Source organism: Malus sylvestris, chromosome 3 (genome assembly GCF_916048215.2).
Source record: "Malus sylvestris chromosome 3, drMalSylv7.2, whole genome shotgun sequence".
NCBI classification, from domain to species: domain Eukaryota; kingdom Viridiplantae; phylum Streptophyta; class Magnoliopsida; order Rosales; family Rosaceae; genus Malus; species Malus sylvestris.
In genome coordinates, this window is record NC_062262.1 from 24,675,340 (window position 1) to 24,747,428 (window position 72,089).

At 37.6% G+C, this 72,089-nt stretch overlaps 2 protein-coding genes and 2 pseudogenes across 2 annotated transcripts; 2 read left to right on the forward strand and 2 right to left on the reverse strand.

Moving 5' to 3' along the window:
- Window positions 1-3,977: 3,977 nt before the first annotated feature.
- Window positions 3,978-9,740, forward strand: LOC126617089 (uncharacterized; annotated as a pseudogene).
- A 3,385-nt stretch (window positions 9,741-13,125) lies between these two features.
- Window positions 13,126-14,154, forward strand: LOC126614232 (tabersonine 16-hydroxylase 2-like; annotated as a pseudogene).
- A 1,005-nt stretch (window positions 14,155-15,159) lies between these two features.
- LOC126614229 (receptor-like serine/threonine-protein kinase SD1-8) lies at window positions 15,160-23,744 on the reverse strand. The gene is made up of 7 exons (XM_050281819.1): window positions 22,327-23,744; window positions 17,001-17,141; window positions 16,562-16,755; window positions 16,242-16,449; window positions 15,900-16,137; window positions 15,660-15,810; window positions 15,160-15,576 (listed from the first exon to the last, which is right to left on the reverse strand). The coding sequence occupies exons 1-7, from the start codon at window positions 23,708-23,710 to the stop codon at window positions 15,259-15,261; spliced, it is 2,634 nt and encodes an 877-aa protein (XP_050137776.1). The 5' UTR covers window positions 23,711-23,744; the 3' UTR covers window positions 15,160-15,258.
- A 27,471-nt stretch (window positions 23,745-51,215) lies between these two features.
- LOC126614231 (pentatricopeptide repeat-containing protein At4g39620, chloroplastic-like) lies at window positions 51,216-60,386 on the reverse strand. Its single transcript, XM_050281820.1, has 3 exons — window positions 59,938-60,386; window positions 58,196-59,448; window positions 51,216-51,504 (listed from the first exon to the last, which is right to left on the reverse strand). The coding sequence occupies exons 1-2, from the start codon at window positions 60,283-60,285 to the stop codon at window positions 58,336-58,338; spliced, it is 1,461 nt and encodes a 486-aa protein (XP_050137777.1). The 5' UTR covers window positions 60,286-60,386; the 3' UTR covers window positions 51,216-51,504; window positions 58,196-58,335.
- Between the last annotated feature and the right edge of the window lie 11,703 nt (window positions 60,387-72,089).

A 72,089-nucleotide genomic window follows, 5' to 3' on the forward strand; every position in this document is an offset into this window, starting at 1 on the left:
TTTCCACACTTCGATTGGTATATCGTCTGGGCCTATTGCTTTTTTATGCTTCATCTTCTTCAAAGCTACAACCACTTCTTCCTTCCGGATTCGACGATAAAAAGAGTAGTTTCTACACTCTTCTGAGTTACTCAACTCCCCTAAAGAAGCACTCATTTCATGTCCTTCATTGAAAAGATTATGAAAATAACCTCTCCATCTGTCTTTAACCGCGTTCTCTGTAGCAAGAACCTTTCCATCCTCATCCTTGATGCACCTCACTTGGTTTAGGTCCCTTGTCTTCTTTTCCCTTGCTCTAGATAGTTTATAGATATCCAACTCTCCTTCTTTGGTATCTAGTCGTTTATACATATCGTCGTAAGCCGCTAACTTAGCTTCTCTAACAGCTTTCTTCGCCTCTTGCTTCGCTTTTCTATACCTTTCACCATTTTCATCGGTCCTCTCCTTGTATAAGGCTTTACAACATTCCTTCTTAGCCTTCACCTTTGTTTGTACCTCCTCATTCCACCACCAAGATTCCTTTTGGTGTGGGGCAAAGCCCTTGGACTCTCCTAATACCTCTTTTGCTACTTTTCGGATACAACTAGCCATGGAATCCCACATTTGGCTAGCTTCCCCCTCTCTATCCCACACACATTGGGTGATTACCTTCTCTTTGAAAATGGCTTGTTTTTCTTCTTTTAGATTCCACCATCTAGTCCTTGGGCACTTCCAAGTCTTGTTCTTTTGTCTTACTCTTTTGATATGTACATCCATCACCAACAAGCGATGTTGATTAGCCACGCTCTCTCCTGGTATAACTTTGCAATCCTTACAAGTTATACGATCCCCTTTCCTCATTAGAAGAAAATCTATTTGTGTTTTTGACGACCCACTCTTATAGGTGATCACATGTTCTTCTCTCTTCTTAAAGAAGGTGTTGGCTAAGAAGAGATCATATGCCATTGCAAAATCCAAGATAGCTTCCCCATCCTCGTTTCTCTCCCCAAAACCATGGCCACCATGAAAACCTCCATAGTTGCCTGTCTCCCTGCCCACGTGTCCATTTAAATCTCCTCCTATAAATAACTTCTCCGTCTGAGCAATTCCTTGCACCAAGTCTCCAAGATCTTCCCAAAATTTCTCCTTCGAACTCGTATCCAACCCTACTTGAGGTGCGTACGCACTAATCACATTGATAAGTTCTTGTCCTATTACAATCTTGATTGCCATGATTCTATCTCCTACCCTCTTGACATCTACAACATCTTGTACCAAGGTCTTGTCCACGATGATGCCAACACCGTTTCTCGTTCTATTTGTGCCCGAATACCAAAGTTTAAACCCTGAGTTTTCTAGATCCTTTGCCTTACTACCAACCCACTTAGTTTCTTGTAGGCACATAATATTTATCCTTCTCCTCACCATAACTTCCACTACTTCCATAGATTTTCCCGTTAAGGTTCCTATATTCCACGTTCCTAAACGCATTTTGCTCTCTTGAACTCTACCCTTCTGTCCTAGCTTCTTCACCCTCCCCCGTCTAATAGGATCAAAGTACTTCTTTTGTGTGTCCCGGGTAAAGTTGATAGGAGCATATGCTCCCAAACAACTTTGAGTGGAGTCGTTCGAAAAGAAGTTTCTATGGCCCCCTTGCTCATTTAACACTGCATCCGGGTGCCGATGGAGATACAGCGACCCTTGCTCACTTATCACTGTGCTCGGGCCACACAGCGCGCCACTTACGGGTGACGCCCTAGCTTTAGCGCGATTTTGTTCTGGATTCATTTTCATAAGGATTCGACGTGATCATGGAGTGCCGGCTGTCGACTACCTGACGCCCTCCCCCTCCTCCTTTATCCGGGCTTGGGACCGGCCATGTAAGACATAGGCGGAGTTCGATTCTGTTGCTCAATACTTACAAAAAATCAAAGAGGCCAGAGATTATCTTTCTGCTGCTGGGGTGTATTTTGTTGATGAAGATATTGTCATTCTTGCATTAAATGGCTTGCCACCAGAGTATAATACATTCAGAACAGTAATAAGGGGGCGTGAGAATGTTATCTCTCTGAAAGAGTTTCGAACACAATTACTTGCTGAAGAAGCTATTCTGGAATCAACTATTAATGCACCATTTATGACTGCAATGGTTGCTAATAATTCACCTCAGAGAGCACCTACTCAATCTAATTTTGTATCTGAAGGATTCAAGCAGTTCAATGCTCACAAAAATAAGGGGAAGGGCCGGTTTCATCAAAATAACAGGAGTTATTCATCCAGGCCATATTTTCCCACTCAAACTCATATTCTCCAAACTCTAAGTCCTGGTGTTCTTGGTTCCTTTCCTCATCAGCAGCAATCCACTCATTCTGCTTCACCACTACTATCCTGTCAGCTTTGCAACTGTGATGGTCATTCTGCGCCTTTTTGTCCATCAAATTCTCCTGTGAAATCAAGATGTCAGATTTGTGGCCGGTTTAATCACAGTACATGGTTCTGTTTTTACAATGAAAAGGGTCCCAACTATATTGGTGCTGGCCATAGTTCATCTCACTCTCAGATGGTTTCTTATCCACAACAAGGGCATCCATATTCTCAGCTGTCCTCTTATCCACAGCAAGGGTCTTCATCACAATTTCATGCCCAACAACAACTTCAGTCTCAAGCACCAATGCAGGCTTTTCATACTATGGTGACACACCCATATCCTCCCGCAGCATCTTCATCTAATTCACAAGTCTGGATAACTGATTCCGGCGCAACGAATCATATGACTGCTGATCTCTCCAATCTGTCTCTAGCTTCACCCTATCCCACTAATGAAGTCATAGAAACTGCCAATGGTGAAGGTTTGCCTGTATCTCACATTGGTAGTACTGTTATAAAACCATCTCTACATCCTATAAAATTGAATTATGTGTTATATGTTCCCAAATTAACACAGAATCTTCTATCCTTCCATCGAATCTGTTTGGATAATAATTGTTGGCTTATCTTTGATGCCTTCTGTTTTTGGATCCAGGACAAGGCCACAGGGAGGGTACTCTATAAAGGGTTGTGCAGTAATGGACTGTACCCACTCTCATCTCTAGCCAATGTGTATCCTGCCGCTTCTCAAAGCATTGCTCCAAATAAAGCCCTCCTTGGTCAGTTGGTTACCTCTACTACCTGGCACAATAGATTAGGACATCCATCTAATTCGGTTGTGTCTCTCATGTTGCATAAGTCCAAAGTTGCATTTACAAAAGAATCAAATCCTGTTCTGTGTCAAAGTTGTCTCGAGGGTAAATTCTGTAAACTTCCCTTTGCATTAAGTGTCAATAAATCTGTAACTCCTTTTGAAGTAGTGCATAGTGATCTTTGGGGTCCTGCACCTTGTAAATCTGTGGATGGATATCGGTACTATGTTACCTTCATTGATGAATGTACCCGGTATTCCTGGATTTTCCCGTTGATTAATAAATCAGATCTTTGTGCCATTTTTATTGCTTTTCATGCTTATGTTCTCACTCAATTCTCTGCAACCATTAAAATATTGCAAAGTGATGGTGGTGGTGAGTACATTAGCAAGTCTCTTCAATCTTTTCTTCTCCAAAAGGGCATTTCTCATCAAAAATCATGTCCTTATACCCCTGAACAAAATGGCATGGCTGAGAGAAAACACAGACACGTTATTGAAACCACAATTACTCTGTTGCAAACAACTAAACTACCTTCACAGTTTTGGTCATTGGCATGTCAAACCGCCATTTATCTCATTAATAGAATGCCTACTCCCATTCTACATAACAAGTCTCCTTTTGAAGCTTTATATGGTGCTGTTCCAGTGATTCATCACTTGAGAACATTTGGTTGTGCTTGTTATCCTTTCTTAAGACCTTATACTGCTACCAAACTTCAAGCTAAGACTACAAAATGTGTGTTTTTGGGGTATGCATCCAAATTCAAGGGATTCATATGTTATGCAGTTTCCCAACATAAATTCTTTGTGTCTAGACATGTGGTGTTTAGTGAACATGAGTTTCCTTATACAGATTTGTTAACACGAACCACATCTCAATCTACTAATTCTGTTCACATTACTGATATGCCATATCTTCCTGTGGTCACCTCACAGCATGTAGTCACTGTACCCTCCTCTAATACTTCCATTCCTCCTGAGTCTCCATTCCATTTCCCTTCTGCTCCAAGGTCTTCATCCTTCTCACTAACCCCATCTCCTTTCCTTGATACACCAACCTCTCCTCAGTCCATTATTGGTGCAGTTTCAAACACTAATCACATCCCTGTGGTACTTGCTCATAGTCTTGTTACACTGCAAGTGGTTCATTCCATTCCACCATTGAATATACATCCTATGTAGACTAGGAGTAAGAGTGGTATTAGCAAAAAAAAGAAGGTTCTTTTGTCTACACTTGCAACTTCCATGGATGCTGACTTGTCTATGTGTGAACCCAAAACATATAAATCTGCTCTCAAGAGTTCTGTGTGGTTTCAAGCAATGAAGGAGGAGATCAGTTCTTTGCATACTCAAGGAACATGGAGTTTAGTTCCTTTACCAGCCAACAAGAATTTAGTAGGGTGTAAATGGATTTTCAAACTCAAGAGACATTCAGATGGTTCAATTGCACGGCATAAAGCTCGATTGGTTGCCAAGGGATTTAGTCAAGAACCTGGTCTGGATTACAGTGAGACCTTTAGTCCAGTTGTTAAACCCACCACAATGAGGATTGTTTTAGCACTTGCTGCTCAATTTAATTGGTCACTTAGGCAACTAGATGTCAAGAATGCGTTTCTCCATGGAATCTTACAGGAGGAAGTGTATATGGCTCAGCCACCTGGCTTTGAGGATCCCCAGAATCCAACTTTGGTATTTCAATTGCATAAATCCCTTTATGGATTAAAACAGGCCCCGAGGGCATGGAATGACCGGTTTACTTCTTTTCTGCCTAAGTTGGGCTTCCATAACACTTATTCAGATTCCTCATTATTTGTGAAAATTGTTGGTGTCCATATTGTGATCTTATTGTTATATGTCGATGATATCATCATCACAGGCAGTGCAACCACTGAGATTCAGCAAGTCATCGGTGCTTTAACTTCTGAATTTGACATCAAGGACTTAGGTCCTCTTCACTACTTTCTGGGCATTCAGATTTCCAAGACTGCCAAGGGGTTATTTCTGTCACAACAGAAATATGTGCAGGATTTACTTGTCAAAACAGAAATGCTTGACTCCAAACCTTGTGAAACACCATGTTTACCTTATAACAGATTACTCAAGGATGATGGTGAACCTTATTCTAATCCTACTTTATATAGGAGTGTGGTGGGTGCTCTTCAATATCTAACTTTCACGCGACCTGATATAGCTTTTTCTGTGCATCAAGTCTGTCAGTTTATGCAGCATCCCATGGTCTCTCATTTCACTGCAGTTAAAAGGATTTTGAGGTATTTGAAGGGCACTGTGACTCTTGGCATTACCTATTCTAAAGGGAACTTGGCACTATCTGCGTTTAGTGATGCCGATTGGGCTGGAGATCCCAATGATCGGCGATCTACAACAGGGTCTGTTGTGTTCTTAGGGAATAACCCTATATCATGGTCCTCTAAGAAACAGCAGACAGTGTCGCGATCTTCCACTGAAGCAGAGTATCGTGCTTTATCTTCCACTGCCGCAGAACTTGTTTGGATTCAATAAATCCTTGCTTTTCTGCATTTTCCGATATCTGCACCTCCTGTGTTATTCTGTGACAACCTTTCTGCTATAGCATTGTCTTTCAACCTAGTACAACATCAACGGACCAAACACATTGAAATTGATGTGCATTTTGTTCGAGAGCGGGTTTCCAAGAACAAGCTTTTGGTGCAATTTGTGTCCTCAAATGAGCAGTTTGCTGACATATTAACCAAAGGCCTCAGCTCCTCATTGTTTCTTTTTCATTGTAACAATCTCATGTTAGGATCATCCAAACATGAGATTGAGGGAGGATGATAGACATATATTGTGTGGCTGAGATACTGCCACTTGTATTCAGATTAGAGAGTTAATTAGGCAGTTTGTTTAGAATGTTGAGAAGGGTATAAATACTGTTGTATGTGAGATTACTTAGTAACGAAGAAAAGCAATATACTGAAAGTTTATGTTTTCTACTTCTCTCTCTAGAATTTCTTGAATCTCTTCTTCCTCTCACTACATTTCTGTAGATTAACAGAAAGAACGTTAAATACACAAAACAGGGGAAAAGCCAAAACTAAACATTTAGGAATCATTATAATTGTTGAATTGTGGCCAAGTGGCCAACTCAGCATCACCTTTTAACTATTAAACAAAGCAAAAGAAAAAAAAGGGCCAAATTATTAGATATCTTTTGGCTAATAAAAAAATAAAAAAGTGGGGAGACATTATAATTATGTTTCTTATTGTTTTGTGGAATTCTAAAAAGGCTAGCTTCGGATGGAGCATTATTCTTTGGTGAAAAGAATAGTTGTTGGTTCTTGTGTGGATAAAGTTCGGTTTTGAAGAGAGAGTGAAAAACCCATTCTGAGTGCAGAAAGAAGAGAGCGGAGAGCAGCAGAGCAACAGAGAAAGGGTGTCGTAGCTCCTCAGAGAAAAGAAACTGCTGCTTCATTGGTTAGTAATCATCCACCAAAATAGTGTTGTTGTAATAGCTTTGAGCTATATGTATAGAAAAGAAATTATTCATTATATTTTTTACTCTATTTGTTTCTTTGGTGTGTGAGAGCTATTGGGTGTATTGGGTTATTTGGGTTATGAGATTGCCAACACTTTGTAAACTCTCATTTGGTTGATAGTGGATTATTGGGTGAGCTCCTACTGCTCCGATGACGTACTCCAGTTACACTAACTGTTGAGGAATCTCGTTAAAATCTTGGTGTCTTTAATATTTTGTTCTTGCATTTTCATTTGATAAATTTCATGTGGGTTAGCTTGAGTTGGTTCCATAAAGGTTTGGTGCTGTCATGGTGCGTTTGGTACGCGGACGGGACGGGACGGGACGGAACGGGACGGGACGGGACGGAACGAAGGTGTAATTTTTGAAAAAGACATGGGGTATATTTGTCTTAAAATGGTAAAACATTGTGTTCCACAGACGTGGAACAAACCCGTTCCAGGGGGGAGAGGTGGAACGCAAAAACACCCAAAATCTGTCCTGTGGAACAACCCGTTCCACCCATTTTTAGCGCACCAAACGCGGGACGGAACGCCTCGTTCCGTTCCGTCCCGTCCCGTCCCACGTACCAAACGCACCCTCATAGCACAACAATAATAAATTAGGCAAAATGTAATACCAAAAAGACAAGCAAACGAGTCGAGCAAGGTCAACAAAAAACTGATCATGACAAGCAGGAAATTTTTAAAAACAAAGTCGGATATGGATCCAATCAGGTACTGCTACTGTCATTCTTATATAACCAAGTCGCCCCCGACTATTTTATCAACATAGGCAAATTTACTTAATAATAATGGGAAAAAAAGAAAGAAAAAAAGCTTTAAAATAGGAGTAGGAAAGAGAATCGGAACAACCAGTCCCCTTAATCGATCCAATTCCTTATTTTTTTCGTATTTGATTACGAATTTTAAGAAAAACTTTTACACATTCTCTGAAAAAGGAAAAGACTTTTTTCCACTTCCGATTCCTTATGCGTAAGTAAAAGCAAGAAAAATTAAGAAGTGAAATTATTTTCTACATGTATTTTAGTAAACGCAAGGCACTCAAAACTCAAAATGATTCAAATTCCTATTTCTTCTAAGTAAACATAGTCAACCACCACGGAATATTTGTTTAGCATCTATTTGACCTTAATTTGTATCTATTTTTTTTATTTGAACAAACGATATTATCTACACTAAGGGAAAGGAGGTGAACTTAACCTCATAATGAGCTAGCAATAATGTTGTTTAGATAATATTTTTGTTGTCTTTTTCTTCTTCTCATTTTTGTATAATTATTTTCTTTTTGAATGATGGGGCGTCGGGTGTCCCCTTTCTTAGTGGACTTGTATAATTATTTCCACTTTAGTTATATAACCAACGTTATTGGAATTATTACATATTTTATTAAGTCCGCAAGATTAAATACCCCTCGTTGAAAATTTTGAAGAATGTTAATGCTGGTGTTCCTAGAACTATTGAGCACTTGGCTTGTTCTAATCCTGGATGGTTTAAATTGAATGTCGATGGAGCAAGAAGTGGTTAAAATGGTGGACCAGTGCTGGGGGAGTTCTTAGAAGTGATACTGGTGACTGGATTTATGGTTAGCTATCTTAGTGGTCTTTTGCATGAAACCTTACCCGACCCTCGCCCTCTTAGGCCATCTCCAATTGAAAGGTCCAAAGGGTCAGATGACCAAAAATAGCTCGAAAACCGTCTCCAACCGAGGGTCAGACCAAATGACTCATGGGCGCTCTACTAGACCAAAAAGGGGGCGAATGGCCAACTGGCTGGCCCAAAGCAGCCAGCCAGCTGGCCCCAGGCCAGGCTCCCATTCAAACCTCAACAGCTAGCTGACGTCAGTTACCATTGGTTTTTGAATTTTTTTTTTTGGGCCAAAATATTTTTAAAAAATTCTCATTTTTTCCTATAAATACCTAAGTCATTCCTACACTATGCCTCACAAATTTTTCACCATTCCTACACCATTTCAATTCTCATATTTTCTTACCTCTTCCAATAATATTTCCTTCAATTTTTTCAATAATTTTCAAATGACCTCATCTGCAATGAAAGGTAGGGTTTGGACCCGAAAAGAAGATGAAGCTCTTTGTAGGGCTTATAGATGGGTGTCGGAAGATAATGTGAGGGGGAGTTCTCAAACAAGTGAAGGTGTTTGGACTCTTGTGTCCAAAAAAATATTTAGAGTTCTACAAAGGCACCACTCCACTAAACACCTGAAACCACGAGAGGTTCTTCAAGATGGAAGAAACATCTTGAGCCAAGTTTGAACAAATTGCATCAAGCACTGTTAGCAGCCGCAAGTAGACTTTAAAGCGGCGCTAATTACTAGGACGAAGTAAGTATTGTCACAATTTATTTTAAATATTTAATTATATTCATTTAATTTCATAAATTAATTTCCTTTGATTTTTGTAATTATATTCAATTATATTACATTTAATTTCATAAATTAATTTCCTTTAATTTTTGTAATTATATTTTCTAGGTACGCCAAGCGGAGTAATTGTATATGGAGGGCAGCTCAAAACCTTTTCAATTTCATGATTATTGGGAAATTTGTAAAGAGTGAGTGTTATTTGAAGATCCACCTCAACATAGAGTAGGTCCTACGCCGGTGTTCAGAACTGTATCCTCAGTTGTAGATATGGATGAAGATGGATTTCCTACCATTCAACAAACAAGGGTAGAAAATCCGTTTTCAGGTGAAAGTTCCATACCTAGGACTATGGGACGAAACAAGGCCTGAAGGTTGAAGGAAAAGGGTAAGGCAATGGATGATTACGCCGCTCAACAGGAAGTGGCGGCCTCATTACAATTAATGGCGGAGCAAAATGCCTTTGCCGCGGAAGAAATGAACCGTAAGCATGAAGAACGGGCCAAACAAATACAAGAAGAGATGAATGATAAGAATATGGAAATGAACACTTCGAATTACACTCAAATTAGTAAGGCCTATTTTGATAGGGGAAAAAAAGAAATTATGACCCGGCGGCAGTTGTTTACCTCCGACTATACTCATACAATGGTGGATGATGAAGATAATTATGATTTTAGATATTAAATTTAAATTGTTGTAGTTTTTAAATTTAAGTTGTGGTTTTTAAATTTAAGTTGTTATAGTTTTTAAATTTTACTTGTAGTTTTTAAATATAAGTTGTAGTTTTTAAATTTAAATAATAAATTATGTTTGGCCCTTGGTTGGAGACAGTTTTTTGTGACAGAGCTAAAACGAGCCATATGACCCTTTGGCCCTCGTTTGGAGATTGTAAGAAATATGGCATTGAACTGTTCATTAAAATATTAATTTTTTAGAGGGCCAGAGAGCTAAAACGAGACAGTTTGAGCCCTCTGACCCGTCTTTGGTTGGAGATGACCTTAGCACTCTCAGTCTGGATGTAAGCATTTTATTACTCTTCAATCATGCTGACCTGCAACATGGTTACAGAGAAAAGAATAACTGGGGGATGGACTTGCTAAGTTGGGCCTTCATTCGAGTCTTGGAACTTTTTTAATACCTCTCCTCCCAGTGTTTTCCGTTGTTTTAGATGATTGAAGTGGTTTCTCTAGGCCTCGAGCTGTTGTTGTTGGCTTTTGAGCTTGTTTTCTTTCTTCTGGGCTTTAGCCCCGTTGTACACCAAAACAAATTAATTTAGAAGAACGTAGAGGGAAAATGTATTTGTGAAGGAAAGGATGAAGTGAGAGGAGGATGGTGCGATGAGAAGACGGAAGTGAAAAAGAATTAACTTAAAAACTACCAAATCCACCTACAACTCAAGCCGTGAACATCAAAAAGAAGGTCATGGAGGTTGCTTAAATATGAACTGTTATGATGCGGCCACCACCATCTTCACAGGTCACAAAGAAGAAGTTGAAGATTTACGAGCTGAGAATCAACAAACATGAGCAGAAACAAACTCTTTGAAACTCTTTGATACCCTTCTGATGTAATTTCAATATGGGTCCATTTTCAATTCAATTCAATACTCGTTTGATCATTTGGTTCCATATTTTATAATATATGTTGAAATTTAGATTTTGGGACAACTAATATTAATGTTGACCATATTATACTCAGTTAATGGTTTCTGAATATAATATATGTTTGAAAATTCATTGGAGCTTAACGCATGTTATAATTTCAATAAGTTGAGTATTTACTTGGAATGTTTAAAAATATTGAGATTAATTTGAAATGACACTAAAGTATTGAGAGTTTTTAAGTACTTAATCGTTAAAAATAATTAAAATTAAAAAAAAAAGAGCAGATGGGCCAAGTAGCGCTCACCAGTTTGTCTCTATGTAGCAACTAACTATTTAACTAATTATCTCTTCCATTCGCAAAAAGCTTAGAAAATTGTGCCTAAGCACTGACATTTCTTTTAGGAATAAAAAACCGAGAAGGATTGTCTGCTCTCTCACTTCCGGTGCCCTCCTGTTTTGTGTGATCACGGTTAAACCACGTTAACATTTTATATTATTTTTTTTATAGAGATAATAAGAAAAAAATGAATAGTAATATAAAATGTTGACGTGGTTTAACCGTAACCATATAAACAGAAGGACACGAAAGGACATCGAAAATGGAAGGGCAGACAATCCTTGTCCATAAAAAATAAGGCAAGAAGGTGAGATGAAAGACAAGTATTACGTTTTTTAATAAACAAAAATCATTTGAATTTTTTTTATTTGATAAAATATAATAAAAAAATAACAACGCATATCTTTTCAAGATTGAATTGCGTTTTGCAAAGTAGTTTTGTCCACAATTATTGATTAGCGCAGCAAAGAGAAACCAACAAGTTCTCGTTTCCTTGCATCAAAGAAAATAATAACATCTCTTTACTCTGCGTTATGTTTGCTGGATATTTGTCAATAATCTATGATAAATTTATATATGTTAATAAATAAACAGTATATGAACAATGAACTAATGTTAAACAGAAATATTGAAAATCAAGGCTTGCGTACCGCAATGTCCTTAAAACAGAAATTTCGTCTCTACTCAGTGCTTATAGTTCTCCAGACGTATGCTTCATCAGGATTCAACGATCAAGTTAGAATTCCAACACTGGAAAACTTAACTTCTGGTGAATTTTTTTGTGGTACTTTCAGTAAGAATGATATGGATTATAGAAGGAGATTTATGTTTTTTGTATTCTAAATGTCATGCAGACGGATGTATATATAGTGGGATTATGCCTGTTTGTAACGGGTATAAGAATGGGATGTGACTGTTGGAAGACATCTCTTCATATGGGTGTTTTCTTTCTGCGTTCTTTCACACTTCAGACTTCATCTGAAATGATGAGTCTGTTGATAAAATAATAAAAAATTAATTAATTAATTAAATTGAAATTAATTAAAAATAATTAATTAAATCTGAAAATAATTAATTAAAGTCGAAATTAATATATATTAATTATCAATTAATTAGCACATCCCAAAACCTAATCCCAAGGTTTATTCTCCAAGGTCCATCACTCCAATAACTTTTTATAAGGGACAAAACCTTATAAAGTGAGAAACCTTGTGTGGTGAGCAACGTGGGACAATGAAATTCTACTCAAAATTTCCAACAATGTTCACTTTACAATCTAACTAGCAAGCAGCTTTAATCCAAATTCTCCTGTTTTTTTCCTCATGGAGCATCAGTGGCCTTCATTCCCAATCATGTTTGCCTTCTTGCTCTTTATAATCATGGTACTGAAAATAGGGAAGAGAGGCAACACCAACAACTACGCTTCAAATCTACCACCCGGGCCATGGAAGCTACCATTCATAGGAAACCTACACCAGCTCATCGGCTGTCTACCCCATCACGGACTACGGGACTTGGCCGAGAAATATGGACCCCTTATGCACCTGCTTGGAGAAGTTTCCACCATTGTTGTTTCATCGGCAGAGTTTGCAAAAGAGGTGATGAAAACCCACGATGTTATCTTTGCATCTAGGCCACAGATCCTCGCCGCGAGGATCTTGTCTTACGGTTCTACAAACATTGCCTTTGCACCGTACGGTGATTACTGGAGACAACTACGAAAAATTTGCACACTAGAGCTTTTAAGCACAAAGCGCGTTCAATCTTACCGACCCGTTAGGGAAGAAGAGGTACTGAAGCTGATTAAATCGATTGCTTTACGATCAGGATCAGCTATCAATCTTACTCGGGAAATCTACTCATTGACGTACATCACTTCACGAGCAGCCTTTGGTAAAAAAACCAGAGATCATGAGAAATTCATATATGTTGCTGAGGAAGCTGGGAAAGTAGCGGGGGGCTTCGCTCTTGCAGATCTATATCCCTCTGTTAGCTTGCTTCATTTGGTTAGTGGAATCAGGCCTAAGCTTGAGAGGCTGCGTAAACAAGCCGACAGAATAATAGAAAACATCATCAACGAACATCAGAAAGATCTTGAAACTACAAAAAATGTTGAGGGCGAGACAGTGGAAGATCTTGTACACGTTCTCCTAAAATTTCACGAACATGGCGGTGCGCTTGAATTTTCACTTACTACTAACAACATCAAAGATATCATGCTGTGAGTACACTTTCTGTTCATATCAATGATATCATGCTTTAATAAGTCAAATCAGTTTTCGATTTCAGTTTTATTACCCCATTTCTTGTTTCTTAATATACGACCTCAGAATAATATGAATTCTTGTTTCTGGTTAATTATTAGTCTTTCTGCATTCTAATTCTGCATGAACCTTTTTCAGGATATTTTCTCGGCTGGGAGTCAGACATCAGCTACAACTGTAGATTGGGCAATTTCAGAAATGATGAAAAATCCAAGAGTAATGAAAAAGGCACAGCGTGAGGTGAGGGAAGTGTTTAATCGAAAAGGGAAAGCAGATGAAACAAGCATCAGAGAGATGAAGTATTTAAACGCAGTGATTAAAGAGACGCTGAGATTACACCCTTCTGTTCCCCTATTACTTCCAAGAGAACGCGGAGAGAAGTGCGAGATTGGGTGGATATGATATACCTGTGAAATCCAAGGTAATCGTCAATGCGTGGGCTATCGGTAGAGATCCCAAGTACTGGACTGAGCCTGAGAGGTTTAAACCAGGGAGGTTCCATTACAGCTCCATTGATTACAAGGGAACAAACTTCGAATACATCCCGTTTGGTGCAGGAAGGAGAATATGTCCGGGCATATTATATGGTCTGGCAAACGTGGAGCTCCCGCTCGCATTGTTGCTATACCATTTCGATTGGAAACTTCCCGATGGAACGAAGCACGAAGACTTGGACATGACTGAGACCCTTGGCATCGCGGTCCGAAGAAAACAAGACCTGCATTTAATTCCGATTCCGTATCGTCCTCCGCCTAACTGAAAAATCTCAAGTATAACAAAGTCAAATGCTTTGTATGTTTCTTGTTATTGAAATAATCGTCGTTGTTTTGTTCGTAGTATATATCCCCATTGTTACACAGCTTGTCACATTATAAAGAGCCAAATTCATTTCAGTGGAGAAAAAACACAAACAACTAAGCTGAAACGTTGGAATAATTGTTGCTACGTTCGAATCTGCCAAATGATGAGTTAGATACTAAAAACAGAGGGATATTGAAACCCATCGCAATTTAGTCAAAGTACGTGAAGGGATGATATGGTGGTGTGTGGGGGTATTTTACAAAAAATAAAGTTATTTTCTGATGAATTAATCCTAGATTGTTAATGTTATAAGCATTTGAGGAAGTGAGTGGGATGCGTTATAAAGCTTACAAATTTCGGTGGAAATAGCATCTTAGAGGCGGTGAAGGCGGGGAAGGCGTCGAGGGACATTTGTTGGCAACACAATAAAGCGTTCCTAAGACGCGAAGAGGCAAGGCGAGGCCTCGACAAATCGCCTCAAGGCGGTGCCAGGCGTAACCTATTTGCAAGTCCGGGCAGTACGAGGCGTACGCAATTTGGTAGTGAGGGCGGTGCCAAGCGTTGTACGCGATTTGCAAGTTGAGGCGGTGTGAGGCGCTACCCCATTTGCAAGTCGCGAGGCAGTGGATTAGATGGTTATCTGTGTTGTATTTAGTTTTCTTTTGAAATTTTAACGCAGCATTTTGTTACATTTTTTCTCTCTTCTAAATTTTTTTTCTATCATTTTTTTTTATTTTGTCAAATTTCCCTCTTTCAGCCAAATAGGATGCTATATTAAAAAAAAAAAAAACGTGTGAAAATCAATTTTATAGTCATTTGTCATATATTTATTAACTGTAATGTTTTATCTTAAGATGGATCACCCACTTATATATAGCCCATGTCATGGGCTAGATAAATTGTGTAACCCATTGATCCTATCAACAACCTATAACTGTTAAGTGTGTACTTAGGTTCTTAGGTTTCTGTTGGTGCTATGGCTACTAAGTAGGTCTAGATTCTTTTTCCATTGCTATGGCTGCTAAGTTTTATGGCTAACATGTACCAACATGCTGCTGGATTAAGATGAACACAATGCTTGATGATATAGCGAAAGATTAAAGATAAAAGAGAGAGATTCACAGAAGAAAAATTGTGTTTGTTGTAAAATATACAAATTCGACATGCTTGATGAGTTGATATGGTAAAAAATTTCACTATCTACCATCTACCATTGTGACTGTTACTTGGTTTACAGTGCAGGATTGGTCCTGCTTGCCGGAGGATGAATCTGTTTCAACAGGATTTTTATTCCTTTCGAGGCAAAACCCAGGGTTCTTAGGCTGAGGCATTGTTGCAGTTTCACTACTCAACATCAAAACCACAGAGGCCATTGTAGGCCTATCTTCCGCACGCTCTTGGACGCACAAGAGTCCGACTTGAATGCACCTCAACACCACAGAGGGGGAGTATGAATCCCCAACTGATGGATCAATTATTTCCGACCCCTTTCCTTCTGTCCATAGCTTCGAAGCCTGCAACAATTCCAAGCCATTTCTCTGTCAGTAGTGAATCTAGTTATTTTGTGGAAATTAATTTTATGCGCCCTTTTACTTACATGTCCTAGGAGGTTGAGTTCGTTGTTCGCGTAATAAAATCCCCTGTTCTTTTTACCACTAATAATTTCCAATACCAGAACACCAAAACTAAAGACATCAGACTTGACAGAGAAGAGCCCGTCCATTGCGTACTCTGGAGACATATAGCCACTGCAGAACATCAATGAAGAGAAATTAGCATATGTGGTAAGCAGGAAAATATAGAAACTTTGTCACATGTGCAGGGCGTTGGTACTCACTATGTTCCCACTACCCTTCTGGTATTGGCTTCCGTCTGATCGTTACCAAATATTCTAGCCATTCCAAAGTCCGATATCTTTGGGGTCAATTCACCATCAAGTAGAATGTTGCTTGCCTTGAGATCCCTATGGATGATCCTAAATCTTGAATCCTGGTGAAGATAAAGAAGTCCACGAGCAATCCCACAAATAATATCGAAGCGCTTTGGCCAATCCAGCATAGACCTTTTCGCATTACCTACAACGAACATCATCAACTTCATAAATAATGTCAAAAATCAAAACTGGTTATAGATTTAATTATAGTTATTAAATGAAGATGAAGTTGATGAAGGAACTAACTGAATAGAACAGAATCCAGGCTTTTGTTTTCCATGTATTCGTAAATCAGCATTTTTTCATCCATGTCGACACAGCAACCAAGCAACCGAACAAGGTTTCGGTGCTGAAGCCTTGCGATTAACTTTACTTCGTTCTTGAATTCTTCAGTTCCTTGTCCAGAGTTCTTTGACAGCCTCTTGACAGCAACTAATTGACCTTCTACTGTACCCTGGAATCGGAATAGCCACAAATAACTAAATCTGTCTTATGTTATTTCTCAAATTACTTTAATTTATGCATGATCTAGTAACACTGATTTCTAACAAAATGTGCTTAATTACCTTGTACACACAACCGAAACCGCCTTGCCCCAGTTGATTTTCGTCTGAAAAGTTATCCGTAGCCACTGCTACTGTGTTAAAATCAAGCAATGGCAATTCTAGCTCATCATTGCTCCTTTCACCCGAGTAGTGTTCCCTTTTACTTGAGATAACTACCTCATTTAGCAGAAAATCTTGGCTTCTTTCAAAAGAACCTGTTCAGGCAGAAAACAAAAACTTTGTAACTCAATCTCTATTTTCGCACTCCTTGGTTGTATGGGGAGTGAATTGCTGCCACACCGGAAACAAATCTACAATACATGGTACATTGTCGATGTTTGACAAGAATTCTGTCGACCAATTGTCAATAGGATATCAAAATGGGATTGATTAAACATTGATAATGTACTAGGTACTGAAGATTGGTATCATCGCCGAATCGAAGTTACTTAGTACCTACCTTTTTGTTCTATCCTTCCTTTACGCGTAATACCAGATTTCCTCTTCCATACAAAACAGATAACGAGTGCTGCTAGCAGAATGCCAGTACCAACTGTAATGCCTACAATAATGAGTACTCGTTTCATCTTCCCGTTGCCATCTGAAATGAACGTACAATAGTCAGTAATGTGTTACTGTTATAAAATACATAGCTGTTTACTTTCCTAAGCATAACATTATCTGAACCTTTATATGGAAATGTCATTCTTTCTTAATTGCCACTCGTATTTAGATTTAACTCGTAAAAACATGCGAGAAAACAATTTCTAAGCCAATATGTGTTAAATTATTATTTATAACGAGCGTTACAAGTAAGAAGCAAGCGTTTTGGCATTCTATATAGAATTGTAAGTGCATTGAGAAAATAAAAAAGGTAGTACCGCAATAATCTCTATGTTAAACAATAATCTATACTATTATTAAGAAAACCCTCATTGTCAACTTTTTTTTCTCCTTTTTTCTTATTTTGCACTCATTTTTTATACATACTATTGACAAAAGAAGGGCAAAATAGTAATTTTGTACCTTTTGACAAAATGACAATCATATCCTTATTTTACCTTTTTTTTTTTTTTTGAGATAATGACAATCATATTTTTTTAATTTTACCTTCACATTTGATACATAATATTTACATAAGGAAGACAAAACAGTAATATGTAATATTAAAAAAAAATATACATTTATTAAGATAAATTATTCACGCACACTGCTCTTTGCTAGTATACAATAAAATAAAATAAAACTAATGAAAATGGCTTGAAAACTTTGAGTTTTAATGATAAGGACAAAATAAAGGGTAAAGTGAATAGTACCAGGATTGACTTTTTAGTGTAAAAATGTGATTTTTTGTTAAAGTGAACAGTACCGGATGCTTTTCGTTAAAATTCCCATAAAAAAAACCCTGGTAGTCTGGTAGACTGGAACCATAGATACGATATCAGCATAAACAGTTGTGATTAGAAATTTAATAAAAGTACAATTGAGGAGGGGACCAAGTAGACGCGGATGCGTACCTAACCCACCGGTAAACAGGCCCACGTATTTACTTTCTTTATTTATTTGTTTAATTAGCCCACATTTATTTTATTTTTTTAGGTTCTGCACTTAACTTTTCATTAGTTTTGCAGAGAACCACTCAATTATTTGCTGTGTGAACAATTAAAGGCACATGTCTATTTGCTGCTTTAGTCATAGGTGAACAGCCAAGAGCTTACATGAAATGGAAAGACTGCTACACTTTTGACATGAATTAAGGTAGTGTTATCCACATACTTATTTTTATTTTATGTACTTTTTTTAATTTTTCCTTATCGAATCAAATAAATTGAATAATCTCAATAACAAAAGATTAATATGAATATATGAAAAGTAAAAATAAGTGTAAATGGTACTTAACAATTACTCAGACATAATTTGGTCCTCTAATGGGAATATAGCGCTCACAAATTTACACTTTGCATCATACATGTTAATATTTGTTACTAAGACCTTGTTTGATCTCTAACTGTAATGAATAATTAACTTTCTAAATTCAAGATATACTGAAAGTTGAGGATAATGATTTTTTTGTGCTAAGGAGATTATGATCAAATTTCAAGGGTCAGAATTGATTGATTTGGTGGATTTGATGGAAGGGCTCCAGAGAGGATCCCTTCCCACTTTTACATACAGGGGCGGAGCCACCAAGGGACTAGGGTAGTCCTCGGCCCTTCCTGACTTCATCTGAGATGTGAACCTCATGGAAGAAGATGAAGCAAACGACGTCGTTAAACTGTTTTGATTTTAAATCTTTTCGACAGTTTAATGAAACGATAAGTTTGGTAGGGGAGTTTTAAAAGAGATGTGCAATTTTAAATGGAAAAAGCAACCGCACTTCTGGTTCGATTCTCTCACCTAATAGTAATATACACCCTATAATTTTCTAAAGCAACCCACCTTCTTTATTTGCAGACCTCTCCCCTTTTCCTTCTTTTTATACTTCTTTGTATTTTCTTTAGCCTTCCACAACCTACCTCTTACTTGGTTGTCTGGGTTTTTTTACATTTTTTTCTTCTTAGTATTGAATTTAAGAGAATTTTTTCAGTTTTGTGAGGATTACACAAATTGCATATGTCAACATGTTATGAATTCAACTTTTTATACACACATATATATATAAGTGTGTAAAAGGCCCCTCCTCATTCAGAATTCTGGCTCCGCCACTGTTTACATACCTCATTTAATCTCTCACGCACCTTAAAAATTTATTGAACAATTGAAAGGTTTAGAATTAAGGGTTTAAGGTTTGTGGGAGATGAAATGGAATGTGCAAAAATCACCACTATATATATATATATATATATATATATATATATATACACACCAATTAAAGAGAGTGTGAGTGAAGTAAAATGAAGAGTGTAAAAGGTATGTGTTGTGTTTTGTGTTTTTTGTATAGACATCATCATTAAGTTACTCAATGAAAGCAATTACCGGTCCTTTACCTCAAGTACATAAGAGTCATTACAAAATATTAAGACCAATCGTAAACCTCGCATGAATTAGTCTTGACAATTCATGCTAAAAGACTCACAAAATAAGAACACTCAAAACTAAACCCATGCACGCATGCACAATTAATCCTACTATTTCGTCTACAAGTTAACCTACGAAGAAGACAATACGGTCTTAATCCTGTCTTGATTGACGGATCAAATATGAACATGACTAATAATGTGTTTCCTTTCTAATAATTTAAACTCATGTGCACTTTACTACTTTTAAAATATGAACAAGGTTTCCTGCCATCCACAACGACTACTAAAGGTACTTTCGAGTCCTTTTGTTTTTGGAGATATTTCCACAAGGTCCAATTTCTCTTACTAAAATCTACAGTGGTGCCTACAATATTATATTATCCCGCCTAAATTATTCGGACCGTTTGCCCTGGTATTGGAATTTTAAAGCAAATATTGAAAAGGACCGCTAATTGTAGCTCAAGAAAACCTTACCAAGTCAACAATGACGGCCACTACCCTCTCAATTTGAACAAGCTGCCGAAAGCACCCGTTTCATTAACCTTTTTCTTGTCAAGGTGGGCTAATTCCACCAAATTAAAATGAAATATAATCCCTAGTAGAGTGTCAAATCTAAATTCTAAAAATCAAACGCGAACAAACAGTCTCTATTTAAATTATTACTTAATATTACAGTTTAATAATATTTTTAAATTGTAAGCGAGGAGTTTAGAATTCGATTCTTGTGAATGACAAGTCGATATTAAATAATTATATCAAATTTATTGTGTAACCTAAACCTAATCTACTACTTTTCAGTGTCAATAGCACATTTTATTAACAAACTAATTATTTACACTAAATAGGTGAAAAAGTGGATTAAATCTCATAATAGACTAGCAATAATGTTGTTCAAATTTTAACGAATAAGATCATTTTATTAAAAAAAAAAAGAAAAAAAAACCCATCATATATAGTTGTAAATTTCGACCATCTGTCACGGGAAACATCTGGAAAAACGTTTTATGAGAAAGCATAATTTCAAAGCAAGTTCGCTTTAAATCAACGAGAGTCCAACAAAACGTGATGCACATATTCATGAATCGACATGTGGATAGACACCTCATACCAATGACGCACATTTCCCTTTCATTCCCTCTTTTTTCTTTCGCATGCTATATTTGAAAAGAGGGTATGGTAGAATATAGGTTTAAGGGTGCGTTTGTTGTACCGGATTATCTTGGACTGAACTAGTTTTAGGGACTAAGCTAGACTGGCTTAAACTAGACTAAGCTAGATTAACTTAAGGACGCGTTTGGTGCAGTGTCAGACTAAAAATTAGAATAATTAATAAACTTTAATATTATATTATTTAATAAATATCTATTAATATTTTAATATTAATATATTTATTTATTCTTTTATAATTTCTTCCTTCCTCTTAACCTCTCTTTTTCTCCGTCCATGGTTTTCCTGCCCGTTCCCATTTTTACTCTCTTTTTTCTTTGTCCACTGTCACCCTCCCCACTCTATCTTTTTCGCCATTTTCACTCAAATTACTTTGCTCTATTCTTCTCTTCTTCAAAATATGAAACTCTGAATTTGTTTTGATATTTAAATTTTAGTTCTTTGAGATTACAATTTCAGTTCTTGGCGTTGGATTAAATCCAAAGCAAATCCAGCTAGGTATTCTTTTTTGAAGCAAAGAGGGGAAATTTGGGTTGTGGGTTCGTTGGGTTTTATAAGAGGGAGAGAAATCAATTTGAAGCGAATAGAAGGTTGGGTTCGCGAGACGAAGGAGATTGGCAAGACGGCAAGATTTGGTGATGGGTTTGCAGGGATGATGGAGATCAACAAGACCGCAGGATTTGATGACTGGATTTGGCAACGCATGGTTGCAGATCGCAAACGATGCAGATATTAGAAAGCCGGGATTAGCAATCCCAACCTTTTCGGGGGTCCTAGCTAAGACGAGGTAGAGAAGCCTTTAGTCGGAACGTGTCCGACTTAATCCCATTAAAGACAGTCCCAGATCAAACCAAACACAGACTAATAAGTCAGTCTACTCTAGTGAAACCTAAGGAGCTCAAACAAACACACCCTAAGATTATAACATGTTAATGGTTGAATTCCTTCCAATAATGTAATTTTTATTACGTCACAATCCATTGTCATTGTAACTAACGAATATGAAAACTCTAAATTCTAATCCTAGGCTAACTCAAATATGGTCATATCAAGCTGAAACACGTCTCCTCAATCTTAAAGACGCCAAATTTTGCGTTCTTATACAATTCAAAACCACGTTTCAATATTTCAAAACAGATTTATGGACAATAAACTATACTTTTAAAATTAGATTAATGATATTAATACTAATAATAAAAATAATCAGGGTAATGTTAGGATAAGTAAATTTCGTATACTATATAACATGAAATTTAATGATTAGACTATTATTATTATTTTTAATAATAAACGATATTATCTACATCAAATGGGTGGGAGAGTGCGCTAGGCCTCACGGTGAGACATCCATAATAATATTGTTCAAATTCGACTTTGCCTAGAATCGTACCTAACACCTCTTATTTACAAGTGAAAATGAATACCATTATACCATAATACTAAGTGACGATTAAATTATTATTTTAATATTAATTAACGTGCTTATTTTTTATTAGTAACATATTATGTAGCTTGCAAATTTAATTTACCGAATTACTCCAAAAATAATAGTAGCATAAAAAAAAAAAAACAAAAGAGTAATGCAAAGGAAAAGGTTACCTAGTTCAGAAGCTGCGAATCTGACATAGAGATGTTGTCCACCTTCTGCATATTGCCTAAGGTCCATGAGCTCCCCACTCCAAATCACACAACCAGTCCCTCCGTTCTCAATCCTCGCATTCCCGTAAGCCGTACAAGAACAATTTTCCGAACACTTTTTCCTACACGCCTCAAGATTAATGCCCATGTCCACAAACGCGCCGCCGCTCTCCGGCAGTTTCATGTTCCCCAAACCCAAAAACTTATCCTTCGAACACTCCAACTCCGTCTTCCTCACGCAACCATCGGACCCGTCTCTCAGATTCCACGCCTGCAAATTCTTGGGCTGAAACCCCTTCAAACACTTGCACACCGGCGAAGCGTTTGAGTCACAGACGCCGTAGGGGCCGCACTCTCTGTAACTGTCGCACTGGTCTTTCGGGGCGTACCAGAATTGGTTCCAAATCTTTCTGGATTCAATCCATGTATACCGTTGGAGATACCCATCTTGGCTCACGATCAGTCGTGAATACAACGGTTTCGAATCGTTCTTTATTGAAAAAGTGTAGTACACCTCCTGTGAATTGGAAACGAAACTGAACTGAAGACCATTTGAAACTGTCATCTCAGGCACACCGCTAAACCTCTCCCCATTCCAGGGTCCGCTGCGATACACTACGACCTGTTTGTTTCTCAGGAAAATCTCCGGGAAACCGCGGTAATCCAGCTTGAAAGAATAGTCACCTACAGACGGGTCTTCTGTGCTTTTCCATGAAGTTATGTACCTGTCCAAATTTGAGCTCAAGTTCCATCCCAGCTTCATATCCGGCAGCAGAGTGTTTGTTGGGTAGTCAAAGCTCTGCCAAAGGAACTCGTCTTTCGGGTTGTTTCGGTTTGAATCTTCTTCTCTGAGGACTAGATTTCCCGAATCTAAAAGCTGTACAATTGGGTTCACAGCTTGAGTTTCATTGGAAGACCATGTGACGTTTCCACTTCCTTCATCAACAAGAACAAGATTTCCACGGTCGCCAAATTTGATTGTTGCTGATGACGAATTCGAAAGAGGGCTGTCTCTGTTTGCTACCCAAACAACTGTTTGAGGTTGGATATTCTTGTACCATATTCCCAAGTACCAACCGGAAGACCCCGGCTGGAACAACCCCAACTCAAATACGTTGCCGGAGGAGACGAGGGTTTGGCTGTTTCGGAGGGATTGAACTGAAGACAAGGAGTCGCTGGAGGTGGCGATTGGGAGGAAAGGGAGTAGAACGAGGCAGAGAAGGGTGGAGAAATATTGGTCGAGTTTTGTTGGAGCTCTCATTTTTTTTTCTTTTTCTATGAGGATGATTTTCTTGTTGAAAGCATATGAAGCATTGGGTTTGTAGGTGGGTGATGTTTTAGCCATTGATAGGTGAAGGAGAAATTAAAAGGCCTTTTATTTTACTTTTGGCAAGACTGTACAGTGCACGTTCTATTGGCTTTCTTGACTAGGGAGGCCGTCGGCGATCTTTGGATTCTTTAGTATAATTTGATTAACTTTCCCAAATTTGCATGCTTTGATTGCCTTAATCAAATCTTCCCCAATTTTACCTACGTTTAGCTTGATTATTTACCTGTAAGGGAATTTACTGTAGAGAAAATTTGATACGGGTGTTGTAGCCTATTTTATCTGACAAACAGAATAGGACTGGTGGCAAGGGTAGAGAAATTGAGAAATATGTGTTTATAGAATTGTAGGGGAATATGTATGTTATCCCTCCTATATTGTACCTTTATTTATAGTAGTAAAAAGAGAGAAGATATTCCTCCGTCCCCAAGTAATACAAGTTGTAATAGGAAATGATAACTAGAATCCAATCTAATCTAGGATTTACACAATCACACTTAAACTAGGAAAGTTTACAACACTCCCCCTTGAGTGTGTAAATACTCAAGGTAGATTCAGCATCATGCAAAAGTTGAGGAATTTGACTCGTCGGTACTTGATTCTAAGGAACAACGCATGTAACACCCCACCCCGAAAATATTTATTTTCGGCAATAATTATCGGTGATAGGCTCAAAAATTTAAACTTTCGTTTATTTAGCTACCAATCTTCACGACACTTTAATTAAGTTCCTTAATTCCACACGTTCTGTAACATTAATTCTCTTAACAAAGCATAATATAATTTATTTATCAATTTACTATCTTTACTGCACTTAAATAAATTTACGATCTAAGAATAATTCTCAACTAAAATAAAATTCTCGATTATTTAAGACTGCATCTAACACTGTTAGACTGCCTACGTACCCTTGAGCGGGATCAAGCCTCTCGTAGTTCACATACAATTCCCAATTCATTAACTTTAACATCTTAGTGACTAACAATCACAAATTCAGTCCAAACATTTTCATCACACCATGTGAACATAAATTATGGATTCAAAACATCAAAATTAGCATGAAAAATGGCAGAGTCAGCCCACTGGCCAGGCGCCGCCACATGCGCCGCCGCGGGTGGCGGTCGGTCGCCCTGACTCGCCGGAAAAATCAACTTTTTTCCAAAAATTTCCAAATTTTACAGTTAAGTAGATCTTAATGAGTAGAACAACTTTCATACCTGTGGCTAAAGCCAATTTGGCTGGGAAACACCTCAAATTGCCCACGAACCGTCGGAACCCTTATTTTTGGGTGTTCTTGATTCGGCTCCAAATAAACTCTGACGCCCTAACCAAATCATGGGCTTTGTTCCTGGGTTTAGGGAGAGTGTTTTGGTGGTGGAAATGGGAGGAGTTAGTTTCAGATTGTGGCGAATTGAAGCCCAACCCGTGCACCCCTCTGTACTGTTTTCACCAAAATCCACCCAATTTTCCTACATTTTCGAATGAAAATGGAAGTGAGATCGATTATTCTCGAGGTAAGGATTATTTTGACACCAACCTTGTCATCAACGGTGACCGGAGTTGGGAGATTACGCCGGGCCAGGTCACGGGTTGGGGAAAACCCGATTTCCCCATCTTTCTCCCTTTCTCTCCTTTCCCTCCCGATCTTCTCCCTCATTGGCCCCCCCTTCCCTCCTTATTCCTCCTCGACTTTTAATCTCGGACGTCCATGTGGCTGATCAGATTTCTCCAGAAATCTGGAGCCTTCCAAATTAATGACCAATTTACCATTTTGTCCCCAACTTTAAACATTAATAACTCTTTCGTTATAACTCCGTTTCACGAACGGTTTGCGCCCACGTGTTCGTGAGGTCAAGCTCTATTTTCAAATATAAATTGTGACCTAAAAAAGTTGACGGATTTTAAATAATTAATTTCCAACTTCAAACTTCGTAACTAGTTTAATTTAAAACTAGATTCAAATAAATTAATATAATTTGTCAATGAATAACATAAAATCTCGATAACACTTTATGTAACTTATAATAATTTTCGGAAACAAAACTTTAAAATTTCCCAATTCTATTTCCATAATCATAAATCGATTTATTTTCTATTTTCCCCACATATTCATAATTATGAATAACTATTTCATATATTTAAATTTTTTAGGGTATTACAACGCATATTCTCAATAAGGTATGAACTTGCATAAGTAGTAAGTCTCGCTAAAAAACCTTAAGGCTACGGCAAAAACCCAAGTAGGGACAAAATCTTTAGTCTAAGGAAAAATGCGTGAGAAATGCAAAGTTAAAAGAAACGTCTACGGGATGTCATCAGGGATATGACCAACCCTACAGGATGTCATCAGGGATATGACCAGCCCAAGGTGGGTGCCTTGTTGAAACCTAGTTAGGTAGCAAAAATACAGTGGGAAAAATGCTTCTAATCGTAGGAGAAAATAGTACATTAAGATCAAACAAGTATTCTCTAGGTTACTCTCCTTGAGTTTGACACAATTCCAAAGAGAAATAGCAATGTTACAACTCAGAAAGTTTACACATACCAATACCATGAACAAGCTTTTGAAACGTCTTCTTCGGCAGTGATTTGGTGAAGACGTCGGCCTAATTGTCTTGTGAACGGATTTGCGTGACTTCAATCTTCTAATGTTCTTGTTGTTGATGTGAAAAGAAGAACTTCAGCGCAATGTGCTTGGTGTTGCCTCCTTTGATGTAATCCTTCTTGAGCTGTTCGATGCATGTTGCATTGTCTTAAAAAATCGTCATCGGGACATCAACGACAGGATGAAGATCATATGAACTGTGAATATGGCCCACTACTACTCTCAACCAAAAGCATTCTCAAGTTGCTTCATGTAAGGCGAGAATTTCAGCATGGTTAGACGAAGTGGTAACTAAGGTCTATTTAGTTGATCTCCAAGAGATTGTGGTGCCTTTAATGGTAAAGACATAACCCATTTGAGAACGTGCCTTGTGCAAATTAGATAAGTATCATGCATCAGCATAACCAACAAGGCGAGAATCGACTCGAGAAACAAGGGGTGTGGCATCATTTGAGGATCCATAGGGATAGAACAAGCCTAAATTCGTAGTACCCTTAAGGTAACGGAAAATGTCTTTCACGCCAGTCCAGTGTCTACGTGTAGGTGCATTACTGTATCTTGCCAAAAGATTAATAGCGAAGGAGATGTTAGGTCTAGTGCATTGAGCTAAGTACAATAAAACCCTTTGGTTGTGAGGATCCTCAAAACCCTTTGGTTGTTCCACATAGACTTCTTCATTAAGATACCCATTAAGGAATGCTTTAATATCCATTTGAAATAGCTTGAATTTTAAATGGCATGTAATAACACAAAGAATTCTAATAGATTCAAGATGAGCAACAGGAGCGAAGGTTTCATTAAAATCAACACATTCAAGCTGAGAGTATCCTTGAGCAACACGCCTGACCTTATTTCTAATCACATTTCCTGACTCATCAAACTTGTCCTTGTAAATCCATTTGCTGCCAATAACATTAGTATTCGAATGATGATTAACAAGGGACCAGACTTCATTCCTTTCAAACTGATTTAGCTCTTCCTGCATGGCTAAAATCAATTCCTTATCAGTTAAGGCATCTTTAAAATTTCGATTTAGGACACATAGCACACATAATCAATTTCATCAGCAACTTGCCATCGAGTTCTACACATTTGTGAACAAGACCCACTATTTCATCATCTCGATCAGTATTAGATTCATTCTTTGAGATCTAGGTAGATCAATGGCCACAAACTGACCACCAGCAAAAGGGTGCCAGCCAGCCTATGTGGGTTGTCTTAATTTGTGTGCCTAAACCACTGGAAGTCAGCACGCAAAACTAACTAAACAATCAAATTAGACATAATGCAACAAATATAGACATGAAATGCACATGCATGAACAAACCTTTTGAGGTGAAAAGTGCCACATCTTGAACATTTACTCCAGCAGCAACAACTCATAATCAAAGTATAGCTTAAAACTATATTGAGCATGTGTGCGGTTCAATTACAATATTTGACAAGGAAAGCCAAAGCTAAAAGTCTTGACTTCACAGTTCTATAGACATGTATTGGTTTAATTTAAACACGAAAGCTTCAGATTTCATGGTAAGTTTTGAATTGAAAACTTTGGGTTTCAAATGCACTAAATTCGAAACTACATATTCGATTTAGTATAAACTTGTGGTTCATAAAAGAGGTACCTACAAGAACACATAATACAATATATATAACTAACTGTAGTGAATTTGGGGTTTCCCTCAAGAACCCAAATGTGAGTTCATCAGGACTACGAAAAAGAGTTAACGGTGCAAAGAAAAAAAAATTATTGAATCGTTAATGCAAAAAAGTGGACTTCAGGGCAATAATTTTAAATTTCTTTTAGATTAATGTACTGATGGTAACTTTAATTACTTCAATAGATAATAACCATTCAAGTTTGATTGTTGAAGTAAAATAATGACATTCGAGTCATATTAGTTTCAATTGGCTTCGGGCCAAGCGATTAAGATAATATAGCCTAGTATGGGCTTAACCAAAAAGACAAATCCGAAAGTGCATATTTATTTCCCCAAATACTAACTCACCGACAGTTTCACGTGCAAGACACGTGTGGGTTTCAAGTAATTCCGAGTAACGATTTACCACTTGTTATCCAACTTTAAACAGACGTAGTTTCTTTCTTACAAGTCTGAAATGGGTCTAGTTTGCGCTCAAGTGAAGCGGGTAAATGGTATGGTTGTTATATTTACAAATTTTATTCTATACATATATTTGTATATACATTTTTTTTAATGAGACAATGGTTGTATTATTTTATTAACCAATCAAGATTTCAAATAATACTGTTAGTGTAAATAGATCGATGTGTTTGACAATCATCACTACATTCTCCATCTATTTATTTGATTTGAGTTAGGTACTCTTGTCATTACCGATTTAGATGGTTTTACAAGGTTGTGTTTGTAAGGATATTTTCTTATGTAGCAATATACTTGGCTAACTTACACAACCCTTTGCCATAATAAATTGGTTTCGAACATACCATCCATAAAATTTAACTTTAAGACCCCCAATTTTAAGTGAAGATGAATATTATGAGACTGTATTACTTTTTTACTACAACCAATATTATTAATCGAAGCCACGTTAAAAAGAGGGAATAGGGTTTGAAGGCTTGAAACTATAACACAACATATTGAAGAGAAAGCCTTATCCACCGACTAGATCAATCTATCATTTGCTCGATACTATCCACTACTCCTGGGTAAATCGAAAGATTGTTATATGTACAAATGTTATTCAATATATATTTGTAAACACATTTTTTTATACGGGACGATGTTGGTATTATTTGAATCATCAAGCAAGATTTCAATCCTCAAGCACTCTAGATTAAATTTGGAGTAGCCTTAAACTAACAAAATCAACATAATAATACCAGGCCAAATTGACCAATTTTTGAGCCACCGCATTAGCATATACGACGAGCACAAGATGTTGTGAAACTTCGTACCCAACTGTAATGTCCTCCGCCACCCACCAACCTCAAGGCAGAATATAATCAAACACTTACAGAAATTATGAATTTTAAGCTAAATTGGTTTCATTTCCAAAACTTTAGGAAATGTGTTGATGAACAAACGAAAACAAAGGTCAGGTGGAATTGTGAATGATACTTTTTATCAATTTCCGATCTGTTCTTTAGTTTTCCAAACTAAATAAATTCACTGTTAAATAGCTTTTATTTTTCCTTTTACCTAAGATCTTCCCATACATGCATGAAAAGAAAAGGGAAAGTTTTGGAAAGTAAAATGATATGATTTGTAGTATGAAATAAGAACATTGTTAGTAACAATTTGTTACATTAGATTCAGACGTTTATCAAAAAAGTAACATATATATTTTTGTACATAAAAAGGGACTTGTAAACAATATTAGTTACCAACCAAATCATACTTTATCACTATATCTACAAAAAGAAACTTAACTAAGAACTGCGGCAGGTTGAACCATATTATTCCAAAGGTCGTCCAAGACTATCATGATGTCATCACCGTCAACTTCATAAAATTGTGAGTAGTCAAAATTGAGAAGCGGATGCTGATTCTTATCTCTCATGACCGGATGATTCTGATCTATATTGGCTTGACTAGCAAGTGAAGAACCCACGGTGGGATCGGCAACAAAGTAGTTTGGCTGGTCTTGTGTAACAATGTGGTGTGGCTGATTAGCAAACCCAGTCGTAGCAGTCTGCGGCGGATCATAATGACAGAAATCAGTACCATTACTTGGGTCTTGTGTACTGGAGTAGTCATACTGTGGCAAGTCCATCCCGTTATTCACAAAACCATTGTGCTGAAGATGCTCTTCTTGGTTAGCCATACCTAGTGAAGAGGGCATTGTTGGACATGCTGCTTCTGCAACGAAATCATCTGGCCTCGCCATTGGTTCTTGTGAATCATTGTAGTATTGTGGAAACTCGGTAACATTACAAAGCTCTAGCTGCTGCTGATTATAGTATGAATCAACAATAACCTCAACAACCACTGAAGATATGGGACTAACGTGACTATTCTGTGGCTCATAGTATTTTGGCTGATCCTCATAGTAGTCGTATTTTCGCTGATCCACATTAGTCACACCAATACTACTACTTGTACTATTGGCATTAAGATTAGTCTGTTGCTCTTGTTGCGGCTGTTGCTTCTGAGGGCAATGATCGGTATTAACCTTGTCAACAACCTCAGAAGACAGGGGAGTAGCATAAGATTCATCAATATTTTCAAATTGCCTTTGAATCTTGTTTCTTTGGGATTCTACTACTCGAGTCTCCTCATGATCATCCACATTTCTTTTTCTATCATAATTCTTTTGAACCCAGCAGACGACATATTCATCACCATCACTAGTTCTTGAATTTGATTTAATGCGCATGGCCAGTTTACGGTCAAGGCGAAACTCGTGCATAATCCAGCAACCGTTTTCTTGACGATATTTTGTATTCGCATATGTAAACCTTTTCCACCAACCTATCGCCTAGTCTTCGGATCTTTGACTTCACTCCCTCTGTTCTGTCCATGCCAGGTCCCAGACCCTATAGTTGCGAGCCACGCGCGAACCCGTACCCTTGGTGCTCGCTGGCTTCAGTTTGGTAAAGAAGTAAAGGTCTTCATCGTCTCCTAAATCTTGTCCGCGATTGTTATTCCATATATCTCTCGCCTCCATGCTACCATAAAGATCGATATCGGGGATAACATTTTCATCCCTAAACCTAAAGGGTGGGCCGCGAACCTTGTTGTGAAGATAATATCCCACTGACTCCTCGTCTCTTGGATGAAACTTGTAGCCTACTGGAATGTCATTAGCAGGTGCCATATAATTTCTTGCTTCCGCTTTCCTGAGAATATGAGATTTAAGAATCTGGAGAGAAAAAAAACGAGTAGGGCAGGAGGCTGCGGAGATAGAGGTTTTTTCTTGGTTAGCGTTTCAGTGCTCAAAATCGATGTGTTTCTCTGAAGTGGGTTTGATGATTGCCTTTAGTCCTTCCACTCCAAATGCTAATATATAGCAACACCCTCAAATCACGCTCAAATCACGCTCAAAACACGCCACCGTGGTGTGGTAAAATAAGAGTTCTATTAGGTTTCAAATTACCACTGCGGTAAATCAAAAAATAAAATCCCATGCTATTTTCTTGGTAGTGATTTCATTTATACGTTTTTTAATTAGTTGCTAATTATAGTCTTAGTCCTTATTCGAAATACTCGTAAACAACGTCGTAAACTTGTGCTCTATAAAATGTGCTGCCTAATCCCAACTCTGTCGGAAATCTAAACACATGGTATGGTTATTTGGTTTTAAGAAGTTTTTCAACCGACTATGCTTAGACACTGCGTAGTGTTTCAGAGCATCCAATAGGTGAAAAACTTGTATTGCTTGTCATTGATTTATGCTGAATTGCACTAAAATTCACTTAATTAAAATTTGACGTGTTAATATAATTATTATTTCTTATTTATAATTTAAACTAAAATATTTCAGAATAAAAACATTAGTTCTAAATAAGAAAAATAAACAATTAAATTATAAACTTATCTCCTTCAGAATTCCATGAAAAAGATTAAGGACATTCAGATTCGTCAGCAAGTTCTTCCGTTCTATATGATCCAATAATTTTCTTATTATTATCGAATTATGATTAAATTAATCGAAGAGATGCTTGGTTCTTGACGGATCTAAAATAAGTTTAAATTGTTGACGAATATGATAGCGTTTACAATACTAAGTAGAACCGTAGCATCCGTAGGTTAAATAATCGGAAGTTAAGATTGCATTTCCATAGCTTCCTAGTCTCCATTTTCCTGGTAAAGGTTGAAAGAAAATTATGCAACTAATCAAACAGATAAATGTGTTAAATAAACCAAGTATGGCAAAATGTGTCGGACTGATTTGAATGCAGTATAATTGACTATATATGCAGGCTAAGAAGTTTAAATTTTTCTCTTTTAATTTAGAATTTGGTACTAAAATGCATTGAATATGAATATAAACCCTAAACAAACAAATATTGAATCATATTTCTTTTCTTGTATATTAGGGTAAATACAAAGAACTTGTTGTATGTCCTTAATCTATTCTCAAGGATTTAAGTTTATAATTTATTTACTCCTATATTAGAACTAATGTGTTTATTGTGAAATCTTTTAATTTAATCATAAATAAGAAATAATACTTAAAAATTAACATGTGTCAAGTTTTGAGTGGGTTATAGCTAGTGTCACTCAGCATAATCCAATGGCAAGTTAAGCCTTACACAAGTCTTTCTCCTCCAAAGCGGTTTTGGAAAGCAAACACCTCTTGATTCTTCAAAGTGAATTCACACTACAACGTAGTGTCACTAGTTTTAAAAATATATTTTTTTACTGAAAAAATAAGGCTTGCAAAGCCATCCTCGGAAGACAAGACTTCCGAACATGTAAATTTTTGTAGAATTATCAAAGAGACCGGCTTAGAGCCTACATCTAACAACACTGATATTGTCCCTAACTTGGTAGTGAGCAAGTGCAGAATCCGTCACGTATGGGGTTTTATCACAAAAGGTCTCGGCATTAGATTGAGAGGGATTGAGATATGTAAACTCTTCTTTTCTTAGGGATACGGTTGATATGAGATATTTCAACAATTTTGAACATCCCTACCAATAGAAATCCACCATCCTTCTGACATCCTCAAGAATAATCTTAACCCTCCACGGCACTTCACAAAACCCCTGAAGCCTTGATGATTAGTTTGGAGTCTCCTTCCACAATAATGTGCATCATCTTCTTACGCTTTGCCGAGCACAGCCTCGCTAAGAGCCAAAGCTTCGGCGACCGTAATTGTGTTATCTCCCAGATTAAGAGCACCTGCAATCTTGGGGTTCCCATCCTCATCTCGAATAACAAAACCCGCACTGTTTGCCAGGCTAAATTGCGAAAATGGTCCCTAAGATTTGCTTAACTCCTCATTTTGGTTCCTAAGATTTCAAATCAATAGAAGTGGTCCCTGAGATTGTCCACCACCCATCATTTTGGTCATTCCGTTAAAAACTCCATTAAGTGTCCCGGAGCTCTTGGTTGGAAGTTTGGGCAATTTTCAAAGCTTCGTAACTCAATCGTTTCTTAACCAAATTCGACCCATAATATATCAAAATGAAGACATGAAAGTGTAGAATAAGATTATACCTATTTGGAAGCTCAATTGTTGCCGGAGATGGTCGGAAAAGTTGATTGGTCCGAGAGAACATTGGAAAATTCACAAAAAACTGGGTAAACTTTAAACGTTCATAACTTTTTCAATACTCAACGAAATCAAGTGATTCAAAAACTAAAATCATACTTCTTGACCGAAGAGAATGGTACCTTTTTTGACGGCTAACTCGTTGTGGTTTGACCGAAAAACAGCTCGAAAATGGATAACTTGAGACCATGACAGCCACTTTCAAGCCGTTTTCCAGTCAAACCATGGCAAGTTAGCCGTAAAAAAGATACCATTCTCTTCTTCTCATTGAGAAGTATGATTTTTCTTTTTGAATCATTTGATTTCGTTGAGTATTGAAGAAGTTATGAACGTTTAAAGTTTACCCAGTTTCCGGTTAGTTTTTTAGTTTTTCGTTAGACCAGTCAACTTTGAGGCTATTTTCCGACCATCTCTGGCAACCATTGGGCTTCCATATAATCTTATTCTACACTTTCCTATCTTCATTTTGATATATTATAGGTCTAATTTGGTTAAGAAACGATTGAGTTATGAAGCTTTGAAAATTGTCCAAACTTCCAACCAAGAGCACCGGGACACTTAACGAAGTTTTCAACAGAAGGACTAAAATGATGGGTGGTGGATAATCTCAGGGACCACTTCTATTGATTTGAAATCTTAGGGACCAAAGTGATGTGTTATACAAATCTCAGGGACTTTCGCAATTTAGCCTTATTTGCCATTGAACCATCAAAATTTATTTTTACAAAAGGGGCATTTGGTTTAGACCAGTTAATCATCTTTTCCACCTTCATGGACCTACCATCGTAGTTTTTGTTATTAGCCCTGAAATAAGAAATCCCACTCGCTAAAGCAGTCACTACAACTCTGTTAGGGGTTGTTCCAGCAGTTATGAAAACAATTTCATTCCTATCATTCCAAATTTGCCTACATGTTAGTAAACCTCTGCTTAAATAACACAGCTCAGACTTCTCCTTGGTGTCCAATGAGTTCTCCTTTAAAAATATACTATCCTTCTTGCATGCGCTCACGTGTGTGCGAAAGATATTTTTTTAATCACGGTGTGATACGCGCGACTTACCCATTTTAGATATATTATATGTGAGGATTGGTTCAATGTATAGAAACATAAAATAAAAACGATTATCATCTGTAATAATACAACCAGGAATTTAAAGTATTTTGTCTAGAATATGTAAAAAAAAAGTATTAAATAGCAGAGAAGATCCTTATAATTTAGTTGCAACTAAAAACTAAATAAAAAGTATAAAAACAATCCAAGAACTTCAATTGACCTTGATACACTTGACACCAAAACATATCATGAACTCATATCGTTCTGTCCTATTGAAAATTGAATGCGTTTGGTTAAAATCAAATATTAGCATTATTTGTAATTCAATTGCATTAAAAGTTGAAAAAGGGAATTAAACATTAAAAGAAAGAATCTAACCTTATGTTGAATTCGAGGGAAGCAAAATATCTTTGTACACAACATTTCTTGTGAAGACTCCTTCGTGACAAATGTTTAATTTTTCTACCTATTTACTCTTTGGTAAGAAAATATATAACATGAAATGAAGAGTATTCACAATAAATAAGTAAGGATGCTTGTGTAGCTTGAGGAACATATGAGTACCAAATAGAAAACAGAACAATAAAGACACATTTAAGCTGAGCACCTTTGAATATGAGTCGATGAGTGCCTAATAAACATTCAGGCGTAACATTTTTCTTCTTAGACAAAATCTAAGATAGAAAAGAACAAAGTGTCATTTGATAGCCAAATAAATTAATAAAACGCAGAAGAAATAGATAGAGAAATACTTTCGAAGTACCATCTCCCAGCACGCCAGCTCTTCACGTCTAATGCATTGAACCACTTATACACACGGGACGGCTGTACAGGTGAAGAGTGAGAAAGAGAAGAATATGAATTAAAAATTATTAAAAATGAAATGGGAAAATTGAATAACAATCATCGTCATAAAATAAAGCACAGATCATCGTCGAACTTCACAACGGCTCTACAGGTGAAGCGTTTGAATTGAAAGTGATGAAACAAAATTGAACATATAGAATAAATAAATTAATTCATAACAAAATCATGGAGATAACATAAACCAAAAGTGATGAAACTATGTTACCAAAAACAAAACAAAAAAAAGATGATTCAACTATTTCTCTTCCCTCTTCTTCCGTTGTAGCACTACTACTTTTCTTACTCTAATCATACTCAAGCAACAACTCAACTACATAAAAGTTAAGCTAAATATGCAGAACATGATAATCAGCATTTGGGCCTTTTGTTTAAGCCATAAGCAAGTAAACCGTCGTCGCCCATATGCCAAACCATCCTTGCCTTCTCTCTCTACACACACACTCTCTCTCTCTTGGGTCGAGAATCAAATTGAAAACCCCACCTGCCAGATTAAAGAAAGAGGGAGCAAGGAATTTACTCTTTGAATCATCAAGACAATGTTAGGAAGATAAACCATGCGTGTTATATAAATTATCAGCAATGACAAATAAAAAATGTCAAAGTAAGAGTCAATACAATCAAATAGGCTACTCATGAGGCGAGAAAGAAGTTGGAACAAAGTAGAATGGTGAGCCAAAAGTATAGATATTTAAGAAAATGCGTAATCCACAATTAAATGGAACAAATAAACGATGACAGAAATCACTTACCATGGTCATAGTTATCTGTTTAGTACTGTCTTCAAGGTCCTTTCAAATGCGAACAGTCTGGTCATTAACTCTTTTATAGATTAATTTCTACTAAACAATCATTAACTCTCTCTCTCTCTCTCTCTCTCTCTCTCTCTCTCTCTCTCGTGCCTTTTTCACACTATACAACCCCCGTCTCATGGCCAACCTCTCCATCCCCTCACAGTCACACGAAACAACCCAACCTGCTCCGCCTCGGCCAACCTCCCCTAGCATAAACCCCACGAGCACAAAATAACTAATACCAGTTTAATTGAAGCAATTAAGAAATGACCAATGAAACATCATCATAAAGTTTTCAATGAAAGGTGAAAAAGGCACCAATTGTATTAGGAGGAAAATATATTAGAAAGTGCAACTGTGAAATAGAGAAAAGAAAGAGAGTAATATACCTCTGAAAATGGTGACAAAAGACCCATGCATGACCCTGCCTCGTCTTCACCATCCCTTTAGATTTTGTTGTGATTCACTTGTATCCATGGCGTGGAATGAAAAACCACGCACTGATTTTTCAATTATGTAAGATGAGGGTGGCTGGTAGTTTTACACCTAATGTGGAGTACGGGTGGTTTCTTTTCCTCTACAGTGGGTTCTTCACGTTCAATTTTTATTCTGATTTTGATAGTCACTGTTTTATAATTTGTTTACAGTAATACCCTTGCTAACTTCTTGTCTTCTATCCCTGCATTGCCGACCTAAACAACGTCAAACCAAGTGCAATACAATCCAATCCAATATAATACTCAGATAAACAAAAGAGAGACCAACGTCCCTCCACCAACTACCCATTACAAAATATGCATAAAAAATGATGCTAATCAAAAGTCCAAGCAACAATGAGAAAATTTTCGAGCAGTGCAACCGGGTAAATGAAGAAGGAAAAAGACCATGATCAGTTACTCTGGTGCTCCCTTTTTGTGATCCACATAATTTTTCAGAGCCTCAACTTTGTAGTCTTAATCCTTTTCATAAATATGAAGGGAAAAAGAAAATGAAATGAGTGAAAAATCAGAACTGGACTTGGGGATTTTCCGTGGCTTTATAGATGCCCAATCTCTTTTAACACACACAATCTCATCCATTGCGTAGTATAGTCACCATTCCCAAATTAATGACAAGAACAAAAAAAAAAAACCTAATTTTTCTATTGAGAAGTTGGGTACTTGGAGAAGATGCAATGAAGGCGCTGGGGCGTAGGTAGAGGAGAGAGAATTGCTAATATCGCTTCTTGTTTTGGGTAGCAATATCACAAAAACATCAAATTTTGCATCCAAAATATAATTTCCTGCATGAAAACAAAAGGATGAAAATTTAGTGGACAGGAAATCTAGCAATGAAAGTAAACACAGACTCACAACTACACATTTCTCATTTAACCAAACATCTACTGTGCGACAGAGTAAGCAATTTGTGTGATAGTCGACCTTCTCAATTCAATTAGTGTGATAGTTGACCTTCTCAATTCATCGAGCTTCTTCAATTTTCCCACAACAAAACTATTTCAGTTCGTTCAATTGAAAAAAAAAAATTCACCAATCAAATGTCCAAAACCCCATTTCCGAAACCAAATTCCAACAAACCTCCCTCCATCCTTACAATCAAAATTAGGGTTTTGCTTTCTCCCAGTTCGCTCGCAGATCTGATTGAAATTGCTATTCTTTTCTTTTGATCAATTGATAACCGCAGATCTTGGTTGCGTAGTTTCTTCTATTTCATCCGGTCGGGTTCTTCGGATTGCGAATCCAACGATAATTAATTTGCATAAAATCAGTGGCAGATTGCCATAAAATATTAAAGGAAAAAAAAGAAGTAAAGCAGTTACCCGTGACCCGAACAGCAAAAGTAAGAATGAATGAATGTAAAACTATCATCTGATTTTCAATTGTGCGAGACAACGACGATTTCTTTTCCTTCCATTAGTCATTCTCGTAAGATAGTGGGAAGAAAACTGCTTCTACTATTTTGTTAATTTTTTTTTTTATGACAGAATTATCCATGTTATTTTGTTTTTATTATTTTCAGCTAGTTGTGGATTTTTTTTTGTTTAAGAGGGCTTTATAGTCCATATTTTTTTAATGAAACCTTGAGACACCAAACTCTTCTTCTAACTTTCTAATATTAATGATTAAATATTAAAATCCGTAGTGACTATCAATTTTGATTTTTGCATAACAAACACAATAATTCCAGATAATTGAAAGGAGAAAAAAAAAACTACCTAACGTATTAGTAATTATAGACTCTTTTGATCAAATTGGCGATTTCAATAACAATAACACACTAATAATACCAAGTGTAATCTTATTATTTGTCATCAACGAAAAGATATTTTCCCAATATGGTATCACCCGCTTTTGTCTCGCAACCCTATCCGAAAAACGCTTCCCACCTTCTTCCTCTTTGAATCTTCATCTTCCTTGCGACAATGGCGAGCTCTGCTTCTCCCTCCTCTGAGTTCGATTCTCAAATTCATTCTCCTTGCATCATGAATTCTAGACCTAATCCTTCAATTTCTTCAATCACAATCCCAAATATTGGATCTATCAAGCTTACTACCACCAATTACCTTACCTGGAGTACTCTGTTCACTCTGATCTTTCGCCAATACAACCACACCGGAATTGTTGATGGAATGCTGACTCATCCGTCCAAATTTCTTCTCGATGCCTCTTGAAATCGCATAGTGACTCTGAAAATTCAGAGTTCGTTACTTGGTACGAAAATGACCAGAACATTCTCATTTGGCTCAACTCTACACTCTCTAACTCTCTGATTCCTTACACGGTTGGTGTAACATATGCTCGTTAGCTTTGAGCAAAATTGGAATCACAACTTGCGACGGCTTCGCAGTCACATGTTCATGAACTTCGATCTCGTCTTCGCAGCATTACAAAAATCGATTCCACTGCTGCACTCTATCTCCAACAGATTGAAGAGATCGCAGATGCTCTTGCTAGTGCTAGATCTCCAATTGATAATGCTGAACTCATCTCAGTTACTCTTCATGGCCTTCCTCCTGAGTATGAATTGTTTATGGATGTGATTCAATTTCGTCTTGGATCAACTACTATCAATGAGCTTTATGGCCTACTTCTTAGCAAGGAGATTCAGTTGACAAACAGGAAGAAAGCTTCTTCTTCTTCCAATTTTTAGGCCTTTAATTCACCAGCAATTTCTCCCAATTCTCAAGCATTTGTGGCTTAAAATGCTCCTAATTTCAGTCAACAACAAGGCCATGGAAATTTCTCAAACCCTAGAAACAATCAAAATTCTCCAACTATCGAGGTAACAACAACAATCAGCGATCCAATCAAAGGTACAATCGTGGTGGCCATAGTGGATTCAACAATTCTGCAAGAAGGCTTACTTGTCAGATTTGTCGACGGTTTGATCATGAGGCTTATGACTGTCCACAACGCTGAATCCTATCTATGGTACCAAGAATGGTCATTCTTCTATGTGTGCTACCACTTCATCTGCACAACCTACTTGGCTGCTGAATTCTTATGCTAGTTCTCATATGGCAAACTCCATGGCGAATCAGCAAAATCCAGAGCCTTATACTGAACTTGAGCAAGTCTCATTGGTGAAGGCAAAGGTTTGCCTATTTTACATTCTGGTTCTTCTACCATCTCTACTCCTACTCATCAATTTGCTCTTAAGAATGTCTTGCATGTGCCTCATTTAAATCAAAATTTGCTTTTTGCAAATGAGTTTAGTCTTGATAATTGTTGTTCAATTCACCTATATCATTTTCACTTCACTATGAACGATCTTTCTTCAAAGAGGATACTTGTGAAATCCCGTTCCTAGATTTCACTGTTATTATCTCCGTAAATTGTACTTTTGAGATTTTATATTATTTTTCGGGAATTTATATTAATTTATTTGAATTTAGATTTTAATTAAACTAATTACGAAGTTTGAAATTTGGAAATTAATTATTTAAAATTAGTAGACCGTTTAAGGTCATAATTTATATTTTCGAATATCGCTCGATCTCAAGAACGCATAGGCGCAAACCGTTCGTGAAACAGAGCTATAACAAAGAAGTTATTAACGTTTAAAGTTAAGGACATTTTGGTAATTTAATTATTAATATGGAAGGCTCCAGATTTGTTAGAGAGTTGATATGTCCCACGTGTGTGGTTGAGATTGAAGGAGAAAGTGAGACAAACGGAGGAAAGGAAGGGGGAAAGAGAGAAAAGGAGGGAAGGTTGCCTAAGGGGAATGAGAGCAAGGAGGGAAAGGAGGGTAGGAAAAGAAAAGAAAAAAAAACGAAAGAACAGGTGTTCTTCCCAACTTGACCCGGCGACAAGCAAACCGACACCATTTGCGGCATTTGACTGTGAATCGCCGCCACCCATCACTTGGAAACACCTACCCAACCTCCCCTCTACCATTTCCACCCAAAATTAGAAGAAATTTAGTTGAAGTTTGGTGGAAAACCCACCATGGGTGCCGCGGGAAACATTGGCTGAAACCCTCGAATTTTGAAACGATTTCCTTCAATCACCACCACCAAAACACTTCTCTTGAGGCCTGGAACAAATCCCAAACAACTATAGGGGCGGCGGAGCACCGGAGGTGAAGGATCGAAGCCACCCATTTCTAGGGTTCCGACGGGTCTGAGGAAAATTGGAGTTTTTCCCGGTGAAATTGGACTTGGCCACAGAGATAAAACTTTCTCTACTCATAGAGATCTTCATTTCTATAATTTTTGGTAATTTTTGAACCTAGTATGAAGTACACCAGTTGATCATTTTATGATTAAACAATCCGACCGTTGGATCGTCACCAAACTTTAATATGTTATAGTACATAATATTTGAGGACATTAGAAACTTACAGATCGAGAATCTGAACTATGGATCTTACCAAATTGGATTTGTAAGTTCGTAAAATAAAACGTTGATCACTTCTCGAATTTGTGATCGGTGAAGATTGGACCGTTAAATCGCAATGAGATTTTAGTATGTTGTTCTAGGAGCATAATGTAGACCCTAGGAAGTTATAGGTTTGAAATAAGATGTGTGGATCTTCCGGATTAAATTACTAAGGTGTGGATCTCGCCGTTGACTAAGAGTTGACTTTTGGTCAATAGGTCTTGAACCATTTGAATTACTAAAATTAGTATTACTAAAGACTCAATGAGGCTTTGCGGACTTCTTTCGGTGGGTGACTTTAATATATGTGATATGGTTATTACCCTGTTTTCTTATATTAGTATCCTTTGTGGATATGACTTGGTTTTATAAATGTGTTTTCTATTAAAATGTGATTTTTATAAATGGCCATCGATCTATTTTTATTAAATGTGATTTGATTCATGGATTGGAAATATTTGTGAAAAGGTGATTTGAAGTGCATATTGAAATGTTTGTTAAATTGAGGGCTAGTATGGGACCGTTACTCTAGTGTCACGGGGTTAGGTGACACCGAGTATGCACCATGTAGCAATGGTACATGGATGGTCCTGCTTGGTTAATCTGTGATAGAGGACCATACTATTTATGGATCGCGCTTGGTTAATCCGCGATGGGTGATAACAGTTTTGTAGTTGTGACTCTGCTTGGTTAATCCGCGATGAGGGTCACTACCTACTTGGTTATCTTGACCCTGCTTGGTTAATCCGCGATAGGGGGTCACTAGTAGTCCTGCTTGGTTAATCCACAATGGGGGACCATATTATTTATGGATCGTGCTTGGTTAATCCACGATGGGCGATCCTTTAAGGCTATACATATTTAGGGGTGATCATGCTTGGTTAATCCGCGATCACTGCCTAATAAATTCGTGGGAGTGACTCTGCTTGGTTAATCCACGATGGGAGGTCACTACCTACATGGTTACTCAGCTCTGCTTGGTTAATCCGTTATGGGGGGCCACTTCCTGTTTGGTTACTTTTGTAGGCTTCGGCCGAACTAAGTCCTTCTAGCCCTAGATTTTAGTGTATTTATGAATGATAGTTTTTGAGAATCTTTGTAGTTTGAATTGGAAATGTCGTTGGATCTCTGGGTGACTCATTCGGAGTTTTAGAGACTTGACTATGTTTTCATAATTATGAACTTATGTTTGAGGTTTATAAACTGTGATCGATGGTCTTTCTTTTTATTGAATATCATGTACTTGTATTATTGTCACTCATCCGAGCTTTGCAGCTTAACCGAGTTTTGATTTGTCAGTGCACCATTCCCATGATGTAGGCACTTATTTTACATATGACAGGTCTGGGAAGATTACGAGAAACCGCTTGATATTTTGGTTCCGTTGAATGGTCCGGAACCTGATGTTGTTGGATTTCATTGAGTGGTCTGAAATCCTTACTCTCGCTCATTCCCATAAGATTAGTCTAGAACCCTAGATTCAAGTGAATGGGAATTACCCACAATAAATCTTGTGGATACAAATTAGAATTACCACGTTTATTACTCATAATCCAAGTGGGGAATTATATAGAGTTCCTTGGTTAAATTAAACGTGAAATGATATGTTATCGCATTGATTGATTAACGTAATTAAACACTAAGATCGTGCATCTTTGATTCTTGAATTGATTAATTGACAGGATTGTGGAATGACGCTGAATATGAGTGTTGTTATTATGATTATTTTAGTTGATCAATGTTTCTAGAGAATAATATTGTGCTTTGTTGATTCTTTAATATGTTACACGCTATGAATTGTGATTTTATATGGGAAACATGATGATTTATGTGATGATGAAGTGGAAATGTTAATCGTCATGTGGGATTGTTATGTAGTCCCGAACCTAGTAATTTCATGCTTGTCAAGTTCTAATAATTGATTGATGAATGCTACGATTTTCCACTTAAAAGTATTGTCATAAAAGTCGAGTGTAGTGTTTAATGAACTACTAATGACTTGATCCCTATTTAGGGTACGTAGGCAGTTGAACGAGGAGGTTAGATGCAGCCATAAAACATACGAAAATTTCTATGAAATTCGAGTCTTGATCTATGCTTGTACGTATCCTAGAGGCAGGGTATGTTAGATATACGGATACTTGGTGACGTGTTGGTCCTGGACTTATGTCGGGATCAGGGCGTGACAACTTTTAGTGGTATCAGAGCTTAGGTATTAAGTACAAGTACATTTACCTTTTGATGTTGAAAATTGTGTCATGGAAGAGAAAAATATATCTAATTGATTTTCATCACTCAAATCCTGATTATTGAGGATTGTGATTTAAATTATTTGTGTATTGATGAATTCTTGTTAGTATTGACATTCCTTGTGTTTGTACAACGATTGGTATTGAGGTCGTGTTGAGACAATGATAATTATATTTATGACATTGTGGTTCGATGTTGTCGAGCTTGAATTTAGCTAAATTCGAGTATGATTAAGGTGTGAATGCCATTTGTGCATCATTATCTGTTTGTTTGCTAGGTGGCATTGGCAGTTATGGAATTGATACTGAATTTTGAGGATGAAATTTTTTTAGGGGGGAAGAATGTAAAATCCTGTTCCTGGATTTCACTATTATAATCTACGTAAATTGTACTTTCGAGATTTTATATTATTTTTCAGGAATTTATATTAATTTATTTGAATTTAGATTTTAATTAAACTAGTTACAAAGTTTTAAGTTTGGAAATTAATTATTTAAAATTAGTAGACTATTTGAGGTCACAATTTATATTCTCGAATAGAGCTCAATCTCATGAACGTGTAGGCGCAAATCATTTGTGAAATGGAGCTATAACAAAGAAGTTATTAACGTTTAAACTTAAGGACATTTTGGTAATTTAATTATAAATCCGGAAGGCTCCAGATTTGTTGGAGAGTTGTTATGTGCCACATGTGTGGCTGAGATTAAAGGAGGAAGTGAGATGGATGGAGTAGAGGAAGGGGGAAGGAGAGAAAATGAGGGAAGGTTGCCCAATGGGAAGGGATAGCAAGGAGGGAAAGGAGGGAAGGAAAAGAAAAGAAAAAAAAAAGGGAAGGATGGGTGTTATTCCCGATCCGACCCGACGGCAAGCAAACCGACACCATTCGCATTGTTTCACGGTGAATCGCCACCACCCATCACTTGGAAACACCTACCCAAGCTCCCCTCTACCATTTCCACCTAAAATTAGAAGAAATTTAGATGAAGTTTGGTGGAAAACCCACCATGGGTACCGCGAGAAACATTGGCCGAAATCCTCCAATTTTGAAATGATTCCCTTTAATCACCACCACCAAAACACTTCTCTTGAGGCCTGGAACAAAGCCCAAACAACTATAGGGGCGGTGGAGCATCGGAGGTGAAAGATCGAAGCCATCCATTTCTAGGGTTCCGGCGGGTTCGAGGGAAATTGGAGCTTTTCCCGGCCAAATTGGACTTGGCCACAGGGATAAAACTTGCTCTACTAATTGAGATCTTCATTTCTGTAAATTTTTGTAATTTTTGGAAATAGTTGATTTTCCGACGAACCGGGGCGGCCGGCCATCACATGTGGCGGTGCGTGCGGCGGCACATGGCTAGCAGGCCGATGTTGTCTTTTTAATTGAATTCAATGTTCTAATTTCAAAATTGATAATCGTTTGATATAGTTTGATAGTTTGAACCTAGTATGGTGAAGTACGCCACTTGATCATTTTATGATTCGATGATTCGACCGTTGGATCGTCACCAAATTTTAATATGCTATAGTACGTAATATTTGAGGACATTAGAAATTTATGGATAGGGAATCCGACTTATGGATCTTACCGAATTAGATTTGTAAGTTTGTAAATTAAAACGTTGATCATTTCTCGAATTTATGATTGGCGAAGATCCGACCGTCAGATCGCGATGAGATTTTAGTATGTTGTTCTGGGAGCATAATGTGGACCCTAGGAAGTTACGGGTCCAAAATATGATGTGCAGATCTTTTGGATGAAATTACTAGGGTGTGGACCCCGTCGTTGACTGAGAGTTGACTTTTGGTCAATAGGTCTTGAACCATTTGAATTACTAAAATTAGTATTACTAGAGACTCAGTGAGGCTTTGTGGACTTGTTTCAGTGAGTGAATTTAATATATGTGATATGGTTATTACCCTGTTTTCTTATATTAGTATCCTTTATGGGTATGACTTGGTTTTATAAATGTGTTTTTTGTTAAAATGTGATTTTTATAATTGGCCATCGATCTATTTTTATTAAATGTAATTTGATTCATGGATTGGAAATGTGATTTGAAGTACATATTGAAATGTTTGTTAAAGTGAGGGCTAGTAGGGGACCGTTACCCTAGTGTCATGGGGTTAGGTGACACCGAGTCTGCACCATGTAGCAGTGGTACATGGATGGTCCTGCTTAGTTAATCTGCGATAGGGGACCATACTATTTATGGATCGTGCTTGGTTAATCTGCGATGGGTCATCCTTATGGCCATGTATACTTAGGAGTGATCATGCTTGGTTAATCCGCGATGGATGATCATTGCCTAACAGTTATGTAGGTGTGATTCTGCTGGGTTAATCCGCGACGGGGGGTCACTACCTACTTGGTTATCTTGACCCTGCTTGGTTAATCCGCGATGGGGGGTCACTAGTGGTCTTGCTTGGTTAATCCATGATGGGAGACCATATTATTTATGGATCGTGTTTGGTTAATCCGCAATGGGCGATCCTTAAGGCCATACATACTTAGGGGTGATCATGCTTGGTTAATCTGCGATGGGTGATTACTACCTACATGGTTACTCAAGGGTGGCTCTGCTTGGTTAATCCATTATGGGGGGCAACTTCCTATTTGGTTAATTATGTTGGCTTCAGTCGAACTACGTCCCTCTATCCCTAGAATTTAGTGTATTTATGAACGATAGTTTTTGAGAATCTTTATGGTTTGAATTGGAAAAGCTGTTGGATGTTTGGGTGACTCCTTCGGAGTTTTAGAGACTTGACTATGTTTTCATAATTAGGAACTTATATTTGAGGTTTATAAACTGTGATCGATGGTCTTTCTTTTTATTGAGTAGCACATACTTGTAGTATTGTCACTCACCCGAGCTCCGCAACTTAACCGAGTTTTGATTTGCTAATGCACAACTCCCATAATGTAGGCACTGATTTTACATATGACAGGTATGGGTAAATTACGATAAACCGCTTGATATTTTGGTTCCGTTGAGTGGTCAAGAACCCGACGTTGTTGGATTCCGTTGAGAAATGGTTTATATCCTTTTTCTACTTCTCTTCCCTCTACTGGACATCATCGTCTCTATGCTTCATCTACTACAACATCTTCAGAGGTTTGGCATCATATATTAGGCTATCCTTCTTTAAAGATTTTAAATAAGCTAACTTCTAAGTCATGTATTCCAGTTATGATAAGTACTGTGAAATCTTTCTGTTCTAGTTGTGCACTAGGCAAAAGCTCCAAGCTTTCCTTTGTATCTGTTTCCAGTACAACTTGTAAACCTCTAGAGCTATTACTTACAAATGTATGGGGACCTTCACCTATCTCATCTCTCACTGGTTATAGATACCATATAATCTTTGTAGATGATTACACCAAGTATTGTTGGTTCTTCCCTCTAAAGTGTAAATCAGAAATGTTAAAAACCTTTGTTCATTTCAAATCTGTTGTTGAAAATATGTTGAGTACCCAGATTGATACTATTTGTTCTAATTATGGTGGTGAGTTTATCAATCATACAATGTGTCAATTCTTGAAAGACCATGGTATTCAACACCAACTGAGCTGCCCTCACACCCCTGAACAAAATGGGTGTGCTGAGCGCAAGCACAGACATTTGGTAGAGACTTCTAGGACACTTTAAGCAGCTTTTGGGGTTCCTCATGCGTACTGGGTAGAAGTATTCACTATTGCTATATATTTGATTAACATGATGCTTACAATGTCAAAACCTTCTCCTTGGGAATCTCTTTTTAAGAAATCACCAGATTACTCAACTCTTAGGGTTTTGGGATGTAGTTGTTTTCCCTGGCTAAAACTCGATACCACATCAAAGCTTGAACCAAGGAGCAAGCCTTGTGTCTTTGTTGGTTACAGCTTAAATCACAGGGATTATAGGTGTCTTGATCCCCAAACCAATAGAGTTTACATATCTAGGCATGTTGTTTTTCATGAACAAACATTCCCATTTAAACAACTTGGTTCCCTAATCTCTGTCCCTAGCCAACCCCCTACCTATGTTCCCACCTCCACTCTCACTACACTAACTGTTTTCCATAGTCATTAACCAACTCCATCCCTGTCTTCAACTCAATTGCCTACAAAACATTCCAATCCATAACAAGCATCTGCATTACCCTATGTGTCTTCTAATCAATCTTCAGGATTACATGTTATCCCTCCATCACCTTCCCTAGCTCTAATTCAATATTAAAATGTATCCCATGAAAACAAGGTCAAAATATGGTATTTCTAAACCTAAAGCTTTCACAACTACCAAACATCATATTCCACAACATCTCATTGAGGAAATTATGTCCTAACTACTTATCTCCAAGCATCTAAGAATGCTCACTGGAGATAGGCAATGCAAGAAGAGTATAATGCTTTTCTAAACACTGGTACATGGTTTTTTTTTCCTTCCTCCCCCTCTCAGAATCTTGTAGGTTGCAAATGGGTGTTTAGAATTAAGAGAAAACCTTATGGGACTATTGATATTTACAAAGCTCGTTTAGTTGCAAAGGGTTTTCATCAGCAAGAAGGGTTAGACTACATAGAGACTTTCAACCATGTTGCCAAACCAGTTACTATCAGACTTCTACTCACATTGGCAATTCAACATGATTGGTTTTTAAACCAATTGGATGTTAGTAATGCCTTTCTACATGGCAATCTCTTGGAAAATGCCTTTATAAAGCAACCATCTGGTTTTGAAGATATCACAAGGCATCACCATGTCTGTCAATTGCATAAATCACTCTATGGTCTAAAACGAGTGCTCAAAGCTTGGTATGAAAAATTATATGCAGCCCTACACTTTTTTGGATTCATAGGTTCTTAGAATGATCATTCTTTGTTTGTCAAAAAATGACCAATCACTGGTCTTTGTTTTAGTCTATGTGGATGACATTATTGTGACTGGTCCTTCTTCCCAAGCTTGTCAAACTATTATCTCTCAACTCAATACTATGTTTCCTATCAAAGACCTTGGGCCACTTCATTATTTTCTTGGTCTTGAAGTCAAGTGATCTTCCAAAGGTGTATTCATCTGTTAGACTAAATATATTTTGGATCTTCTCAAAAGACCAAAAATTGATGGTGCAAAGCCTTGTTCAACTCCACTTAATACTTCCAAACTATATCACTCAAGTCCTCTACTTCCAATCATACTGAATATAGGTCTCTTGTTAGTAGGTTGCAATATCTCACATGGACTAGACCTGACTTATCCTTTGCAGTTAATCTTGTATGTCAATTCGTGCATAATCCAAAGGAATCACACTTTCAAGCAGTCAAAAGGATTCTAAGATATCTCAAAGGGTCTTTGGATCTTGGACTTTGGTTTTCCCCACTGAGTGTCAATGCTTTCTCAAATGTAGATTGGGCATGATGTTCACCTGACAGAAAATCAACAGGAGGTTTTTGTGTGTTCTTTGGTAATTCTCTCATCAACCAGAGTGCCAAAAAGCAACCTGCAGTGGCTAGATCATCTACTGAAGCAGTACAAATCCCTAGCTAACACTGCTACAAAACTTACATTGTATAAATACCAAGTGTAATCTTATTATTTGTCATCAATGAAAAGATATTTTCCCAACAAATACATTAATGCTGATTTCTTGTTAGTTAACAAGCCAAAACAAAAAAGGAGTCGAAGGACACATTAAAAAATTTCCAAACTACAACTTGTTAGCACACCCCAAAAGACAAAAGTACGAGTGCATTTTGAAACAATAAAAAATGCTTAATTCACATAGAAAAGAAAAGAAAATATGTGATAATCTAACTCGTTCCTTTCTAATTATTGACTAAAACTAAACTTTCAACATAAGTCTCTGCATAGTAGCGGGAAAGGGAATTTTGTGCCAATCGGATTCCAAATCTGTTAACTTGCTTGGTTTGAAGATTATAGAAAGCCAAATCATATCCTTCACAATTTTTTCCATGATACTCTAAAAGGAGTTCGTTATTTCTTCTAAACCCTAATGGAGTAGGAATCATTCCAGAAAGAAAAAATGTGTGCAACTTTCCGAAAGACTGTTGTCGTCGAACCCATATGTAAATACTACACGTTTATTGAGCAAGCAAATTGATCCCTTCACTACTGCAAAAAATTGTTTGTCCAACGAAAAACAATTCATCACACAAAGTACATCGCTAAAAACTTATGGCAAAAATTCTTCGTCGAGCAGAATTACTCGGTCAAAGTTTGAGACGCAAAGATTTGTGAGACAAATATTTACAGTTCGCCACACAAGAAGGTATACACACGAAACATAGGTCACAAACGCTACGAAAGAATTCGTCACGTGACCATTTTCGCGATTCGCTGCGCAACCTTTGAGGTGACAAAATGTTTTCGTGGCTTGAAACTACGGGTGACGACAGAGTTTCGTCTCAAAGAAATTTACATGACGAAACATGTCATCGGGTAAACCTCTGCGCGATGAAACATTTTGTCGCGTATTTGATTTTCAACCTTTCTTATATTTTACATTTCGTCGCACTGAAGTTTAAGTGATAAAGTAAGTCGTAGTGTTATATTTGGGCAATGAAACATGTCGTAGCTTTAATTTTTGGACGATGAAAGTATTATGTCACGCAAAATTGTTCTAGTTATTATTTATTATTATTTATTAATTTTATTTAATTATTTATTTTTTAAATGAATTGGATATTTTAATTAATTTTTAAAATTTAGTAGTTAAAATACATAAAAATATGATAAATAATGTAGAAAAGCTATTTATATTATATAGAGAAATGTACTTGCATACCAAAAAATATTATAATATCCTTAATACAAAGTAGCTATTATGAAGGTTGCAGCTGGGAATGTGTTGTGTGGGTCGTATGGAACACGGTGGCTGAGAATCAGTTGATGGCATCGTAAACGTAATGCCGGACAACTGAAGGGAGTGTAAGATTTGGCTCATCTAGTCGCCCTAGGCCGCAAGCTGCCGCTCGAGCACCTGAACTTTCGTCGTCAACGTCGCGACCTGTCCTGAGCAGGCTCTAGATGATGAGGCACTAGCATCACGTACTCGCGCAATATTTTTAACTTATAAATGAAAGAAAAGCAACATTTAAAGAAAACTTGTACATTGCTGCTCAGCTGTCTCGCACCCAGGTCGAACATAAACTTCCTTGAACACATTGATGTCCGGAAACTTAGAACCCTAAACAATGTAGACGAAATTATAGAATAATCATAATAGAATTCACTAAATATTAAAATTTAAAAATAATATACTTTCACCTCTCGTCGCTTCTCCAATTTGTAAGAGAAGGGTTTGAACTCGTGTGGTGGAGAAGTTTCTTTTTCAACCTATTGATCTTTTTGGCCTCAGATCTCTTCTATTAAACACAATTAGTTATGGAAACTGTTATTGGTACTCCAAAAATATCATTCTACACTCCTCACAAGGTATTTTTATTTCTAATTATAAAATGTTTGAATTGTCAAATGAGATTTTTGGAGTACTAATAACAATTCCCTTATTTATTAGTGTATTAGATAAACTATTGTATCCCTCTCCGTATCAGTTTTGTTTGCATCTTGGGTGTGTTCGAGTTTGCTTATTGTATTGGTGACCATAAACAGTAATCACTGTTTGCATGGTCAACCTTAACACGAAATAAACAAATGTCCCCTTAACACGAAAAAAAAATCCTTTCGCACACGTAAGAGCGCGTGCAGAAAGTCTAATGGTAGATAATGCAAAAGACGTATCCAATGTCACTAAGATTTCGAATAGTTGTTCCAAATATAAGTTGATTATGTTTCGTCCCTGCGCTGGAGAGAGCAGAAGTCACATTGTTACGCCTCTTCCCGCATTAAAAAATGGCCTCCTTTGTGACAAATAGAAGCAGAGGTCAAATGCGTGGTGATTTATTGAGAACCTGTCAAAGAATACAACTCAACGTAGCAGTTTTCAGTTTACACAGTAGAAATACACAAAAGAAGCACCGTGGGCCGCCATGGCCATAGAAACTAAGAGTGCCACCACCAGTTGCATTGTTAAGAACAAAAAGGAAAACTACATAATACAAAAACAAAGCTTTCTGGAGAAGAAACGTTGCTATCTATCTAATAAAATTTCTCGAAGAATTAGCTTAGACGTCGTTTAGGCCTCTTACCAGTGGCTCCATCATTCTCCTGCAATAATTCTACGTGTTACAAAATCTTTCCACTTTGCAAAAAAAAAAATAAATAAATAAATAATCCACTGCGGAATCAATAGAAAGAAAAAAAAAACATCACCGAAAACTGACGAGAACGATAGAACATAATATCAAAACTATGCAATCTTTCATCCCTATGGTTTCTGAAAGGCAGAAGAACTACAAGTCTAGAGCAGGAGAGAGATTCAGGAGCTTCTGCCGCACCCAAATTTTGGTCATCACATCCAGGACTCTTTAATTTTATACAACAACAACAAAGCCTTTTCCCACTAAGTGGGGTCGGCTATATGAATCCTAGAACGCCATTGCGCTCATTTGTGTCATGTCCTCCGTTAAATCCAAGTGCTCAAGTCTTTTCTTAGGGTCTCTTCCAAAGTTTTCCTAGGTCTTCCTCTACTCCTTCGGCCCCGAACCTGTCCCGTAGTCACATTTTCGAACCGGAGCGTCAGTAGGCCTTCTTTGCACATGTCCAAACCACCGGAACCGATTTTCTCTTATATTTCCTTCAATTTTGGCTACTCCTACTTTACCTCGGATATCCTAATTCTCAATCTTATCCTTTCCCGTGTGCCCATACATCCCACGAAGCATCCTCATCTCCGCTACACCCATTTTGTGTACGTTGATGCTTCACCGCCTAACATTCTGTGCCATACAACATCGCTGGCCTTATTGCCGTCCTATAAAATTTTCCCTTGAGCTTCAGTGGCCTACGACGGTCACACAACACGCCGGATGCACTCTTACACTTCATCCATCCAGCTTGTATTCTATGGTTGAGATCTCCATCTAATTCTCCGTTCTCTTGCAAGATAGATCCTAGGTAGCGAAAACGGTCACTTTTTGTGATCTTCGCTAGATTGCTCCGGTTATTAGTGTGGATAAGTATATAAATGGATAGAGATAGGAAAGCAAACACAAGATGTACGTGGTTCACCCAGATTGGCTACGTCCACGGAATAGAGGAGTTCTCATTAATTGTGAAGGGTTTGTACAAGTACATAGGTTCAAGCTCTCCTTTAGTGGGTACAGGTGAATGATTTAGTACAAATGACATTAGGAAATATTGTGGGAGAATGATCTCGTAGCCACGAAACTTCTAAGTACCGGAGTGTGGTATCGTCTTGACTTGCCTTATCTGTCTCATAGGTAGATGTGGCATCTTCTCTGGAAGTACTCTTCCTCCATCCAGGGGTGGTATCTGTAACTGGTGGAGATGCACAAGGTAATGTATCAATTTCACTTGAAGCTTACTTGTAGTTTCATGCTTGGTCAAGCGAGATACAAACCATGTAGTAGGAGTCCCCCAAGTCGCCGAGCTGGGGGATCTGCTAAAAGAGGTGACAGACAAGGTAAGCAATCAGAGCTCCGGCTGATTGTTCACATTCTCCCTATCTTGCAGGCAGCATGAAGGATAAAGAGAAGAAAAATGAGGAGATATGATATGGGATACTTTTGCTTTTGAAGAAGTAACTTTCCACAGGCTTATTCTTGAACTAGGCTGGAGGGTTTTCTGGTTTCCTCCAGAGTATAAGGCCGACTGAAGAATTTGAGGGTCAAAACAAGTCCATCAAATCTAGAGTACGTTCGACCCTGCTGATATGGGATACTTTTGCTTTTGATAGAGTAGTGGATGTATCGGCACGTGTGCTGTTACGCTTGTCTCCACATGCTTCCTTGTATCCTTCTCACTTGCCCTATCTGTTCCTCAGGCAGATGCGGTATCTTCCCTGGAAGCATAAGATGTTGAAGATGAGTACTCGAGAGCAATGCCAGGTAAGTAATCAGGTAAGGGGTTCCAGGCAGTCAGTTCCTGGCTGGAAGCTTGATTCCAAGTGCTGACTGATTGCTCTCTTTCTCCTTGTCTTGCAGGTAAGAACAAGGCCAAAGGAAAAGACAGGGAAAAAGCATGATATGGGATACTCTTGCTTTTAACCCTGATGATATGAGATAATCTTGCTCTAGTATAGCTTGTTTACAGAGGTATTATTGGGGGGAAAGAAAGCTGAATATTTCGAAAGGCTTTGTTGGGAGTGCCCTCTTAGATAAGAGAAAGGGTTGAGCATTTTTGCAGGTCTGCCTGTCCGTTAGGGATGGAAGTCGACATATATAGGAGTCTCCCTAACATCAAGTAATAATGCTATTCCTTTACCCTGCTTGGTTATAGCACGGTAGTGGGAGCTGCCAGCTTCACATGTTTTAACTCTGTCAGAGCACTTTGAAAAAGTGATTTGTGGTATCTGGAAAGCTGATGTTGCGTGTGAAGATTACAGACCTGTCGGGGGTCTGGCTCTCGAGATTCGGAGAACGATGCCTCTTCGATTTTTGAGAAAGCAATCCTGCTGGGGGTCTGGCTCTCGAGATTCGGAGAGCGGTGTCTCTTCGATTTTTGAGAAAGTAATCATGTTGGGAGTCTGGCTCTCGAGATTCGGAGGGCGGTGCCTCTTCGATTTTGGAGCAAGCAATCTTGTTGGGAGTGTTTTCTCGAATGTGAGTAAAGGTTGGGCATGTTTGCTAGTCTACCTTGCCACGAAGCACAGAGGTTGACACACAGGGACTTTCCAATTATCCAGCAGTGGTACTGTTCCTTTACCCTCTCTTCGATTTTGAGAAAGTAATCATGTTGGGAGTCTGGCTCTCGAGATTCGGAGGGCGGTGCCTCTTCGATTTTGGAGCAAGCAATCTTGTTGGGAGTGTTTTCTCGAATGTGAGTAAAGGTTGGGCATGTTTGCTAGTCTACCTTGCCACGAAGCACAGAGGTTGACACACAGGGACTTTCCAATTATCCAGCAGTGGTACTGTTCCTTTACCCTCTCTTCGATTTTGAGAAAGTAATCATGTTGGGAGTCTGGCTCTCGAGATTCGGAGGGCGGTGCCTCTTCGATTTTGGAGCAAGCAATCTTGTTGGGAGTGTTTTCTCGAATGTGAGTAAAGGTTGGGCATGTTTGCTAGTCTACCTTGCCACGAAGCACAGAGGTTGACACACAGGGACTTTCCAATTATCCAGCAGTGGTACTGTTCCTTTACCCTCTCTTCGATTTTGAGAAAGTAATCATGTTGGGAGTCTGGCTCTCGAGATTCGGAGGGCGGTGCCTCTTCGATTTTGGAGCAAGCAATCTTGTTGGGAGTGTTTTCTCGAATGTGAGTAAAGGTTGGGCATGTTTGCTAGTCTACCTTGCCACGAAGCACAAAGGTTGACACACAGGGACTTTCCAATTATCCAGCAGTGGTACTGTTCCTTTACCCTCTCTTCGATTTTTGAGAAAGTAATCATGTTGGGAGTCTGGCTCTCGACATTCGGAGGGCGGTGCCTCTTCGATTTTGGAGCAAGCAATCTTGTTAGGAGTGTTTTCTCGAATGTGAGTAAAGGTTGGGCATGTTTGCTAGTCTACCTTGCCACGAAGCACAGAGGTTGACACACCGGGACTTTCCAATTATCCAGCAGTGGTACTGTTCCTTTACCCTTGTGGGTAATAATATGGTAGCTAGACCTTCAAAATTTATGTGTCTAAACTTTGTTAGTGTTGTTTCTTTGCAATTCTTTTACCCTTCTTGGTCAGAACGATGTAGTGGGAGCTGCAAGCTTCATGTGTCTCAACTTTGTCAGAGAACTTTGGTACCCATGAGCTACTGTTGCGTGTGGGAAGTGGGTGATTGAACAGTACGATTTATGTGCTTTCTACTTCGCCAGAAATCTTCGACAGAATGCCCATAATTTCCGCAAAGCTGAGTGTGCGTGTGACAGGTGCTGACAAGGCTGGAAAAGTAGGTGCCTCTTCGATTTCTGAAATCGGCCCTCGTGGTCTCTGAGCAGCCCAGCTTTTGAGAAAGCAAGCCTCTTCGATTTCTGAGATCGGCCTTTGTAGTCTTTGAGCAGCCCAGCTTTTGAGAAAGCAAACACCTCTTCAATTTCTGAGATCGACCCTCGTGGTCTCTGAGCAGCCCAGCTTTTGAGAAAGCAAACGCCTCTTCGATTTCTGAGCAGGCGCCTCTTCGATTTCTGAAGCTTCGTCGAGTGCAGATTTTTATAGGGGCTGACATTAAGTTCCAAAGCACACTTGAATATCCACCAGTAGAAGCTCCATTCTTGCACTTCTAAGATCTTGATTTGTCCGACCTCTTCTCTCTTCAACACCTTTGAAAATGTCTGGCCCCTCCGACCGTCGTTTTGACTTGAACCTTGTTGAAGAGGCAGCCCCGCCTTCTCCAGACAACATATGGCGCCCATCCTTCGTCTCCCCTACTGGTCCTCTTACCGTTGGGGATTCCGTGATGAAGAATGATATGACCGCTGCGGTAGTGGCCAGGAACCTTCTCACTCCCAAAGATAACAGACTACTTTCCAAACGGTCTGATGAGTTGTCTGTTAAGGATTCTCTGGCTCTCAGTGTTCAGTGTGCAGGTTCTGTGTCTAATATGGCCCAACGCCTATTTGCTCGAACCCGCCAAGTTGAATCATTGGCGGCTGAAGTGATGAGTCTCAAACAGGAGATTAGAGGGCTCAAGCATGAGAATAAACAGTTGCACCGACTCGCACATGACTATGCTACAAACATGAAGAGGAAGCTTGACCAGATGAAGGAATCTGATGGTCAGGTTTTACTTGATCATCAGAGATTTGTGGGTTTGTTCCAAAGGCATTTATTGCCTTCGTCTTCTGGGGCTGTACCGCGTAATGAAGCTCCAAATGATCAATCTCTGATGCCTCCTCCTTCTAGGGTTTTGTCCAGTACTGAGGCTCCGAATGATCCCCCTCTGGTGCCTTCTCTTTCTGGGGCTCTACTGACTGCTGAGACTTCTCCTAAGCAACCTTTGTGAAGGCTCCCTCTTGTTTGTTTATTTTGACTCAAGTATATGTACATATTTGTAACTTATCGGGGATATCAATAAATAAGCTTTCCTTCATTTCAACGTATTGTGTTAAATGCACCAAAGCCTTCTTCGCTAAGTTCTTTGAATTTTCTTTTGTTGAAGCTTGTATGTTGAAGCTTTGTGAGTGGAGCATATAGGTTGAGGTAGTCTTCCCTTAATTTCCCGAGTGAGGAAAACTTCTCGGTTGGAGACTTGGAAAATCCAAGTCACTAAGTGGGATCGGCTATATGAATCTTAGAACGCCATTGTGTTCTGTCCTGTGTCATGTCCTCCGTTAGATCCAAGTACTCTAAGTCTTTTCTTAGGGTCTCTTCCAAAGTTTTCCTAGGTCTTCCTCTGCCCCTTCGGCCCTGAACCTCTGTCCCATAGTCGCATCTTCTAATCGGAGCGTCAGTAGGCCTTCTTTGCACATGTCCAAACCACCGTAACCGATTTTCTCTCATCTTTCCTTCAATTTCGGCTACTCCTACTTTACCCCGGATATCCTCATTCCTAATCTTATCCTTTCTCGTGTGCCCACACATCCAACGAAGCATCCTCATCTCCGCTACACCCATTTTGTGTACGTGTTGATGCTTCACCGCCCAACATTCTGTGCCATACAGCATCGCCGGCCTTATTGCCGTCCTATAAAATTTTCCCTTGAGCTTCAGTGGCATACGGCGGTCACACAACACGCCGGATGCACTCTTCCACTTCATCCATCCAGCTTGTATTCTATGGTTGAGATCTCCATCTAATTCTCCGTTCTTTTGCAAGATAGATCCTAGGTAACGAAAACGGTCGCTCTTTGGTATTTCTTGATCTCCGATCCTCACCCCTAACTCGTTTTGGCCTCCATTTGCACTGAACTTGCACTCCATATATTCTGTCTTTGATCGGCTTAGGCGAAGACCTTTAGATTCCAACACTTCTCTCCAAAGGTTAAGCTTTGCATTTACCCCTTCCTGAGTTTCATCTATCAACACTATATCGTCTGCGAAAAGTATACACCAAGGAATATCACCTTGAATATGTCCTGTTAACTCATCCATTACCAACGCAAAAAGGTAAGGACTTAAGGATGAGCCTTGATGTAATCCTACAGTTATGGGAAAGCTTTCGGTTTGTCCTTCATGAGTTCTTACGGCAGTCTTTGCTCCTTCATACATATCCTGTATAGCTTGGATATATGCTACTCGTACTCCTTTCTTCTCTAAAATCCTCCAAAGAATGTCTCTTTCTTTAATTTTATGAACTCCTATTTTATGTTTATTAATTCTTTCAATTTTTAACTAGTTATCGTAGTTATGTTTTAAAAATAAACATAATCCTTTCCTTTGATTCTGAAATTTCTTTCCTACACAACTGTTCTGTTCGGTTTTCAGCTCTGCAAGATGACCTTCATCAATGACATTGTCCTTAACATTCCTAGGTTATTCTAAATCTTGTTTTCTCTTTCATTTCATTGGATTTTGAACATCTTTTCTACACAGCTGTTCTGTTTTCACGTGTGAAAGATGAACTTTAGTGACATTGAAATCAAAATTCCTAGATTTTTCTAAATCTTTTTACCATCACAAAACCAGTAAACTCGAAAAAATTTCTTGTGTACTGTAAGATCCAATTACATGATTTATTGAGTACAGAATTTTTTAAATAGTCATGGAGTTCAATAAGAGATAACTAAAGACATAAATTACCAACAATACCCTGCAAAAAATATATATTGCAAACACAAACTGGAAATTTTCATCATAAAGAAAAAATAAATGGCATTTACAACGATTAAAAACAGAGAAAAAAACACTTACTATATATGACCAGGTAATTCCATGGTGCCACGATAATCCGGTGCTGGAGAAAAAAACTCTATGCTATATTTGCATCGAACCTGATTCTACCAGAAGAAAAATCAGAAAAATATGTAAACCAAGTTATTAGTCTTCTCTACCTAAGTTTTTGCGCCATCCTGCTGTCTGCTCAAAGCAGTTGTAGCAGTCACGGAGCCTGGACTCCCTGGTGAAGAGAAAAATGCCCCAAGAGCCTCTAGAAAGAACCTCTTATTAGGGACAATACCATCATTTTCCATGGACTTCAGCAGTTTCTCGAGAAGCTCCTTCATGTTGCCCTTAGTGTAATACTTGTATAGAAGTTTATATGTTGATACATTTGGGCGTACCCTAATACTATTTGCACTGACAAAAAGCTTATCAGCTTCCATGGGCAAACCATTCATGCAGTAAACATCGAGCATCGCATTCAGCGTTGAAACCTTTAGCTCCCTTCCAGAATCAGCCAACCTTTCAAATACATCCCTAGCTTTTGAAACACAATCGCAGAACCCATACATCATGATAAGACTCTCATATGTTATGAAGCTTGGCGTATATTTCATGTCAGTCATCTTCTGGAATACATGTTCCGCTTTCTCCATAAGCCTTGCCTTCCCATAATTTATGATCATTGAATTAAACGTTGGAAGTGTTGGTTTCTCCTTGGAACGAAGTAAGCTCTTAAATACCTGTTCCATCTTATCGAATTGTTGCTTCTTCCCATATGAATCAATCAGCAAATTAAAGGTGATTATGTCAGGCTTACACTGATTACTTTTCATCCGAGAAAGCACAGATTCCATTTCTCTTATATTCCCATTCTTCCCATATGCATCCATTACACCATTATACGTATAAATATCAGGGGAAGCAACGCTCTCATCAAGATCCTTAAATAAAGCATTAACTTTCTCTACATTTCGAGATTGTGCAAAAGCTCTCAAAAGAATGTTGTAGGTCACAATGCTGGGTTGGCATCGTTCCATTCCCTTCATCTTGTTGAAGTATCCAAGAGCTTTGTCCAAAGCCTTTGCTTTGTCCTTGGAGTTTAAGTGGGCTGAGATAAGTGCATTGTAGACAGAAGTATCAGGCCGGCACCCACTATTACGCATCTCAGAGAAAAGCCACATTGCCATCCGAGTTTGGCCTTTCTTTCCCATAACCGAGATCAATTTTGAATACACACCGTTATCAGCAACGTACCACCGCTGTCTTTGCATCCATCTGAACACCTGAGTGTGGGTTGTATAAGTGAAGGTATCTTCCATCCTATCATAATTTCTGCTATAAAATGCTCACAGAGTAACTGACATGTCTAACACAAAATTAGCAGTCGTTCACTATCAAAAGCACCAAGACCTAAAAACCCATAAAATTTATGCCGTTTCCATTATTTAAAATGTGAGAACATGTAACCAAATGTGAGAACATGTAATCAAATCCACATAGATTAGAGAGCTGATTTTCAGACGCCGTTTTTAGCCTCTCGCATGCCCCTCTTTATTTCTGGTTATCGGATTGAATAAATCAAGCGTAAACAATAAAAAGGATTAAGCAGGGGTGCGTAGGAGGAGAAAAAGGGTGTGTGTTTATCATTTCCATATCGATTAATCAAGTTTTTGTTTATAAATGGCGTCCACAGACCGAAACACAATAAACAATTCAACAATTTCAAATACCCAGAAGCTAAAATTGCAGAAAAGATTGAAAATTGAGCTGACCTCCAAGCACTGAAGCCACTTATCAGTCTTCCCAAGCTCTTCAAAGAGCATAAAGCAATGCTCCGTCCTCACAATCTTAACGTACTTATTTAGCGTCTTCAACAACGGCTCTTTGTCACTGAAGCTCCTCATGAGCGTCCGAACCACCTCCCGGACTTCCGGGTCCTCGGTCTTTGGTCCCGGATTTCTTTTGGGTCGGGTCGAAACGCAGGAAATTCGGGTCCTAGGTCGCTTACGGATAAGCGGATGCGGAAGCCATGGCTGGGTGAAGCTGTAATTTTGGGAGGAATGAAAGGTAAATTGAAATGTAGAGGGTTGGAGAGAGTTGGGTGAGATTGTTAGGGACATTTTGGTTTCTGCGAGTGGGGAAGGAGGGGGAGGAGGGTTTTGAGTTGGGAGTCAAGTGGGATGTGGTGTGTCGCAGTTTCGCTGGGTTGCACTTGCCCTGGTACAATTTAAAGGATAGCCATACCTCCTAGAAAATTATACAAAAACTCAAAATTAATTGTCTAACCATTTGAGGAATTAACACTACGTTTAGACAAAGAAAACTAAAATTACTAAATAATTTTAAAATGATGGAATTTTATTTTTTAGAATTTGTGAATTTTTTTGTTTGGTTAGCATAAAAAAAACAATGGAATTGAAACGGAATTTGTTATTTTTAAGTTCTCAATCATAGAAATTGGTAAAATGACACCTATTAACATGGAATTTAAACTTGGGAATTGGAGGTCTCATATTCCAAGTTTTTTTCCACGCGGAAATTCTAAATTTCTATGTTTATGAATCCAAACAAGAGAATTGGTACATGTCAATTTACAAATTCTAACTTTTATCCAAATTCCAAGTTTATTTCCATCATCCAAATATAGTGTAAGGGCCTATTTAATTGAGGAATCAATGTTAGAATGGTTACAACAGTTACACCAATTAGTGGACTAACATAAAGTCATGCAACTCTCACTCTTGGACGTTCAAGAATTGCTCAGTTGATTAATCACAGGAACTCCATGCCAATACCTTGTCTTTGTCTCTATGAAAAATGAAATGTATACTCTTTATAGGGACGACCTGTAAAAATTCAAGTAGGTAGAACAATCGGTAGTCGGCATGGGATAAATTCGAATTCCTGTGGATTTCTCCCCTAAGAATGGCAAATCTCCTTAGGAGGCCTTCTATGAATTCAGGCATGACCCAAGTGACGAATGGTTGTTACTGTCTGGTCGGAAGAATAGTACTGGTGCCTTATTAAAAACCTTTTTAAGTAAAACCCAGTGGAAGAAAAACTTAGCAAAGGAAAATAGAGTACACGGGCTAAAGTGTTGCCATCTTCGAAATGCCTCCCCCCTAAACTAGCACATGGTTAGGTGCTTCCTAAACAACTGCATGAACAAGACCCCTTATGCTAGGTCTGAAAGCCTTCATAACCCAATACCTCTAATGTGCTTCTGAAATGAGCTCTTAAGTAGGGATTTGATAAATAGGTCAGCATGGTTATCCTGGGAACCAATATGACAGGCCTCAATTTTCTTCTCTTGCAACTGTTCATACGAGAAGAAAAACTTGGGTGTTATGTGTATGGTGGCATCACCCTTGATAAAGCCTAACTTTAACTGGTTGATACACGTAGTGTAGCCCATGATAAAGCCTAACTTTAACTGGTTGATACATGTAGTGTAGCCCATCTGTAGCAGAGGTTACCTTACACGTACTTACACTATGCTCATAGCTCGTAACAAACTACACTCCGAGTAGCTTCATAAAAGGCTATGAGTTCAGCATGGTTAAACGAAGTAGCAACCAACGTTATTTTATAAACCTCCAGTTATAGCGGTGTTTCTAATGGTAAATACATAACTCGTATGGGAACATGCCTTTGTGTCGGTTTGATAAGTACCTAGCATCAACGAACTCAACAAGCAGTGCATCGAATTTCTAAGATGCATAGGTATAAAACATGCCCCTTTCTGCACTGCCCTTAAGGTATTGAAAAATGTCTTTAGTGTCATTTAGTGGCGGTGTGTTGGCATGGAACTGTATCCTGCCAAAGATTCACATTAAATGAGACGTCTGGTCTAGTACACTAGCTAAGTATAACAAAGCTTTAATAACACTAAGAAAGGGGAATTTTGATCCCAAGATCTCTTTGTCATCTTCCTTAGAATGAAAAGGGTCCTTCTTAGGATCTAAAGATCAAATGACAATAAGATGATTGGATGACTTTGCTTCTAGGAAGTTAGATCAACGCAACACTTTTTGAGTGTAGTTCGATTGGTGGACTAAGATCCCGCTTTCACGATACTCGAACTGTAGGCCTATACAATACTTAGCCTTACCTAGATCCTTCATCTCAAATTCCTTCTTCAGGTGCATAGCAGTTATTTGGATCTCTTCTGGAGTTCCACTAAGGTTCATGTTATTGACATATACTGCAATTACCGCAAAGCCAAAATTGGTGAGCTTAATAAACACGCATAGGTGCAATTCGTTGCTCATATATCTCATTCTGATCAAGTACTCGCAATTCGTTTCAAACTATATAGCAAATGCTTCAACCTAATTAAAAACATGTATTGTCGTAGGGAACTCATTGATTCATGTATTACCAATCCTGATGGAACTTTCATACAAAATCTCTGTATCTAGATCTCTATAAGGATACACATTGACCATGTCCATAAATTGGATACTTAGTTTTTTGAAACTACTAAACTGATCCTCATTATTCTCATTATGCTTCCTTCAAATACCCATTTAAAGCCTATGGTTTTTTGTTCTTTTTTTTTATTTAACATAAAAAGAATGAAACCTTTTTTTTTTTGTTTTATCATTAGATATAACTAAATATAAGTCAATTAAGTTTTATTATTCCTTGTCTACAAATATCCAATTTTTTATGCCTAATACCCCATAGATAGTTTGAACTACATATGAACAATACTCAATTTTAGCTCCAATGGTTTATAGAACTCTACCTTTTCAAGTCCATTCAACACGTGCAATTTCAACGTTTGAGGGTGTTGAAACGACCGGTCCGAACACCCAAATGTTCGCTAAGAAATCAAGTTTGACTTGGATTGTCTCTTCTTGTTTTGGGTAGTCAGATCGACAATGTGCTTCAACAACCGATCGTGGTTCAATTTCATCGCCCTTTATTGTTTCAACGGCCACAACAAAAGAAAACACATCATCGATGATGATCTTGTTGAAGGAATTATTTTGTAAAACATGTTCATTTGAGCAACATCATATAGCATGCAATTAACAATTAAAGGCGGAATCATGCTTGTATGTACTCAAAAACAAAACATGACCATGAAATTCAAAGCCTAGTAGATTGGTGAACCAATAATCAACTCAAAAACAAAGTGAGTTGAAATTAATACCTTTGTAGATTCCTCTTTGCATAAGCAAAGGCTAATCACCCAAAGAGATAGGGCCTTCATTCCTTGCTTCTTAGATCCATGGATTTGGATGGAAGAATAGGTTCTCCAAGTTCCCAAAATTGAGAACCTCTAAGTCTCTACACCAAGGAGAGATTGGATGATGAATGAGTGACCTTGGAGGATTAGATGACTAGCTAATCACCTCCAAGGTGTTGGCCTCTTTAGAGAGAAAATGGAGAGACAATTCTCACCCATTTTCCCCAAAAATAAACCCTTATTTCACTTAATGAATATTTGGCTATAAAATCATTTATATAGTCACTTCTTTAAGTGACCTAAGCAATGAGATTAGGGAATGCGTTCCGAATCACATTCAAGGTAATCATATAAGCACAAGACACACATTGGATAGTAGACATGAGAAAATAAACTATCAAACCAAACAATGTGGTCAAGAGTATTAGATTAGAGAAGGACCGTATTGCATTTGTAATCTCGAACTGAATAGGTTCTCTAACCTCTTCTGATTAGCTTGGGTAACCATGATATGCGGCTAGGTGTCACTCATGGTTTGTGGAAGCCCTAAACGTGTGTAATCACTAAAGGGAGAATTGAAAATAGTTTCAATTCACAATCGATGTAAAATGGTTTTAATCGCCCACTACCTCGTTAAAAGGAACCTAATGGATCGTACACCGTGTAAGGTAGAGATGGACGAAATAAATGAAATGAGTAAGATTAATTGAATGGTTTAATTATTTATGGCAAGGATTAATTAATATGTTAATTAATCAAACGAATAAGTTCGTTAAAGACCACGGGATAGTTTTGGACCTTAAGGCCCAATGGGCTTCGAACGTCAAGCCCATTAACTTAAGTTGTATGACAATTTAATGAATAAAGATTCATTAAAGCCCAAAAGCCCAAAAATCCCTAAATGGCCGGCCATAAGGAATGAATTAGGGTTTTGGTTATTTAGGTCACTTAAAGAAGTGACTATATAAATGACTTTATAGCCAAATATTCATTTAAGTGAAATAAGGGTTTATTTTTGGGGAAAATGGGTGAGAATTGTCTCTCCATTTTCTCTCTAAAGAGGCCAACACCTTGGAGGTGATTAGCTAGTCATCTAATCCTCCAAGGTCACTCATTCATCATCCAATCTCTCCTTGGTGTAGAGACTTAGAGGTTCTCAATTTTGGGAACTTGGAGAACCTATTCTTCCATCCAAATCCATGGATCTAAGAAGCAAGGAATGAAGGCCCTATCTCTTTGGGTGATTAGCCTTTGCTTATGCAAAGAGGAATCTACAAAGGTATTAATTTCAACTCACTTATTTTTGAGTTGATTATTGGTTCACCAATCTACTAGGCTTTGAATTTCATGGTCATGTTTTGTTTTTGAGTACATACAAGCATGATTCCGCCTTTAATTGTTAATTGCATGCTATATGATGTTGCTCAAATGAACATGTTTTACAAAATAATTCCTTCAAGTGGTATCAGAGCCTAGGTCTAGTAGTTGGTGAATCCTTTTGTGTTTTGTAGTTCATAAGTTTGTGATCTAAAAGTTGTAATTGTTACAAGCTTTATTCTTGCTTCTTTGAAAGTAAATTTTGTTGGAAAATTTGCTATCTCAAATGTTGTAGATGTTGTTCATATGAGCATGAATATTGGAGCTAAAATTTGGTGCCATGCTTTTGGGAAAATTCGGCCAAAATCAAAGGGTGAAATTTTGGGTTCTTGTTTGACTTGTTAAAAGTGTTTTAATGTGTTCTTTGGAACCCCTAAGTACCCTAGTTTGGTTAGATGTTATTTCCCTTAAGTAAGAATGGTTTTGGAATGTTTTTGGGTGGAAAAAGTTCATGGAAAAATTTGGGTTTTTCATGGATGTTCTTCATTGTTCTTGATGTTCTTGCCAAGAACAAAAAGGTTTGGTGTTTTGATTCAAAGTTTTGAATTATTTCATAAACTTATCTTACATACACTTGCATGTTTTTTGACAAAACTTACAAATCAACACACACACCACTCTTATCCTCTCCCTAAAACAGGCCACTCCCTCAAAGGGAGTACTTTTGGGGCTTTTATGCAATTACATAAAGTTTTGATACTTTTGTGTATTTGCACTTTGGCCCAAAAGTTTACGTTTTTACGTTTAGGTCCAAAAACGCTAAAGGACAAATTGTTTTGTTCCTTTAATGAAGTTTTTGTATTATTAAAAGTTTGGGTTCTAGTTGTATTTACATGAAGTTGTGACTTTTGTGTATTATACAAAGTGACCCCAAAAGTTTTTGTATTTGCAATATGGCCCAAAAGTTGAGGTTAATTGCAAGATGGCCCAAATAGGATGAGAACAAAATTGTTTTGTCTCTTTAAATGAGAATTGGATTTTCATTTTGTTTAGCTCCATTTAAATCAATTTTATGGATACAAAAACCAAATGAAAATGTTGCATTCAATTAATTAGTTAAAGTGTTAATTAATTAAAGGGTGATTATGAACCTAAGCCTAATATAATTGAGCTATGTGAAAGGCGTTTCAAATTTGTTTGAACCATGGGAATGTGTAGATTAAATTTTGGTTGTAATTTGATTTGATCAAATGTTGTAAAAGGGCTTAAGCTCTTCTTTACTTTAAAGTAATTTGTTATATGCAAATGTTGTAATGAGCATAAGCTCACCTTTACTTTGAAGTACTTCTTTCTTGCTTTATATGATATGCATGAAAATGAAGTAGTTGGGTCCAACGCCCATAAGACAACACGCCTTAATGTGATTAAACGCGTAACTAAAATCAATCTTCATTCCTAGACTGAGGTTCAACACAAGGCTCGTGTTGAATCGAAACAAAGGTTCATAATCATCCTTAGGCCCTAAGGCAACTATGTAGTCCATCAAATGAATGCAAAGTTTTATGTTAGTAGTATCATATACTCTTGCTTTAAAAATCGTTTTAAAAGCATAGTGGGAGTATTATGTACAACTAAAACAAAGTGATGGACCAATAGTTGAAAAAGGACCAAAATAGTTTTAATAGAGATTAAAATGTATGTTTATATGTGATGAGACACAAAACCCTCAACCAAACCAATATTAAGTTGATAAGCGAGAGATGTTTAGAATATCTCTTCGTGGCCTTCCACCGTGGTGGGATCCAATCGTTTATGACTTGTACACCGGCTTCACCCTATCATGGGGGAGTACACAGTGCATGCTTATACTCAGGAGGAATCCATATACATATGATGAGGTGAGTGTAGGCAACGAGGATAGCTATATATCGTATCATCGTGAGGCTATTCTTGAACCCCTTCACACACTAAGCATGGTGGGAAGAACTTAACTAAGTGCAATGGAACCAATATCATATCATTGTGAGGTTACATTCTCTAGAGGCCAAATAAGATGGGTACTTGCATGAGTTGCAAATGAGTAAGCGTACTCTCTCATTATTATTGTTGCTAGCCATATATCGTATCATCGTGAGGTGGGCTTGGTAATAGTGAGCCTCCCATAACCTACTAGGAGTTTCATCCAAAACTCTCGAATTCCTATGAGGGATATGGAATTTGCCAAAAATAGTGGGTGGTGCTATTTTGATTTAAAGACCCGAATCAAATGGCTTAAAATCAATCAATTTATATTTGTTATGTATTTGTTTACCAATATATTTGCAAACGCTATCCAACACTTGACAAAACCGAACGTTTAGTTTACGGACTTGGTACTACAAAACCATAGATTGTCTTTAATGGCTTGTAAAAGTACCAAAGTAGTCTCATCCTCACAATCTTCCTAATGATAATGTATCATTAGAAGAATATGTTAGAAAAGGTCTATCATAAAGAGGACAACACTTTTAATGTCATAATTCTTCAATTACAAATTGTTGTATGAAGAAATAGGAGTTGCTTTGAACAACTCTTAGTCAATGCAAACACTTAGTGCTTGTTTCTTTGTTAAATGAACAAAGAACTTGAGAAGAAAGCACAAAGGCATGAACACTTAAATGTGCCATGATTCTTCATTTACAAATTGTTGTATGAAGAAATGAGAGTTGCCTTGTACAACTCTTGAAGGTTTGTAATTATGTTTAGAACATAATGGTTGGTTGACAAAAATAGTCCATTAACATGGACTTATGATGATTTTGAATCATTGAATGTTGAAGTGATAAACCACTTAAACGAGACGGAAACTAGGCAAGGACTTCACCTTTGTTTCCCTATCCTAATCGTTCACTAAGTTTATTGTAAACTATATAGTGAACAATAACCACATACTCTCCAAAATGTTTGATGTGTATAACACAATTGAAAAAGGTTTCAAGAGAGATAGTGGGAGTTTAGGGACCATGACTAATGTAGTCAAAGGTGAAAGTCAAATAAAGAAGATAAATAACTCCAAGGGAACAAACTTTCTTTATGAAAGGATGGATATTGGAAGGGGTATTTGCAAGAAATGTCTTGCAAGTGTCAAGGACACACCTTTCGAAGGTGTTGTAAATTGTTCTTGAATAGTTCAAAACAGTTGGTTCTTCTACTTGAATGCATGATTCTGTATTAGTGACTATGTTTTACAATCGTTGTAAAAGTGTGGCTAATAAGAAGTAGAAGATAAATGAGAGAAGAGAAAGTACTTCACATTCGAAACGTGAATCAAATGTAGATCTCTGCGAAAGCAGATGGTACTTACTTCCTCATATGAACTACCAAAGAAATTGGAAAAACATAGATTGTCTTTGTATTCCAATTTTAAGGAACTAAATTCAGTCACTATGTGAAATGGATAAATGTTTTGTTTGACAAAACAATGTTCTTTATTAATCAATGATTGGATTATGGTAATCTAATTAATTATCTCTATAGTAGAGATAATATGGTGGTGTTAACTGTTTAGAAAATAATGATGCTTAAAACCCAAAAGGTTGCAAGGTAGTGACTAATCCCAACTAAAGTTGTGATACCTCTAAAAACATAAGTTATGAGTTGGTGAAAGATGGATGCTTTGGATCGTTAGATCCGGATCCAATACCTTCTTGTTAAAATTGTATAGAGGCAAAATGTTTGAATCTTTATTCTTTTGGAAAGAAGAAAGAATCACAAAGTTGTTGAGATTAATTCACTTAAATGTTAGTGGCACTTGTCCACAAACATAATATTACTCATGTTGAATTACATTCACCGAAGATCACTCTCGGTTGGACTATAGTTTATTTTGAATAAACACAAGTCCGAATACTTTGCAAAATGTTTCAAAGAATTCAAGTAATGTAAGTTGATGAGTAAGACGTCTAAAGTATTTACCTCCTTAGATTTGATCCAAGGAAAGGTAACACTTTAGATGAGTTTCCTTGAAAGATATCAAGGAAAATAGCATCATAAGATAATGTATTTCTCCATTAGGAGAAGAACGAACTTGAATAAGATTTAGTTCGTTAGATGTTATCTATTACCCATATATAGGATATATACTTCTAAAAACAATATGATTGTCAATGAGAAGATCTTCCAATATTTTCATGACTCCATAAGATGTAGTTGGAAAAGAAAGACAAATCTTAAGCATGTTAAAGATTTGGGGTTGTGTGCTAACAAGCAATATTTGTTTGATAATAATCTTGTAGGATATCCTTAAAATAACTTTTGGATATCGCTTCTATAAACCAACTAACAAATGTTGTTTTGTTGGATAGTTCATTGTAATTCTACAATGTGATTTGCCTAAAAGCAAATGAACGAGAGATAGAACTCAAAGAATGGGTTCTTTGAGAGACAAGAAAGTAATCAACAAATATAACAACCTAGTTCCTATACCACAAGCTCCAAGGTAGTCGATAAGGATTTAAAAACCGTCTCAGTTGAATGGTTTTGAACTTTATGACTATGTCATAGAGTTGCACCTCTTAATTCGAAAGAAATAAGAATGAAAATCCTTATGACTACATTGAGTGCATATACGATATATACTCAAGGAAATGGTAAAGTACCATTTGACTCGAAATAATGAAACCTTCATAGCTAATTGGTAGCTTAAGGTGACTACAATCAAAGAGAATTGTTAACTTTAAAGGAACCATTTTTGACGTAGTCTTAGTTTCAATTAATTCGAAGATTGTTAGCTACAACTAAATGGTGATTCAATGTTTTGACATAATATGGGTTTCCGAAACCATTATTAAGATAGTCTTGATAATATATGTCTAAAACTATGAATCACAAGACATGAAAGTTGTAGAGATCCATCCATCATGGATCTTAGCAAGTTAGTGGGAGCTATTTGCATTTTATGAGAAAAATGATCAAATCGTTTGATTTCTCATAAAGATGTAAATGAATCTTTTGTTTACTAGTTTTACAAAAGATTAGTGGGAGTTAATCATGTTCCTAAAAATTTAAATATATATGATATATTAATTTTGGAAATGAAAAGAATACTTCTTCGTTAAAGTTATGACTTTAATACATTATATGAAGATAGAATGTATATGGGAGATATAGTCTATATACATGGGATGGAAATCTATAATGATATATTTCATGATATAATTGGATTATATCAATCCCTAATAATAGACAATGGATGCTAGGAAGTTTCTCATATGATGATAAACTTCAATTAGAAGGATGACTCTAGTAAGACTAGCAAGTTGCCCTTCTCAAAGGGAACGTGCCCCTTTGACTCCTAAAGAAATAATGCGTAAATTGAATCCTTTATGCATATGCAGAAAGGTGATTTATGTATTTCATATTGTATGAAAAACATTGATATGAGTTGTACCTAGAACGGTACAAGACGATATCAGTGCAAGCCCAGGATCAGAACCATGGCAACTGTCAAGTGAGTCCTTAAGTATTTAAGAAATACTAAAGGATAAATTCCTCAAAGATCGAGGAAGAATCAAAGTAACGTAATGGAAGCGTAAATGTATTAGATTATGAATCTAATCCATCATTGGATGTTTCTTCATTATGAATGAAGAGATAAACGAATATCTCTTTATTATGACTAAAGAGATATTTGGATGGAAACATTAAAGTAATGACTTTAGTGTGTTCCATTATGAATGCAAGATATATTGCCATATAGAAGTTTACAACAATGTTGTTTGGATGGGAAAGTTCATTTATGAACTCTCTATTCGGTTCCAACCAGAAAGTGTATGACACTAATGGGGCGATAGCTCAAGCCTGGGAATCAAGGTCTCATCAAGATCCGAACACAAATGAGAGACTGAACCACATGATTGAGAATCATGTATAATGGTGACGTTGTTATTCTCAAGGTTGCTTCTGTGGATAACACATATAGATATCCACTGCCTAGGCCTACTATTCAGCCATTTATGAAATGACTACAGAACAGATATCATCATTGATGATCAAGCTGATTGGCTCTAGTGCAAGTGGGAGATTGTTGGAAATGTGCCCTAAAGCCAATCATGTGATGATACTTTACGGACATTTCACATGTTAAACTAATCTAGTTTAACATATAAAGGGCATAAATTATTGTTTGAGCCGTCTCATATAAATGTTATATGCTTAAACAATAAAGTCCAAGGAATTTGTGATTGGGAGAATGTAATCTAATGAAGTTAGATTCATGAGACCATTCTTTCGTAGACACATCCTAAACGTTCCTGATCATAGGATTGCCAATTGGGCGTTGACAGTCCGTTAAGATCAGTACGTACTATGTCTTCTCTCAGGGAGAGTGATTAGTCTCGAATCATTGGTGTGTGTGACATCAAGACAAGTACGGTAGGTGCTCAATAGAGAATGAGTTCACTGAACGCGATCAACGAAGAGTTCTCATATTCCATGTCACATGAGAACTCATGGTTGGGATAATGCAAAGTAGTCCTTTGACCTGAGGCATCATAGTTGTCTTGTGGTTAAGACCTTGATCTTTGATTATGTCAAAGTCATCCCACCAGGAGGGTGTCCACGGCATCGTTGGGGTCAAGCCGCTTAGCTATGGAGACAAGTGAATGCGCAACAAGGGATCTCTAACCTTCCGTGGACACCCTCCTGGTGGGATGACTTTGACATAATCAAAGATCAAGGTCTTAACCACAAGACAACTATGATGCCTCAGGTCAAAGGACTACTTTGCATTATCCCAACCATGAGTTCTCATGTGACATGGAATATGAGAACTCTTCGTTGATCGCGTTCAGTGAACTCATTCTCTATTGAGCACCTACCGTACTTGTCTTGATGTCACACACACCAATGATTCGAGACTAATCACTCTCCCTGAGAGAAGACATAGTACGTACTGATCTTAACGGACTGTCAACGCCCAATTGGCAATCCTATGATCAGGAACGTTTAGGATGTGTCTACGAAAGAATGGTCTCATGAATCTAACTTCATTAGATTACATTCTCCCAATCACAAATTCCTTGGACTTTATTGTTTAAGCATATAACATTTATATGAGACGGCTCAAACAATAATTTATGCCCTTTATATGTTAAACTAGATTAGTTTAACATGTGAAATGTCCGTAAAGTATCATCACATGATTGGCTTTAGGGCACATTTCCAACACTTGTTTCATTTCCACATGTCTTCCAGACAAGTGTAGTTGACAGAGATCCTAGAATCCTTAAGATAGGAATTCTCAGGCCCTTTGTCCAGGACACTCCCATAATCCAGAACAATGTCAAGTTGTGGAACGGACAAGGTAGCGACAGAATGACCAATATCGGATGACTGATGCTACTATCTCTTCATATGTTGTTACTCTCATTT

Coding starts and splice junctions, on each gene's coding strand:
- LOC126614229 (XM_050281819.1), bottom strand. CDS start 23,710: ATGGCTAAAACATCACCCACCTACAAACCCAATGCTTCATATGCTTTC. Junction 16,756..17,000: donor AGGAAGGATAGAACAAAAAG/GTAGGTACTAAG, acceptor CTGCCTGAACAG/GTTCTTTTGAAAGAAGCCAA. Junction 15,811..15,899: donor AGAAGGGTAGTGGGAACATA/GTGAGTACCAAC, acceptor GATGTTCTGCAG/TGGCTATATGTCTCCAGAGT.
- LOC126614231 (XM_050281820.1), bottom strand. CDS start 60,285: ATGTCCCTAACAATCTCACCCAACTCTCTCCAACCCTCTACATTTCAA. Junction 59,449..59,937: donor AGTGGCTTCAGTGCTTGGAG/GTCAGCTCAATT, acceptor ACCCACACTCAG/GTGTTCAGATGGATGCAAAG.